At 45.0% G+C, this 71132-nt stretch overlaps 2 protein-coding genes and 1 long non-coding RNA gene across 4 annotated transcripts; 1 reads left to right on the plus strand and 2 right to left on the minus strand.

Annotated features, from left to right (window-relative positions):
* Positions 1 to 15894: 15894 nt before the first annotated feature.
* On the minus strand, positions 15895 to 17456 carry LOC129668734 (uncharacterized). 2 transcript variants are annotated; one of them, XR_008718962.1, is made up of 4 exons: positions 17395 to 17456; positions 16964 to 17162; positions 16560 to 16713; positions 15895 to 16012 (listed from the first exon to the last, which is right to left on the minus strand). It is a non-coding gene; the product is annotated as an uncharacterized LOC129668734 (long non-coding RNA). The 2 variants fall into 2 exon arrangements; XR_008718961.1 differs by lacking the exon at positions 17395 to 17456 and having other exon boundaries at positions 16964 to 17254.
* Mfsd1 (major facilitator superfamily domain containing 1) lies at positions 17337 to 36506 on the plus strand. Its single transcript, XM_055596814.1, has 16 exons — positions 17337 to 17575; positions 19122 to 19174; positions 20068 to 20180; positions 21758 to 21800; positions 22390 to 22457; positions 23656 to 23764; positions 26510 to 26612; positions 28592 to 28690; positions 29035 to 29146; positions 29713 to 29769; positions 30070 to 30226; positions 31476 to 31573; positions 33398 to 33510; positions 34073 to 34120; positions 34825 to 34882; positions 36127 to 36506. The coding sequence occupies exons 1-16, from the start codon at positions 17416 to 17418 to the stop codon at positions 36128 to 36130; spliced, it is 1395 nt and encodes a 464-aa protein (XP_055452789.1). The 5' UTR covers positions 17337 to 17415; the 3' UTR covers positions 36131 to 36506.
* Positions 36507 to 45691: 9185 nt separating this feature from the next.
* LOC129668655 (P2Y purinoceptor 3-like) lies at positions 45692 to 46712 on the minus strand. Its single transcript, XM_055596728.1, is given in 3 exon segments — positions 45692 to 45819; positions 45821 to 46116; positions 46119 to 46712. Coding segments are annotated over 3 exon segments (1017 nt in total). The 3' UTR covers position 45692.
* Positions 46713 to 71132: the final 24420 nt, after the last annotated feature.

Below are 71132 nucleotides of genomic sequence, written 5' to 3' on the forward strand. Positions count from 1 at the left end.
GTCATAGTTGATGTCAGCAAAACTCCAAAGGCCAATTTTAGTTCCCAAGTTCATTGGCTATCTAGAATTTCCATTGGACTTGATGGATCTGAGTAATGCTAAAGAGGGGACCTCCAGCCCCAAGCTTTTATGGCACCCATAAAACACATTTTACAGTTTCTGCTCAATTTTATGCTGTTAGGCTAAACATTTGACATCATATGGCACTTTAAGCACATTGATGTATGGGAAGTCAGCAATTGCATCTGTAATAAAAAGTCCAACGTATGGGTTTAAAAAGTAATCTACTGTATTTATTATTGACATAAACAGTTACCTGTAGTTCATTTGAACACCATCTTAGATTTAACTCATGTATTAAAGATATTATGTTTCCCACTCACCAAGGTCACAGTCAAGGTGAAAACTGTATGTGGTTGAAAATGAAAAAAGATCTAATGTATAATGATAAATATGTAAAAAGTGATATATATGATTTCATCTCTGTATAGCCTCGGTTAATAATATTCTGTTTATCCCCCCCTTTTGGCTCCACCCTTGACCCTTCAAGCCTGGAAAAGCCACTAATCTGTTTTCCCTGCCTAGAATTCTGTTCTTTTCAGAGTGATAAAGGAGATGGAATTATATAGTTTGCAGCCTTTGAGCTTGGCCTTCTTAATGTTTTGAACTCAGTATAATTCCCTGGAGGTCTGTTTATTTTTGTGTGGGTTATCTCATATGTGTTTCGGTGCATTAGTCACAACCAGGGCAGAATAATTCAGCTAACTTAAAATTGCTTCAACACAACGCTAAGTGCCTAAAGCCAAGGTGATTCATAACAAGGAAATACTGTTTGCAACCATTCCGCCGAGTAAGAAGGGTTTGCTCTGAGGCAACATTTCAGTAAGTTTTCACAGGTGCTAGTTCAGCTGAGAGCATTCTTAAGTAACACCTATTTTCCCAATGCTAGTTTAGTCAAATACTGGACAAAGGTTTGAAAAAAGATTGTTCTCATTTTGCCTTTGAAAAATCTATACATCTCACATCATAATCATTTGCTGAGGTAATCCAGTGCATACACAGTAAGTCCAAACTTCACGGAGGACACAAACCCGTGCGGACCTGGTGCATGGGTTTAAAGCCCTGCTGTTGTGTAGGAACGCATTTCTCGATGCAGGTCTTGATATACTGCATGTGGGGTTAATTTTGTTCTTATTAATAAAATGAAGGTTGACAAAGAGAATTTCTGTCCAAAAACTCAGTGGAGGAAGGTTTGAAGTTTGGCATACTTTTCCCGGAGGGCTGGCAGGCGGTGTCACAGGTCCCCAAGGCCACCTCAGGGTGTCTCCAGGGGAACCCCTGGGGCCCAGCGAAAGTCATACTACTTAGGATTGTGGTTGGTTACAGAGATAGGCTGGCTGCTGGAGGGAAGAGGCAGAATCCTGGCGAGTTCTTTTTTTTTTTTTTGGTGAATGACACAGGACAGCCCTAAACCCTACTACAGCAAACTACAACATGCGTAGGAAATGTCACCAGTCAAACAAGCTCATTGGAGACTCCTGCCCAGGGTCCTCACTGGAGGCTGTCACATAGCACACCCTGTCTAGCCCCTGCCTGATTCCCAGAAGGAAAAGAGGCGTTCGCAGTCACAGGCACTCACACTTCACGGAGAGATCCCGCACACCCGCCAGCCTCACTGTCTGTTGCGGTACCTCTCCTGAAATCTGAGTCCGCAGACGCCATCCAAGGCCCAGCACACGTGACAGCACCCTAGGCCTGTGCTGAAAAGCTTCCTCACACAGAAGCCATTCAGCTCACTTCTTTAGCCTGTCAGGTTGCTCTTCTCTCTGCCATCAACCAAGGAGGATATCCTCAGCTGGATTATATGGCAGGGGTAAGTGAACATAAAGAGAAGCCAGGCAAATATGGAGGCATTCATGTGTGTGGAAACACAATCCCAACAACCCCCCCCCCCCCATAAGAACTTTATTATCGGTAAATACCATCTTAAAATGGATTTCTTCCCACTGTACTCATTGACTAGGTCTGTGTTGTGGCTTTGAGACATTGAAAATGACATTTAAAATATTGTTTATTTAGCTTAAAATTTTCCTTTTCAAAATTGTCTTTTCTGTGTGTGCTTCACTGCTACAATATGGATTAGTTACACAAGTACCAGGACACATTTTTAAAATTAAATAAACATATTTTAGGGATGTGTAATCAAAGAAGAGGCATCCACTTCCATTTTCAAATGCAGAATGTATTCATTCTCGAAGACCAGTATTAGCCTAATAGCAAAGACACACAAAGTCACACAGAAAAGAGTGGACCAGTATCTCTCATGAACACAGAGGGGAGAGCTAACAGAGCCCTGGCAAGCCAAACCCAGAAATGCAGAAAAACAATTACACGCCAGGAGCAAGTAGGACATGTCCCAGAAGTGTGGGATTAGCTTAGTTTATGGATTCAAGTAGCACAATACACTGTAACAATAGACTAATGAGGAAGTCGTGTGATCACTTCTGTAGACAACAGAACTTTTTCTTTTCAAAATAAAAATATTACCAAATAACTAGGAAAAGGAAAAAAGTTCCTATAACGGTAAAGGACATGTATCAGAGACACCCCATGACTAAGATCATATGGATGGTAAAACAAAAAAATTCTGGCCCTTCCCTCGATACTGTCCTGAGGGGTCTAGCCAGAGAAGCTAGGCAGGAAAAGGGATACATGTGTTCAGGTTAGAGGAGAAAGCAGAGCTGGAGAGATGGCTCCGTGGCAAGGAGCACCCGCTCTTGCTGAGGAATGGAACTCAGTCCCCAGCATGCACGCGGTGGTCCACACCCATCTGTAACTCCACATACAAGGGACCTGATGCCTCTTCTGGCCCCTAAGGACACTGGCCACACACATGGTGCACCCACACACGTGGGTAAAACACTCAAATGTAGCATACAATAAACACATCTTTAGAAAATAAAGTAAAGAGGAGGAGGTAATCATTATTTTCATGCTGTATCTTGTGTATGGAAAATTCTAAGAGCTTCACTAAAAATTACTAGAACACACAAATGAGTCCTGTAACTTTGAAGGATAGAGTATTAACTTAAAAATTGAGTGTATTTTCACATACTGGTAAGGAGCAATCTGAAAATTGAATAATTTGGTTCACAAATTGAATGGAAGACTATAATATTTGGAAATAAATTAAATAGCAGTCTAAATTTTGTATAATTAACAGCAAAAACATTTTTGTAAAATTAAATAAGATGTAAATAAATGAAAGATATTCTATGCTCCTAGATCAGAAGACCGAATGTTGTTAAGATGGCAATACTCCCGAAGTTGATGCACAGACAATGAGGTCAATATCCAAAATTCCAGCTGAATTTTCTTTAAAAAACAAAACAAACAAACAAACAAAAAAACAGAAACTGACAGGTTGATCATAAAATCTCACATGAAAACGCTGAATACTCTTGGGTAAAAACAAACTATAAAGTAAAACACTTTGGAGGGATCACAATACTTTATTCCAAAATTTATTAGAAAAACATTGCAGTATTGTCAAGATGGTAGAAACACATATTAATGAGATATGAAAGACAGAAAAAAATAAACGGTTACATTTATAGTTTATTGAATTTTGACAAGGACACCATGACAACACCATTTGGAGAAAAATAGCTTTTTCAGCAAAACTTGCTGGGTAAACTGGACAAACAGAACCACAAAATTAGGTTAAAATTCTCTTCTTCCACATAGTAACTGACTTAAGGGGGATCAAGGCTGGGTATGGTGGTCCATTCCTTTAGTAACAGCCCTTGGGAGGCAGAGGCAGGCAGGTCTCTGTGAGTGAGAGGCTGGCTTAGTCTAAAAAGTGAGTGCTGGGACCACTAGGGCTGTGTCGGGGAGGAGGCACAGTTTGTGGGAGATGGTTTTCTTCTTCTGGGTATCAGAGTCGGGCGTAATGGCCAGTGTCCTCTCATCCTGAGTCATCTTGGGATCCCCATTTAAACCTTTTTTTCCCTTTTAGTTCATCAATCAGTGCTTTAGGAATATGGGTAAGGGCCAGTTTTCTTTTTAAAGGTCACCTTAGGACTTTAGGAGACCTAAAGGAGAAGAAGGACTGCCAGCCCCCGGATGTTTGTCTGTTATCACCGACAGGTGTTCTCTGAGATAAAAAAGCCATCGCCCTCGGGTGGACAGCGATCTGTGGAGTGCAGGGAAGACTCCCAGTACCTCTGTGCCTGTATATATTTTTCATCAAAGGAGAGAAAAGCCAAGCAGTTACTATTTCGGACAGTGAGGTCACAAGATTATGGTGTTATTCACAACACCATGGATTTTAGTTTAGATAATCTGGGTTTTGGAGCAATGCCACTGCCACTTAGTGAGGTTGTGTTTCTCTGGGCTTCTCTAGCTTCCTCCTATGGTAGCCCTGGGCTTCTCAAAACAAAGTTGGCCCTTGGGAAGTCCTGTCTTACTCATGACTAAGGGACACGTGCATTTACTTAAAGAATTTTAGATTAAAATATTATCACACAATTTTCCCCTTTCCTTTCCACCATCCAACCATCCCTCATTGAACGAGTGGATTTTTTTTTAAAAAGGGATGATTATTCTAAAATAAACTGAAGGAGAGGACTGTAGCTGTGAAAGTTGTCCTAGAGTGACATCCACTGGCCACAGGACCTTAGTGACTGGGTGTCAGGAACAGGACTCTAATGAGCAGAGCAGGGATGCTGCGAAGATCTGAGCACATCCATCCCAAGTTGAGTGACTTCCACTTTTAAAAACTTACATCTGTTATAGTCCCAGGAAAGACAGAAGCTCATGGCTCCCTGGCTAGCCAGCCTCGCTTGCTCAGCGAATTTCCAGCCAGTAAGACTTCACTTAAGCTGGGCGGTGCATGCCTTTGTTCCCAGCATTCAGGACGAAGTGGCAGGTGGATCTTTGTGAGTTTGAGGCCAGCCTGGTCTACAGAGCTAGTTCCAGGACAGCCAAGGCTACACAGAGAAACCCTGTCTTGGGAAAAAAAAAACAACTTTATTTAAAACAACAACATTCAGATGGTGCCTAAAAACTGTGAAGAATGTGACAGAGTGTTCTCTGGCCTTCATGTTGATGTGCACTAGTGGGGGGGGGGGGAGGTAATACAGTTACCTCAGTATCTGCAGAGGCCAGACCAGGGCATCAGATTCCCCTGAATCTGGAGTTACAGGGGGCTTTGAGTTTGGTCCTCTGCAAGAGCAGCACACGCTCCTAACTTCTGAGCCATTTCTCCAGTCATTGTTTTCTTGATGATAAGCACCATGACTGGATATGATGGAATCTTTAAATCTACTCCATCCCCTCGTGTGTGTGTGTGTGTGTGTGTGTGTGTGTGTGTGTGTGCAAGTCAGAGGACAACCTTGGGTGTCATCTTGCCACTGTAATGCTGGAACTTCAGATGTGCTGAGCACATGGGCTATGTAAATTCAAACTGAGTCCCTCATGTTTGTTCTGCGAGTTAACCACTCAGCCGTCTCCGAGGCCCCGTGGAATCTTGATGTAATTCTGATTTTCATTTCCCCCAACGGTTAAGGGCGTGAAACTTTTACTTTCGGGATTACTTGTTGGGCATTTTGAGAACTGCCTGTTCTCTTACTTGGCTCACTCACTGGTTTGGCTGTCTGTTGTTTGTGTGTGTGTGTTTGAGTTTTTAAAATACACATTCTGGATATTAATCCTGTGTGAGGTAAGTATCTGGCAAATGATTTTCCCCATTCTTGGCCTCTGTATTATGACCATTGTTCCGGAGAAGCTGTTTTATGTCTCGAGCCCTCATTTGTTAATTTTTGAAATTGTTTCTTGAGTGAATCGGAGTCCTATTTAAAAAGCCGCTAAGCGTGGAGTGTTTCCCGTATAAGCCCCTTTAGCGGGTTCGAGGTTTGGGGCCTGAGGTTTCTAACCTACTGAATGGTTTCCAGGGAAAGAGGGATCTAGTTTCAGTATTCTTCATGCTGTTGTCCAGCTTACCCACCACTGTCTGTTAGGGGACTATCCCTTCTCCAACATTTCCCGGGGCCTTATTTCAGACTCAGATGGCTGCAATATGTTAATATTTTGGAACACAAGCTGCTTCTGGGTTGCCCAGCAACCTATCATGTGTCCTCAGCCAGTCAGGTGACCACACCTGGAGGGCGTGGTTACTTTCCAACTTAAAGGGCCCACCCCCACATGTGGTCCCTCTCTTACTCTCTTGCCCTCTCTCTCACTCCCTTACTTTCCCTCTCTCTCTCTCTCTGGGGCGCCCCCCCTTTCCCTTTCCCTCTTCCCCTAATAAACCTCCCACGTGAACCGATCTCGTGGTGTGATTTGTGAACCGGCGTGTAACCTGCACAGGCGCACAGGAGCACGGTTCCCAACATTGGTGCGTTGGTCCTAGCACAATATAAGTTTTCTCTATTACATATAGGTTTTCTATCTTATTGGTCTACCTGGCTGTTTTTGTTCCAGTACCATGCTAAAACGGTGAGTTTTTTTTTTTTTTAAATTACACAAAATTGTACAACACTTCTAACAAGAAAATCTGGCAACACCTAGCAAAGTTCACTTTGACTGTAACCCATGAATTCCACCTTTAGCCTAATGTCACAATTCCTTCAGATAACAGAAAAGTGAATGCACCGAAGATGGTTGCAAGAACATATTTTTGTAACAAGAAAATTCTGTGAATGTACTAAGTGCACTGCAATCCAGGACAGATGTATCTGATGATATATTATGGGGTGGGAGAATAAGGAAGAGGAATGTAAACTGGCAAGAGTGCCAAGTCCTGCAAAACATTTCTCAGTATGTTGGCTAGACAACCAACACCGCTGCTTTTCAGCCAGGGCTTGACATGAGGTCCAGCCTGGCTTTGAGTGCGTGCCTTTAGAGTGAGTGTGTATCTAAAGCAGGGATCAACCCTGTTGTCAGGTTTTGAAGCTTGGGAGTGAGGAATGGTGGAGGGGGTACGGAAGGCCTTTCACCAAAGCAGGTCACGTAGATTCACTGAAATACAGGGCAGAGAGATAATTAGCACGTGTGTGGGCTTAGGCGGAGGAGTTGAGCCAGCATGTCTCTGCTCTGCTGCAGTTCTGGCAGACACGTGCTGGAGAGGCACGTGGCCACGAGCGGCCCTCGCGTGTCTGCTGATGTGGGTGTATTGGGTGCAAAGCCGGGCTTCATTTCTGATTAGACTCTCTGTTCTGGCACCACGTGGGGAACGTTCCAGTTGTAAAATCTGCTTCTCTGGAGGAGTCCTCCTATCTACTCAGTACTGTCATTCCAGTGGCGTTAAGACAAAAACCAAAAAGCAAAACCCCTGCCTATCTCCAGGGGTCCCTTTGTGTTAATTTTCTTATCACTATGTATATAGACTTGTGTGTGTGGGATATGACTCGTTCCTTCTTTTTTCTGTTAAGAAGAGCACAGCGTGGCCTTGGAAGCCTGCGCTGGGAAGCTGCCCCCTAACTTCGCAGCCTTTTGGCTGTGGATGGAGGAGATCCCCTCCCTCTGGATGTCTTTCCTGCGCCATCTACTGGCAGAGGTGAACATCGTACGCGCTGGCGAAGGAAAACAACCCTTCCCAGAGCACAGGGAAAAGGTAAAGTTGGGAGCAAAGACAGCAAATACAAACCCACGTGGAGCGTGATTATCGACCCTCCCCGTAGCCATTCCTGCACCAGGGTTGTCTCTCTTCACTGTGTGAGTCACAAATATACGTGCACCGTTTTTATTGCTTAATTTATAACGATATGGTATAAAAGCTAGAAGTCTACTTTAAAAACTTTCCAGTTAGAGTTTGGAAAAATGGCTTGATGGGCTTGATGGCAAGCCCGACGAACTGGGTTTCACACCCAGAACACACACGGTGGAAAAAAGAGAACCGGCTTCACGGTGGGAAGAAGAGAGCTGACTTCAGCAAGCTGCCACCCCACCACACACCCCTTTATAAATGGATGAATAAGTAAGTGTGAAATATCAGATTGGAACCATTCATGATTCCTTGTTTTTCTGATTCTCTCATCCCTTCTGGGGGGTGGGGAGAAAAATGCAGTGTGTTTGTCTTTTGCAATTGACTCTAGTACAGACTTTCATGCAGCTGGGTAGGGAGAGCAGCAGGTAGGCATAAGATGATACACACACACAAACAGGAGAGAAACCAAACACAAGCAGATGGGAAGGTAGCTGCATACACAGAACAGTCCGACATAGTTTAAAACTGGAGTTGTTAAAACTGAACTCTGTAAGACATGCTCCGTCACTTATGTCAGGAAGTCTAGGGCAATGTTTATCCTCAGCATGGTAACTATTAGGAACGGTGAAATCCGTCTTAACTATTAGGAATGTGGCAGGCTGTCCGCTCCTCTGAGGCTTATTTGCTTGAACACTTGGTCCTCAGATGTCGATATTGTTTGGTTCTATGACATTTCATAGAAAGTTCGTGGTGTGTGACCCAGGAACAGAAGTTAGTGACTGGGGAGGACTTCGAGGGTGGTGTCTGCTTGGGGTTCCTTGTTACCATGAGGAGCTCCTGGTGCTGACATGGCAGACCCCATGCCTTCCTTCCCGTGATGGACTGTTTCCCATCAAACTGTGAGCCAAAATAAATGCCTTCTCCCTTAACATGTTTTTCATCAGGCATCCAGTCACATGAGCGAAGTAACTAATACAGTACCCGGCTGTATTCCCAACACGCCAGCCTTCCAGTTCTTCTGGACGTACCAATTGTGTGTCTCCAAGGGTAGATAATTTCTCTCTCTCCACCTTAAAAGTTTTTTTTTAATTTTATGTACGAGTGTTTTGCCTACATGCATGCATTGCACCGTGTGCGTGCGTGATGCCTGTAGAGGACTGAGGAAGGCACCGAGCCCCTGGAACTGGACTTTCATGTGGTTGTGAGCCATTAGGTGCATGCTGGGAACTGAACCTTGGTCCTCTTCAAGAGCAGCACGTGACCCTAACAGCTGGTCCGCCTCCCAGGCCATCCTCCCCTCCCCAGCTTTTTGAAGTACGTAACAGGAATGTGCTGCCAGTCTGGAGGTCTCTGCATTATACACATCCCTCCACACGTCAATCCCTCGTGTGTTGCACAAATTTCTGTTGCTGCGAGAAAACCAGTTGGACAGAGAGGCAGTTTGGTTTGCGGCATCTTTCGAAGGTTTTCAGTTTGTGGCTGATTTACTGTGTCCTCTTGCACGTTGAAATGAGGCTGAAGCATCACAATAGGAGGGTGGTAAAGAAAAACTGTTTATCATAGTAGGTGGCTAAGAGGCAGCGGAGAGGGAAGGAAGTGGAGAGGAGCTGGGAAGGGAGAAAAGCGAAGAAGATACAGAAAAGTTGGAGAGACGTGGGCGGAGAGCAAAAGGGCCTGACGGATTTCCCAAGGGCACAGCCCCAAGTACACACTGCCTTAATTACATCCATCCGTTCCCATTGAATATGTTTCCCGGCAAGTGTCACGATTCCAGTGATCTCTGAAACGGAATAAATTTCCATTTGGTGTATGCCCCACATCTTACTCATTCATTCACTCTGCTGATAGACATCTAGGCTTGTTCCATGATGCAGCTACTGTGAATAGTGCACCGGTAAACACGGATGTGTAAGCATCTCAGTGCTGAGTGGAGATAGACCCCTTTGGACATGTATGAGACAGAGAGAGAGAGAGAGAGAGAGAGACTCAGTAGTTTCAATTTGCCTTTTCATGATGGCTAAAGAGATTGAAACCCTTTCCACGTATTTATTGGTCACTTTTGTTTCTTCTTTTGCAATCCGTCTATTCATTTCAACAGCCTGTTTATTATCTAGAAAGTTTGAGGGTGTTAAATTCTTGCAGTTCTTTATATATTTATGTCCTGCTTGATGCAGTTGACAGATTTTTTTCCTAACCTGTAGGCTGTCTCTCACTTGTGATCTTGTGATTGTTTACTTTTCCATTTAATGGGGCACCATTGTCAGTTTTTAGGGGTGACTTCATGGACCACTGTAGCCCTTTACACAAAGCACCTGCCTGTCTGGAGACCTTGAACTGTCCATTTTCTTCAGTCACAAAGTTTCAGTTCTTATTTTTAAGGACTTTAATATATTTTGAGCTTTTCTTTTTTTGGGGGTGTGCATGTGTGAAAGATCCGATTTTCCCAGCACCATTTGTTAAAGAGCCCCCCCCCCCTTGTAGTGAGGCTTGAACTCTACCACTATGCCTAGTCCCCGCCCTGCAATGTATATTTTGATACCTTTAGAAGGAAGAGAGCAGGAGCAGGAGGAGCAAGGGGAGGAGGTGGCAGCACAGAGGCGGCTTTAGCGGTGGTGTTCTCCTCTGGGTCCTCTGTTCTACTCCATTGCTCTACATAATGAGTTTGTACCAGCACAGCACTTTATTGCTACAGCGGACTGGCTCAGCGTGGCTGGAGGTCCAGCGAGCTCCACTGATCCGCCTGTCTTTACCTCCCCAGCACTAGCCTTATGGATGTAGGTCACAACCAAGGTTTTGTGTGAATGCTGAGAACTCTGGTCTTCATGCTCTGCTCAGAGGCACCTTGCCAGCTCCCTCTCGTGGCTTTCAAGACACCATCTTTGCTTCATATGTCCAGTGTTTTTACAAACAACAGTCTGGGGACTTTCTTTTTCTAGTCTTGCTTATTTGGTTTCTAAATGTCTCTTTTATCTGGATGGGTATTTCTTCCTCTGGATATGGAGAAATTTCTGCTATGATCCCTTGTACAATTTTATTAATTTATCCCCATGTCCTTGACTGCATGTTCCAATTCCCGTATCTTGTCTTCTAGCACTGATATCTGTTCTCCCTCTGATCCATTATACTGGTGAAGTTTCCCACTGAACTTTTTATTTAACTTATTGAAAACTTCATTTACAGAATTTCAGATTCTTCTTTTTCTTCAGTATTTTTTATCTCTTTATAAAATGCATTTCCATATCCCATATAACCTTATTTCCTTTATTTGTCTTCTCTTAGAATTCATTTAGGAGTTTGAATCCTCTGTGATTTCTTTGAACATACTTAATTATACACACATAATTATTTTGAGTCCTTTGTCTTAACTTTCACTGAATTCACTCTTATTGGGGGCTGCTATTTTGGGATAGGTAATTTTTGGAGGACACATTTTATCTTGGTTTTTCATGCCTCATGTTTTTACGTTGGGGCGGGAAGGGTTTTCTAGAAGGATGGATGCTATCATGTCTGCTAACTCGGTCTTGACCTAGTGCTTTGCTGGGTGCAACATCAGAAGTGAATGTTTGTCCTTTGTGCTGTTCCCAGCGTTGTCGGGGTGAGATCCAGGGTCCTGGCTGAGCTGACCAGCTAGACTCTCTCACCTGTGCTCAGTCACCCAGTTAAAGAGACAAGTAACGGTGAACAGCAGGGGGAGATTGGGAAGAGGAACAAAGAGAGCCAGTGAGCCCCTCCCGTATAGCTCTAGGCTTAAATAGAAGGCGAGTATGCGTGACTAAGTGGCCCTGGGCAGAGGGCGAGTCCACTAGTGCACCCCTCAATGTTTCTGTTTTCGTCTCCTCTGCAAGATGGTCTGACGTGTTGTCAGAACTGTGTAAAATCCCTTTCCTGGAGACAAGCTCTCCCTCTGGCTCCCCACCACAATCCGACCCAGCTTTCCTCTTCTCAGTACGAAATTCAAGGGAAACGCCCACTCCTTAGGGTGTGCTGTCTCTTGTATAGCCATGGGCACATCCTCATTCTTGCCAGGTCACAGTGCCTTCTTGACCACACTGTAAGAGTTCATTCTGTCGCAGTCAGTCAAGCAACAGCAGTGGTCTATCGTGCAGAGAGGCCTGGGCCTCACTGGTGAAGCCTGCCTGAAGCATGGGTGAGAGGGTGGTCAATCTGGACGTAAGAGTCTGACCACAGCTGCTAGCCCAGAATTGTGGCTTTATTGAGATCATGCACCACTTTACTTGATGACAAATAAGAATTTAGATTTTAACTGGACACTACCAGCCACATTCAAAACATACTGGCCAGAAGCAATCAACAACAGTTGTGCTCATGGCCTCCACTTGTAGTGGCAGTGTGAGCAATCTTGCCAGAGAGGCCAGCTCCGAGGAAAGCCTGTCTTCACTTTTTGAGCATCTGTGCAAAAGATGCAATGGGCTCCCACTTCCTTGGGGGACACTTGTCTGAGCAGCATGAAAGAAAGTGCAGCTCTAGTCATGCCACATGGTAGCAGATCTCTGTATGAAGTTCCTGACAGCACAAACGACATGGATGCCACCCACCCTCACCAATGCCTTGTACTGGATATGCTAAGGGCAGCTCATAGCTGCAAGGAACAGTGCAGGCCCAGTATGAGATACTGCGAAGACTTTTGAAAGTGAAAAGTTAAGGTAGAAATCGTTTTGAGATCTTCCTTGATGTTTATGTTGGATCCTGCTCCCAGCAGGGTTTGGTGCACAGTTACTAGTAACACACACATACACACACACACACACACACACACACGCCAGGAGTGGTGGCGTACCCCTTTAATTCCAGCCCCCAGGGAGGCAGAGGCAGGCAGATTGATGTGAGTTTGAGGATAGTGTGGTCTACAAAGTGAGTCCATGACAGCCAAAGCTATACAAACCAACTATAGAAACCCTGTCTCAAAAAACCAAACCAACAATTAAAAAACAATTAAAAAAAACCCAGACAAATTGATAGTAATATCCAATGGGAAAATAAGCAAGAACACCCAGAAAAAACACTGAAAAAAAAAAAAAAAGCTGTGAAGAGGGACCCATAGTAGTTAACAAATCACAGCTAAACACTTCTAAAATGACAACTGTGGTGTGTAGAGTGACAAAGGCCTGCAGACTCAGACTTCCAGAAGTGACCTGAACATACTCGGGAGTTCACTGCAAAGGCATCACAGCCACTCACTCAGGCAAGGATGAGCTTTCACTAAATGGTGTTGGGTAACTGGGTATCCAGCTGCCTCTCATTATACAAATGAACAAACTAAAAACAGACTACCCACAGGGTCTGAATAATAAAAGCACACACATTCTAGGGGGGAAATAGGTGAACTCTTTTATGATTCGGACAGGGAACGTTCTCTATGTTTCAAACCTCAGGTTCAGCAACAGTACAGGGTGATATGTGTGCCAGCTGTGGTAGCACACCCCCTTTATCCCAGCACTGGGGAGGCTGAGGTAGACGAAGCTCCACGAGTTCAAGGCCAGCCTGGTCCACAAGATGAGTTCCAGAACAGCTAAGGCTACACACACACACACACACACACACACACACACACACACACACACAGACCCTGTCTTGAAAAACAAACCAACAAAAACAAAACAAAAAACCCCAACCAAACAAAAACAGTGATATATGTGACACCACAAGACAAGCAGAACAAATAAACCCAAGATATCGCAAAAAGAGACAAAAAGCAACTGAAAAACTAGGAGAAAGTTACAATGAATGCCCTTTAGAAAGTCAGTAAACTACAAGATCCAACTCTGACGAATCCATCAGGCGCAGCTGTGGGTACTGGGTAACCACACCATCTGGGGTCCTGTGGGAGGCAGGGCCCTTTCAAAGAGCCACTCTTACCTCTGAAGCAAAGAAAGCTCCGCTGAGTCCTTGGGGCGCTCAGGTCAGTGGGGACAGAAGTGTAGGTCATGGTATTCTGTGATATTCTCAGTTTGACAGTTTTCCAGAGCTGCTGGGTTTTAATTCCAGGGTCTCTTATACACGATGTATCCCTAAGTGATACCCCAACCCAGAATTTTTATAATAACTAAAAAGGAAACTCTTGAGAATGAAAGCAAGTTTCTGTCTTTTTAGAACAAGTTTTAACGAAACCCATTTGATTAATTAACGACTGCCTTAATGGCTTGGATTCTTCTCTTCCCACCATGCAGCTAATTACGGCCTCACCCAGGACACTCAGTGGTGTGGGGCAGCGGTCTCAGAGGCACACTGCTCCCTCCAGGGGGCGCAGCGCTCCTCTGCCTCTAAAATGGACTTGCCTGTGCCTGGCTCTGACTCTTCCTAAAAGCTGTCCACACGCTCAGCAGCCTGCTCTGCTCACAGACACTGTGCCTCCTCCGCACAGCCCTTCCTAGAGAGTACGTACACGTAGAGAAGATGGGGTCGGGTGGGACACGTGTCCGGATGGAGCTGCACCACTCAGAGCCTCAGAGTTTATTCCACACAGCATGGGAGTCTCTGTAGATGAGCGCTCTCAGGCTGTACACATCTGAAAGGAGGAAGGTGCGCTTGCTGGTTTTTGCACACAAAGACCCATTCATCACTTACAGGCACTTATACTTGGACCAGAGGGAGAAGGCATGGCCAGTTCTGAGCCTGACTCTCATGGGGGAAGGCTTTGCAATTTACTATGGCTCTGAGGCCTTGGACCTTGTCATGGCTGTGGCTATATCAACAATAAACATTCACTCAGGACTTTACTCAAGGCTTCTTCTGCTCCATACAACTCTTGCCTAAGTCTTAATAGCATTAGAAGCTAAACAGCTTGGATTACAGGCATGCGATGCCACAGTCAGCTTTTAGGGTGCTGAAATCTAATTGGAGACCAAAACCCTGACATTAAGGAAAAAAAAAAAACAAAACAAAACCAAAACAAAACAAAAAACCAAAACTGATCTGGAATGAAAAACTACCTGGAAAAATAAGCACAGTCAAAGGAAATTGCAAGTTATATACACAGTGGCAATTCACTTCAATCAATAAGTAAAGGAATAAAGGCCCAGGAACCCTCCTGAAAACATGGAGTCGAGAGCATAAAGAGAATTTGAAGAAAACTGATTTCCCTGTGAGAAAAATACAGATCACTACACTAATGGAAGCAATTAAGACTGAGTTATGGGCTCATGCCTCGGAGTGTCTTAGTGCCAAAGCTCAGGTGCACAGCATTTTTAAAGGCAAAACCCACATAGATCATAATTGACATTCAAGTTAGATGAGGGTGAGAACAGCCTCAAAACATTATTATTATATTACTGCTGCTGCTGTTGTAGTAGTTATCTCAGATATAACATGCCTATTATTTTTCACTTATACCTTCTTCAGTTTTTTTTTTTTTTTTGTACACCAGGTTGGCTTTGAACTCACAGAGATCGTCTGCCTCTGCCTCTATGAGTGCTGCAATTATAGCATGTGCCACCACGCCTGGCTGCCTTCTTGAGTTATTTAATTTTGCATAAACATTAGTTTTGTGAATATGTCTGGACCACGGTCATGGCTGTGGAAATCTCAAATGTGTAGCCAGGGTAAGATACAGCGGTACTTTTGGACCTGCCAGTGGTAGGCATAATGACACAGAGGCTTTTTAATATTTTAAAGCTTAGGCATTTTAACTGGCCAGATCCCCACCCAGCCTTCTGGTTTATCCTGACTGATCCTGGCACTATGTCCTGCCACATGGCCAGCTCCAGCTCCACCTCTCTGCTCTTGTTCACATCTGTCCATCCCCCCCCCGCCTGTGTCTCGATTGTGAATCTCCCACTTATGCTTTCTCCTCCCAGAGACCCTCTCTCTCCGAGAAGTTCCATCTTCCACTTCTTGCCCACAAATGTTTACAAAGTTTGAGACCAGTGATGGGTTACAGAAATAATAATACCAAGATCTGGCTAGTAGGCTAGAACCTAGCTCTCTGCTGGATTAGCAATCAACAATCAAATATACAGAGACACACATTCATACAATGTACCCCAACTGGCAGCCATGGCTGTTGGGAAGATAGAGAGCTGAGAACTGTCTTTAGCTTTTAGTATGAATACTGTTTTAAAAATTTATAACGTTTTAAAATAAAACTGCTGTTTGACTAAGCCACTAGAGTTGTCACAGTTAGGGTTTCTATAGCTACAATGAAATCCATGACCAAAGCAAGGTGGGGAGGAAAGGATTTATTTGGCTTACACTTTCACATTGTAGTCCATCACACTTTCACATTCCTAGTCCATTGTAGGAAGTCGGGACAGAAACTCAACGAGGGCAAGGACCTGGAGGCAGGAGCTGATTCGGAGACCATGGAGGGGTCTTACTGGCTTGCTCCTCATGGCTCGTTCAGCCTACTTTCTTATAGAGCCCAGGACCACCAGCCCAGGGATGGCACCACCCACAGTGGGCTGGGCCCTCCCTCATCAATCACTAATTAAGAAAATCCCACAGAGACATTTTCTCAACTGAGGTTCCCCCCCTCTCAGGTGACTACAGCATGTGTAGAGCTGACATAAAACTATCCAGCACAAGACACTTAGTAATCTATCCTGTGGGCAAGGGCAATGAATGTGAAATGGTGGTCTGGGCCCTTCACTCATGTACAGCGGATGCTCAGTAAGATGGAGTGTGGCCACTGCGCAATGCTGTTAGTCGGGGGAATGGGCGGTAGAAAGCAGGATTTGAATACACAGTCCAAACTGTGTCAAACTCTCCTTTGACATCCCCATCCCCTAATCTGAATCTCTTTGGAGGGCCCAACCTAGACCTCTGTGGGACACTCGGAAGTCCCCCTCCTCTTTCAGACCTCATTTGCTATTGTTTAAATACGTCAGCATTTTACCTTACACGCAGTCACTGGAAACTCTGTGCCACACCTATTAACCCTCCGGGGTCGGGCTTTGAGTCTCTCACTTTCACTTCTGCAGCAAGCTTCACAGCGATTTAGCATCTAGCCTTTGCACATTCAAAATACTGCTGGCACAGACTTGAGACACCTAGAAAAGTGGGGTAGAAGGCTGTGCTGCCAAATCGAATCTCTCACAACAAACCTAGAGAATGGTTTTCATACTCTACTGCACATCTTTGAATGGCTCCTCTTTTAGAAGCTTTCTACTGTCACACATAAGCGTGTAATTATAAGCGTATAAACCCCAGGCCAGACATTAGTGGAATTCAGTGCCTACTCAAGCCGCAGTCATTCAGCCAGCCACCCATCCACATTGTTAGTTTCAGCCCATCTCTCACCCGTTTCTCAAGGTGGGAGAATTTGTCTCCTATCCAGTACACAAGTGCCAGGCACATCAGAAGCTGTTCCGTCAGGCCCGGGAGCAAGAAGAGTTAGCGACGTGAGGGAGGGGAGGACGCAGCTGTGAGGGACGCTGCACTTTGGGGTCCCTAGCTGCTCAGGCCGGGCGATCCTCCGCGACTTCTGCACCGGCGCGACCTACCGAATTCAGGCAGATGACGAGGACCCCACCCGACCCGACCCGACCCGACCCACTCCACCCACTTCAGCAGAACCGAAAAGCAGCGTCCTTGCCCCGCGCCACCACGTGAACAGCCGCTCACGTGAGCACGGCGGTGCGTGACCCGCGGGGTCACGTGAGCGCACGCGGTCACGTGAGCGCCGCCCCCGCCGCCCCTGCCGCCCCTGCCGCCCTGCCTTTGCTTCCTACTCTGAACTGCGCTGCAGGAGGATGGAGGAGGAGGAGGAGGAGGCGCGGTCGCTGCTTGAAAGATCCCCCGAGGCGGATGGCGCGGCCCAGGGCGCCCCGCGCGCTCTGCCCACGCTCTGCGACCCCCGCCGCCTGGCGCACCGGCTCGTGGTGCTCTTGCTGATGTGCTTCCTTGGCTTCGGTGAGCCGGGGAGGGCTGCAGCAGAGGATGGCGGGATTCCGGGGTTCGTGTCCCCGGCTCCGCGCTGCCTCCGGGGCTTGGGGACCCGCTCTTTCCGAGCGTCGCGAGCGAGGCCGGGGGACTGAGCTGGCGATGATTGTCCCCGCTCGGTCCCGGAGTGCAGCTGCTCCTCCCTGGGGACGCGGATGGGAAGGAATCCAGATCCCCCCCCCCCCCAGCACTGTGCTCGGGAAGATTTCAGAGCGTTGACTAAGTCCCTTTTCCTCCCTCCCCAGGTAACACTCCCCACCCTGGGTGCTCTTCTTGGTACTCCTTTAGAGCTCTCCTCCGCTTTGGATAGTGTTCGCCGTCTTGGCAGCTTAGTAAGCGTGATTTCTCAACTTTCCTCTGTGAGGCCGCCCTGCGGGACCTCACTTGTTTGGAGGAGGTTGGTTTCGCTTAAGAAATCTGATCCCCCGGAAAGCACTTTCTTTAGATACTTTTAAAGGCATCTTTCGCTCCTGTGTTACAGTTTAGTTTACTCTGAAACCGTTCCGATTTGTAAGTACTGGCTTGGCTTGAAAGCGTGTTTTCAGAGATCAGATTCAGAAATGCACACTCCGGTATATAAAAGATCCGGTATATAAGTGAGATCCGTCTCTACAAGCAAACAAACCATGGTCTTGGATGTCTCATAAGCAGTTAACAAGGAACTAGAAGTTTCTAGGTTTAGAATCAGTGACCAAGAAATAGACAAAACACTTGAAGAAATTGTCCCAGCTCAGACTGACAGCTTATTTTTGGTAGGTAGATTGGCTAAAAGTTTGGGTTTGAGAAGCCAGAGCCCTGCCTCGCTGGTCACCTTCCCCACCTTTGAACTGGTGGCTCTGTGTATTTACAGAGCCAGTGTGAGAACAGGCAGGCTGTCCTGGGGCCGCCTCATTCCTGTCAGTTAATTACTTGTGAGGTCGTGGGTAACCGCTCTTTCCCCGCGCCTGTTTCTGATTGCTCAGGAGACATTGCTATATTTTTCATTTGATCCTCAGTTGTGTTCTTGTTCCCGGCGCAGTATTTCACTCAGTCATTTACTCCTGGGTATTTTGTTTTCAGGATCAGAATTTATTTCAAATACTGGTTTGAATAGCTGAAGTTCATTTTGCTTTCAAGGGGTGTGACACAACAGCTAACATGCAACTGCAGAGGATGTTTATGTAGACTTTTTTTTTTTTTTTAATAAGGAAAATGCAGCTATTTCATGGAGGTATTCATCCAGTAATGAACATGGGCAGCACGAAGAAAATAAAATGATTAAAAGCAGTGGATGCTGACTTCTCACTTTAAGTCTCTGGCATTTACTGTGTGTGTGCGTGAGCGCTCAGACTGCTGAATTGTGGAAGTTCCTTTGGATGGTAGATGAGGAAGTGGTCAAAAAATTTTTTTTTCACAGTGTCAGCAACAGTGTGAACCTTAAACACTGCGGGCCAGTTACTAATTGAGAGTCATAACTTGAAGCTTTGTTATATAGGTCTGACCATTCAGAGTGAAATATGTGCTCTTTCTTTTCTAGGGAGCTATTTTTGCTATGACAATCCTTCTGCCCTTCAGACTCAGGTTAAACGGGTGAGTGGTTTTCCACATTCGTGGGCTTGCTCTGGAGCACTGACTTACGGCTGCTGAAATGCCGTGAGCTCTCAGGGTGCCCATCTGGAATATCCATTTCCTTCCTCTTCTAATGTCTGTCGTCATCAGACACACAAGCTGCAGAGTTTCTGGGATCAAATTTATTTCCCCAAGGAACTCATGGATAACACATACATGACTTGAGCTAGTTTCATTCTTTACGTAGGTAATTACGAACTCTGTCCACAGTGTTGCTAAAATGCTAGTTTTTGTTGGGATTTTACATTCCCAATACTTACTTGCTGAATGCTAAGTGATTTTTTTTTTTTTTGGGGGGGGGGGGGATGGCTTTGGCCTTCTTTGATAAACTTTCTTGTTATTTACTTTGTAAGTGTGGATACTGGTTGCTGAGTATTGTCCCCATCTGCATTCTTAGTCGTGTTTTGAATTGTAAAATTATACGCGATATCTGTCATTTCTTGGGCATTGAGACAGAGAGTGTACAGGCTGTCCTTTTGCATTCCAGCAGGAGCTAAAGAGGGCTGTGTCCATGAGACTAGATAATGATGATTCTTTTCTGTGTGGGAGGAGTCCACAGTGCAGGCAGAAATGAAGAAGTAAGAACGTAGGAGACAGAAACAGACTGAGGTGGCCCCCATGCTAGTGTCTGGTCCTGGAAACCAAGATGCTGGAGAAGTAATATGTGGAAGAAAGACATTCACAGGTGTGGCTGTTTTTCTAAGGGCAAGGATTGTAGCTTTGAGGAGAGCTTCAAGGCAGCAAATAGTTCACACGTGGTTGAAAACCTTACTCCACATAGAAACACAGCCATAGCCACGATTTGTTAGTTACTAAACCTGTTTGGAAAAAAGTTTTCTTTTCTTCCCATATAGGACATGAAAGTGAATACTACGAAATTCATGCTGCTGTATGCCTGGTATTCTTGGCCCAATGTAGTTTTGTGTTTCTTGGGTGGCTTTTTGATAGACCGAATATTTGGAATACGGTAAGCTTGCAATTTTGTTTTGTTTTGTTTTTGTGGCCAAATTTAACCTGGTTATTAGGAGAATGTAGGAATGGGTTGAAGTTTATCTTCAAAGAACTGAGTAGACGTTAATTGACTGGTACGCGTGAGGATGGATTTGCTTTTTGTTCTTAAAGATTTGTTTTTGTCTCTGGACTTGATCCTTTAAGTGTGGCTGATTTATTAGGGTCAGACCTAGCAGGTGCTCCTGATGGAGTAAGGCCATTGGTTTCTGGAGGTTAATTATGCTCTTAATTTGGATCAGAATGCTGCCACTTGGTCAGGTGCCTACTGTGTTCAAACTTTGAGCACGGGGTAATAATTCCCACTTTACAAGTGCCTACAGGGATTAGATAAGAGCTGGAATTGCAAAGTCTTTGTACATAGGTGGAGATACAACCCTTAGCTCTGGTAAGATTTAAGTTTTTTTTTTTTTTTTTTGTGGCCACATATGTTAAATGTTGAAGAAGGATAGTCCTATAAGCTTTGTCACTTTACATCTTTCTCACTGGCTGTGTTTCAAGTGAACATCACCCAGGAGTTTCTTCAGAAGGAAGTGAAGCGGCTGAAGTGGTTTTAAACCACTTCTGATGGGGAAGGGATGAAACAATCTGTGCGCTTAGGTTTGTGGGTTTGCTTTTAATACCTTAAGTATTTGAGTGTGAAGGAGTGTTAAGTCAGTTTTCATGGGTCTCAAGGGTTAGGATTAGCTGAATTTTCAGGGAAGCTAATTCCACTTATTCAGAGGGGAGCTTCCTTGTCATAGGGGTGATAGAAATCATCTTGGGACACTGAGTTTCCCAGTTTTAGAGAACGTTCAGGTGATGATGTGGCGATTTCCCAAAGATTTTTGAGTGAATTTCAGTTTCAGAAATTCAGTTGGCTCCAGTGACTTTTGAAGACTCTTCTAATCCTGCTGTTTTATTGCTGTGGTGAAATAGTAATTGTATTGGACTTGTAACACCGTTAACTAGGCCTAGACTTGTCTTCAAAAGTGTTTTTCCGTTATCGAGAATTATAGCCGCTTACGCTGTCCACTGCAGAATTTCTTAGAATCGGTTCTGGGCTCTAATACTTGTTGATACTGTGTGTGTACGCGTGTACACATGGCACACGTGTGGAGGTGCCCATGGAGGGCAGTACAGGTCAGATCGCAGCGGCCGGAGTTCCAGGCGGTTGTGAGCTGCTTGGACTTGAGTCCTCTGCAAGAGCAACAGTGTTCTTAACTGCTGAGCCACTTCTCTAGCCTTCAGCTCTAGGCTTGGAATAGGAATTTAATAAAGAATTTCCATTTCTAAATGCTTTGGCCCTGGGAGCTTTGAAGACTAAGTTTTAAGAGGTGGTAATGATGTAATAAACCCGTGCCATCGCTGAACCTCTGGAATCCTGTCAGAACTGTGGACTTCTATATGTTGGTGTTTGGTTTAGGAAAGAGGCAGGTGGACATTCATCTTCTGTAGAATTCAGAGTGGACAAAGGAGACCCAAGTTGGTCCTCAGCGCAGGACTCTGCGACCACTAGCAATGATGTGAAGAAATGACATTTTCTTTCTCTCATAGATGGGGCACAGTTATTTTCAGCTGCATTGTTTGCCTTGGACAGGTAAGAAAGACCAAAATACTTATTCATTTCTTAACAGTGACTTTGCAGTCTTATATAATTAATTCCCCTGACCAAAATATGTTTCATGAGTGACCAACTTAGTTAACCAGGCCTATGAATGGCCACGTGGTATAAATCAATTTAAGCCTTAAATTACATTGTCTTAGTCACTTCCCTCATTGCTGTGATTGACAGAAGCCACTTAGGAGGAGGAGGGTTTATTCTGGGCCACAGTTTGAGGGGAGGGCATGCCAACAGGAGCATGAAGTCGCTGGTCACATAGCCTGCTGTCAGAAAACAGAAAGTGGGGTGTGTGTGTTCCTCTTGCTTCCTCCTTTCTTGCTGCTGGGCAAATAAAATGGTGCCACCCACACCCAGGGAGGATGTCATGGGCTTATCTGACCGAGATATGCCGCAGGCTTGCCTTCTGGTGATTACAGACTCTTCTAGGCACATCAACATTAATATTTTAATTTCTCAGATTTATTAGTGCAGACTAGTAAAATTATTGTGGTAATGAAGGTTTGTCATGTTACTTATTCCTTTTGAATATCCTGAATTTATTTTTTTATTATTGTTTATATTACAGATTATTTTTGCTCTGGGTGGAATATTTAATGCTTTTTGGCTGATGGAGCTTGGGAGGTTTGTGTTTGGGTGAGTTACACCATACTTTCATGTTATCTCAGTACGTTGATTAGGGATCTTGGATGTTGAGGATTAAAGCCAGGGCCTTCCGTATTCCAAACAGTTTACTAGTCCTTTATTAAGGTTTTAAAAGAAATACAGTAATTTTTCTAGTGAGGTATGTATGGCCCTGGAGGTGGTGAGATCTGGGAGAATGGAGCTGAAAACTGAGGTCATAAAGGCCAAAAACTAAAGTCTCATGCCGTAGCCAACTTCATTCAAAGCATCAGACACTTGAAAAGGAGGCGCTTGAGTGAAGTATATAATCACAAGTGTTGCAACCCGCGTAATCGTCTCGCCAGCAAGAACGCACACGGACATGCCTAAGCGGCTCTCCACACACAAGGACAAGCTGCATGTGGCCAAAAGATTATTTTCCATAGACGCATATAAATAATAATAGCCAGTTATGCTGGAGTAAATTCTCACCTATCCGCCACTCGTGGGAAGGACATGAAAACACATTCTGAGAACATTTTTGTGATAAATATGAGGAACTAGGTGAAGGAAAATGAAAACCCCAGCAGCAGCATGTTGACTACACAGCAGTGTGTGTCGGCCTGAAAAGTGAGGTTTCATATACACAAAACAAATGAAAGGCTCTCCTCCATTTCTGATTTGCATAGGACATATGGCGTAGAGGCCAGGTCCCTTCATTGCCTGTCATGGTTACTGCTTCAGCGTGCCAGATTACGCCAGCATGTCACAATAGAAAATAGTAATTACATGTTTACAGCTGGAGACAGGTAGACTGTGTGGGTGGGTTGTCGGTGTCCTGACCGCTGGGATCTCTGCTGCAGAGATCCACAGAAGGCTGGAGGCTGGGATCAGCTGGGTGCTTGTTCTCCATGTTGGATACTTGGGTCCCGTGCCTTGAAGAGCATGTTTATCTTCAAGTGGTGCCGATTGTGTAGTGGGGTGCTTACCCTTTCAACAAAGTAGCTTGGGCCTCCAGCTGTGAGTGTGGACTAAAGTGACAGATGCCACCTTTGGGATGCTTGGGGTCACATAGTATCACTTCGCTGTGTCTTACTGGCTGAAGCACCCTGGCCTTCCTCCATTCAGGAGGACACAGAAGTCTTACTAATAGAATTAAAATTGTAACACAGTTACAATTGCTGATTTAAAAAAAAAAAAAAACTTGTGACTTTTCATCTCCCATATTTAGGATTGGTGGAGAGTCCTTAGCAGTTGCCCAGAATGCATATGCTGTGAGTTGGTTTAAAGGCAAAGAACTAAACCTGGTGTTTGGACTTCAGCTCAGCATGTCCAGAATTGTAAGTATGTAGATGGGCCTAGTGGGATCCAATAGGAAGCAAAAGATTGAGTCTTGTAGTGATCTCTTCATGGTCATAGAAAGAAGTAATGCTAGGGCGCTCTTGGATGGGAAGAAGTAGGCACCGATTTTTATATAGATCGCTTTAAAGAATATCTATTTGTGTGCACACGTGTGCGTGTGCATGCAGCCTCTGCCTGCAGAGGTCAAACAAGGGCCTTAGGTGTTCTCCTTGGTCATTTGAAGGCAGCTCCAGCTGCCTCAGAGATTTGTTATTACGTGTACAGGGGGCACTTGGCTTTTGATGGGTGCTGTCATCGGAACTCCTGTCCCTCCTCCCCCTAATTGCACAGCAGTCAATGCAACCATGCAGCCACTTCTTCAGCCCCTGATTTTATATATTTCTCTAGGACTTAGACTGACATTTTCTTTGTCTTCAGGAAAGTGTTCATAAATAGCGTAAGACAACAAAGTGAGCCTTCATTAGTTCAAAGGATCGAAATATAGCTTACCTAATTTCTCACCTGTTATGGTACTATGCCTCAAAAGTCTGTACAGCCCTAGCCACTCATCCAGGTTCTGCTCGCACATTTGCATCGGTAGGAAGCTCACTCTGGTGGGGCAGTCGGTTTTCCCTCAGCTGACCGACCTCCCTCCCTCCCTCCCTCCCTCCCTCCCTCCCTCCCTCCCTCCCTTCCTCCCTTCCTCCCTTCCTCCCTTCCTTCCCACATTGGAGTCCTGGCTGGCCTGGAACTGCTTGTCTCTGCCTTTGGAGTGCTGGGCTTAAAGACGTGTGACTCCACAGACTTGAGGCTTGTTTTTTTCCACAAAGGCTCGTTTTTTTACCAACTGCCCTTACTGTTTTGCCTTCAGTATTAATTTTTTCTTTGGCATGCAATGAAACATGCACTGGCTCTTTAGTTCTTGATCAGGGGTGTTAATTTCCTCGTATCCTCTAAGCCATCCGACAGCAGTTTTCGCTTCCTCACCATGGTGCTCACATCTCTTTGGACATATTTCTTGTCAGCTAGATTCTGGGGTGTAGAAATGGAAATGATGGTGGTGTTTTATAGTTTGTCTTAGGGAGGGCGCCTGAGGAGACCGCATTAGATTTTGATTACTGCACCCTGTGAGGTTGGTATTCTTAAGTATCCTCGCCCCAGCTATGGCTGGGGTGGGGTGTAGTCTTTCGATTTTCCTTTGTAATTTGTTACTCTTAAGCTTACTGTTTCAAAAAGCCCTAAGCCAGGTGATACTGCAGCAGCAGCTCTGTCTCTGAGGAGTTGTCTTTGCAGTCTGTTAGGAAGTTTGCTCTATCTCGCAGCCGAGCAATGCCACTTCATCCCAACCCCACCCCTGTTATTTCCTGAGATTTAGTCCACATCTCATATTCCACCAGACCCTCCTCTCCTTCTCCTCGTGGCTGTAAGTGTGAGAGTGCTCTAGGACCGACCTGTCTCTTCTCCTCAGCACTCAGCCTTGGAGCTCTTACCCAGGTTTGAATAGCCTTGCTCCTGTGTTAATGTCACTTGTCTAGGCTTTCCCTTGGGTTCTACCCTTACACAAATAATTGCTTGTCCAATGTTTTGCCTTGGCTGGCTCTGTCCATGCCTTTCTCCTCAGTTCCTGACTCACACAGGCTGTTCAGAATTTCCCTGAACTGAGCTATACCCAGTTCTTCATAATCTCCCCACCGTTCCTCAGATCAGCTCTTGTTGGAGATTCTCCTCCTCAACAAGGGCCACTCTCTCCGTGTAGTTTCTTCTACAGAACTTTGGCGTCATCATGAGTTCCACATCCTTCCATCCTCCCACATACTTTTTGTTAGCAAATGCTAATGGTTGAACCAAGAGAACACATACATATTCTGAGCATGTCTTACCGTCCTGCCAGTAGCCTGATCTCAGACCCCTTCTTCTTGTTTTGGCCAATTGCCGGAGTGTGACTGCTGCCTTGTTTCTGCCTCTGGTCCAGTCTGAAGAGAGTAGCCAGGTCAGTCAGCCAGATCTGCTTTTCAGGACTGCAGAGGGAGGCTTACCCAGGATTGCAGGCTCTTTCACCTCCAGCCCCCTCTCTTAGCTTCTTTTCTATTGCTGTGACAACACCATGGCATGACCAAGGCAAAGTATGAAAGGAGTGTTTGATTGGGATTTATGGTTTCAGAGGATTAGAGCCTGCTGTGGCAGAACAAAAGCATGGTGGCAGGAACAGCAGAGAGCTCACGCCTTGATCCGTAAGTCGGAGGCAGAGAGAGCACCCTGGGAATGGCATGAGTCTTTTAAAACCTCATAGCACATCCAAAGTATGTTGGTCAGGGTCCCAAAGAGTAGCAACTTAGAGAATGAATTTCTCTATGTACAGAAAGGGATTTACTAGAATGACTTACAGGCTGCAGTCCAGCTAGTCAACACTGGCTGTCTATGAGCAGAAGGTCCATGACGTTGGATGTCTCAAGTGGTCTTCAGTAGACGTTGGCTCCAATGCCAGTGAAGGAACGGATGTTGCAGCAAGGAGAGAGCAAGCAGGCTAAGAGCAAAAGCTTCCTTCTTTCCTGCAGTGGCTTAGATGAGAGGTGGGTGTTCCTCCTCAAGCTCTGGATTAACGGGGTGTCTTCCCGTCTCAGTCTAAATCCAGTTTGTTTTCCTTGTAATCTGTGTTCCGGATCCACATACTCTGCTAAGCCACTGCCAGCAGAAGTTTCCCCCAGCGTGTTAATAATTGTGAAACCTGTCTCCTTCTTCCTCAGGGAAGCACAGTGAATATGAACCTCATGGGATGGCTGTATGGGAAGATCGAGGCCTCACTGGGGGCAGCTGGCCACACAACCCTGGGAGTGACACTTATGATTGGTGAGTGAAGCCCAGTGGCCCACGTCATGCCCTGTCTGAAGGCCTGGCGTAGGAGATACTGTGCTAAAGAAGAAGGAACTCTAGACTCATGCCAGACTGCTACAGTGATGGGTCTTAGCTTTCCCTCCCCCATTCACTCGCCCTTTTGCCGGTGGAGAGACAGACAGTCATATGCCTTGTCTGCACTGCAGTTGCCGTTTGTGACGGAGGCTCTGGTTCTCCTTGTGTGCTTCAGCGCTGTCATTTTCATGTTGTATGTTCAAAGAGGTTGTGCATGACGCCAGGTCAGCCAGGGGTGTGTCCAGACGACTCAGAGCCACAGGCAGCAGGGGGAAGACTGGGGTCCTTTTGTTCATAGCACTGTGGGGTAGAATGGTGGGAAAGCCACTAAGTGGAAAGCCAGGAACCTGGCTTCATTCTTTGCTGCCCATAACTAATTCCTTTGTCTAGGACAAGAGAATTTATCTCAGTTTTCTGAAAAATGGCAGGTTTTTGCATATTGTGCAGTTTCTTTTTGTCCCTATGTTCTCCGAGCCCAATCCCATGGTGCTCATTGCTGAGTGGTGAGTCACCGAGTGGAATGCGAAGCCCTGTGTGTACCTTTCAGGCTGCTCTCAGCCCAGAGTCTCAGACTGCATGGCAGAGTCCCCGTGTCTCTGGCTTCTCACAGGGCCCCACAGTGGCTTGTGGCACAGTGGGGTGCAGTCTTATTCTTGTGCATATCTTTTATTCCTTTTAGTTTCTTGACGCAAATGGCCTGGTTAAAAAAGTGTAGCAGAGGGGGCTGGAGAGATGGCTCAGTGGTTAAGAGCACTGTCTGCTTCTTCCAAAGGTCATGAGTTCAATTCCTAGCAACCACATGGTGGCTCACAACCATCTATAATGTGAGCTGATTCCCACTTCTGGCAGGTGTAAATGCAGATAGAACACTTATATACATAAAATAAAACTCAATCAATCAATCAATCAATCAATAAAATATTTAAGAAAAAGTGCAGGAATCCTTTCTCAAGACTGTCGTTTCCCAGCCCCTTCTTATCTATGTATGTATGTATCTATCTGTTTATGTATGTATGTATCTAATCTAATCTATCTATCTATCTATGTGTATCTGTCTATCAATTTTTTATACAATATGTACACTTGCATCCCAGAAAAGGACACCAGATCTCATTATAGATAGCTCTGATGGTTGTCAGTTCCCATGTGTTGCTGGGACTTGAACTCAGGACCGTTGGAAGAACAACCAGTGCACTTAACCTCTGAGCCATGTCTCCAGCTCCCAGGCCCTCGTTCTCAAATGCTTTGTCTTAGTTAATTTTTTTAACTCTTCAGCATTCCATTCCGTTTCCTGCACATGCAGAACTCTGAAGAATTTGAAGGTAGAAAAGACACTTGTCATCAAGTCTGTGTCCCTTATGTTCTATACTGAGAACCGAGCTCACAGAGGCTGACCTTGTGTCCAGAACCGTCCCCTTGCCAGTGGCAGCAGTAGAACCCAGTTTGCTGGCTCTTGTTCCAGCAGTTTCTTTAGTGTGCAGGTCAGCCCCCTCCCTCAATGGATGTGACCACATTGTTCTGTGCACATGTGTGTGCCGGAGACCACGTTGCATGCGTGTAGAGGCCAGAGGTCAGTGTCCACCTTAGTTTTTGAGACAGGGCCTCTCACTGAAGCTCGAGCTCACTGATTTGGCGAAGGCTGGCTGCCCAGCAAGCTCCAGGGATCCCTTTTCACCTTCACGCAGCTGCCTTCTAATTTCCAGCCTTCTTTTGAGAATCAGCTGTGATGAAGTGACCCTGCTTGCTGGGTATCTGCCACGCTGTCCCTTCTCTGTCCGTGTTGGGTGTCGGTGGACTTTTCTCAGCGCTGTCTCTAGCCGCCGTTCCTCTCCATGGCTGTGCTGTTGCTTCCCTGCAGTGTGCTGCTTTCCCAAGCCCCTGGGTGTTTTTTTCTAAAAATTCTCTCCCTTTTTTTTTAGGGGGTATAACGTGCATTATTTCACTAATCTGTGCCTTGGCCCTGGCTTACTTGGATCAGAGAGCAGAGAAAATCCTTCATAAAGAACAAGGAAAAACAGGTACATGAACGGGAAAGGAGAGTGGCCCTGAGGGGACCTTGGTTCTGAATGTTCGCTTTCTATTTCCAGAGTCAGTTCTGCTTGTCTAAATTTTTTTATGCGTTCCTCCCTTTTAACGTTTCAGCAGAATGTACATTCTTGATTTTGTTTTGTATGTTAGTAAGATGATTTTAGTTCCGGTAGAACTAGCTTCTGCCTTTTTCTTCCTGTTACTTTGTACATATTTCACGGATGATGCTTGTGGAGTTTTCTAGAAAAATGTTTTATTATGATTATATGAATAAAAATAACTATAGATGAAAGGCTGTTAGGTTTATGAAATAATGTGTCTTCCTTTTCCCAAGGTGAAGTCATTAAATTGAGCGATATAAAGGACTTCTCCTTAGCGCTGTGGCTGGTCTTCATCATCTGTGTCTGCTACTATGTAGCGATATTCCCTTTCATTGGACTGGGCAAGTGAGTGTCCTTTAGGATCCTGCTTATACATTGTAGTGAGAGGCGAATCACATCAATGAGTGGGTATTTTGGTAGTTAATTTTGCTACTCCAGAAACTGTATATTTAGACTAATTACTTTATTTTCTGGGATTTAGTGGGCATTTTTAGCTCCAGGTTTAGCATTGCTTTAATACTTTCATTATCCTCATTCATTGGCCGTGTAAGAGTGCAAATGTGTCTATAGGAATTTGCGTTCATGTCTTTATAACCTTTAAAACTACCCAGTCACTTAGTGATGAGGACTCTATTTATTACATGGTAAAGGACCTCTGCAGTCCTGCTTTTAGATTTGGTGTTCTGAAAATGTATGGGCCAATCACAGTTTAGTCAGTGAAATAGTTCCATGAGTACTGTGTTGAAGCAGATTGCTTTAGGATGGATGTGAGATAACAGTGGAAGAATAGTATCAGGAGAGGAAAGCTTATTAAATGTTAGAGTTATTTTTAACTTTTATTTATTTCTTAAAACAAACTGGTTCTTTCTAATGTGCACAGTTTATTTTATTTTATTATTTTATTTTTTTAGAGTTTTCTTCATAGAGAAATTCGGGTTTTCTTCCCAGTCAGCAAGTGCAATTAACAGGTATTTGGTATAATTCTATAAGTGCTTGATGTATGTGATGTATGGGGTCTTCATAGGCAGAGGCCAAGTATGAGATTGCGTGACCACGGCTCCCAACACTGCAGACCCAAGTCCCAGGGGCCTGGCTTCTAATTAAGGGAAAAACCAAAGAAGTCTATATTTTTGTTTTCTGGTGGTCATTTAGGAAGAGTGCTGAATGGAGAAGTTGGGCTTTGCTTTGCCTAGTGGTTTTAGGGACTATCTTGATATTTAATGTTTAACTGTGTTGCATTCTGTTAAGTTTTTATGCCCTCCGGGCAGTGTTGTGTATATCATATCAGCTCCCATGTCCCCGGTGTTTGGACTCTTGGTGGATAAAACCGGGAAGAACATTATCTGGGTTCTGTGTGCAGTAGCTGCCACCCTCGTGTCCCACATGATGCTGGCCTTCACCTTCTGGAACCCATGGATCGCTATGGTAACGTATAGGGGGATGTGCAGGGCTTCAGAGAGAACCCCAAGTCCATGTTCGATATGCCCAGCAAATTCAGCTGGCAGCTGACTTTAAGTTTGACCAAGTATATATATATATATATATATATATATATATATATATATATATATATATATATATACTTTTAAAAAGAATTATCAATTTATTAATTTATAAGGCTTGTTTTTCAGTATTCAGTAGGGATTCTACAATGCTGAAGTAGAATTTGAAAGCTAATTACTCCGAATTATTTTTTGGGCTTCATTAAAATAAGTCATTTCATTGAAAGTGACCAGTCTTTTGGCCCAGTATCTATTCTTTTGTTTTTGTTGTCCTCGGGATGTCAGTGTTTGGAGTACAGGCTGAAGTGCTGTGTCTCTTACTTGTCCATAAAGGAGCACCTTGAGCCTAACTGCTTGCCGGGCAGTGCCACAGAAGTCTTCCTATGGACGTGCGGGCACTAGGAGCAGGCCCGCTGCCGTAGAGGCTTTGCGCAGTGCACATTTTGACAGTTGTTATGATGCTCAAGAACTTACTACTCATTTGTAATGTTGCCTGCGTTGCACACATCTGTCCATTTTCCTTGCTAGTGTTGGTGTCAGCATTGTTTTCCTAGTTACCAGGCTGATAGATGTATGCAATACTTAATTTAAACTCAAACCATACCTTCTTTCTTTTTAAAAACGTTTGAGACCTATTCTTGCTAAGGAGACCTCCACAATCACCGTGCAGCCTCAGCTGGCCCTGCGTTCAGAGCTCTCTATCCCCAGGCATGCTGCCTCCGTGCTGGGCAGGTTCTTTTTATATTGAAGGAAAGGCATGTCTCATAGATAGTGTCTAACAAGTGGTTGGGTCCCTGCTCTGCTTTTCAGTTCAGAATTGATCGCCCAGAGGCAGCAGCAGAATAATGTCACTTTGCTGCCTTCATCACTTCATTTGTAACTAAGGAAAATCAGTTTGCTTGAGACTTGGGTTAAGAACTTTTTGCCAGTTAGCTGTGCCCTTGACTGGACAGTGGGCCCAGACACTTTATATATGTTTATATCACAAGTGAAAATGGCTAAAACAGCGGAGGGTACTGAGTGAAGCCCATGCCTGTCTTGTATGTTTAAAATTTTAGCCTTAGTTACAGTAAAGTATGTTTACATTCTGTTTTAACTAGTATGTCACTTTCACTGGTCTTCCTCAGTGACAATCACCTGTCACCTGATACATGCCACACTTTTCTGCCTAGTGTCTCCTGGGCCTCTCCTACTCATTGCTTGCCTGTGCCTTGTGGCCAATGGTGGCGTTTCTAGTCCCCGAACACCAGCTGGGAACTGCGTATGGGTTGTAAGTATTGCATTTTCACTGTGGAGCACACATGTTGCCTTCTGCTGTGCCAGTTATCATGCCCCTCCCGTGTGTCCTGATGGTACTGGGACAGTTAGAGCTAGACTAATGAGTTCTGGGACAGCTCTGAACCTGCAGAAGGCTGGACACATCAGTTGCTCCATTTACACATGTGCCATGTGTGTGGTGTTTCTGGTCACTTTCCCTAATTGTGATCCGAGGGAAGCAACCCAATAGAGGAGGGTTCATTTTAGGTCCTGGTTCTCCGCTCTGCTGATTCTGGGCATGTGGTGAGGCAGAGCCACCCATCATGGCGGCCAGGAAGCAGGCAGACAGACAGATGGACATGCATGCCGTGCGCACACTCACATATATATCTGCACTAAGGCCTTTTTTCTTTCTCCTGTATTAGTCAAATTTCTCTAGAATGGCAGAATGTGTAGAATGTATCTCTCTCTATTTACAGAAAGGGACGTATTAGAAAGACTTACAGGCTGTGGTCTAGGTAATCCAGTGTCTTAGTCAGGGTTCTATTTCTGTGACGTGACACCATGACCACAACAACTCTTAAAAAGGAAAACATTTAATTGGCTCACGGGTTAGAGGTTTAGCTCATTGTTGTTATCGAGGGAAGCATGTTGGCCTGAATGCAGACATGGTCTGGAGAAGGTGATTAGACTTCTACATCTGGATCCGCAGGCAGCAGGAAGAGAGCTGAGACACACTTCCTCCAGCAAGGCCACACCTCCTAACAGTGCCACTCCTTGTGAGCCTATGGGGGCTATTTTATTTCAACCACATCCAACTCTCTATCTACCAAGAGAAAGTCCAACAATCCAGTAGTTGTGCAGTCCATCTGGATGTCTTAGAAGTAGGCTCTAATGCCTTGCACTTGCTTTTGGGGCGAGAGCTGGCAGGCAAAAGCTTCCTTCTTCCATGTCCTCACAAAGGCTTCCAGCAGAAGGCATGGCTCAGATTAGAGGTTTTCTCACTTCAAAGCTCCTGATTGCAAGTGGAGCTTCCCACTTCAGTTAAGCAGATCTCCCTCATGGTGTGCCCCTCCATTTTTGGGTTCCAGTTAGTTCCAGATGTAGTCAAGTTGATTACCAAGAACAGCCACCATACTGTCCTTTTATTCTATTCAGGCCTTTAGCCTATGGGATGGCACTGTTCATATGCAGGCCTTTTCCAGTTAAATTATTCCTCATTGGACATGACCAACAGATGCACCTTGAAGAGTGCCTTTCTATCTGTGAGGTGCTTTTTAGTCTAGCCAACTCTAGTTACACTTGGCCGTCAAATGGGGTAAGCCTCTAGCAAGAACGATGGAGTAAGCTAGCTCCTGTAAGATGCAATTGCAGACATGAGCACTCCTGTCCAGCTGAGGACTTCTCGGTGAGAGGTTGATTTCTATCCCAGGCCCTCAGAGGGGCCATCCCCTGAGGCTGCTGTGCAGGTAGCCCTCCTTCATTTACTGGGAAGGATTTTGTACTTCACTTGCCTTGGGGCAGATGGTCTGGTAGCAGACACAGTGTAGGATAAAGCCCCAAACCCGCTGGGTGTGGCGGTGTACACCTTCAATCCCAGCACTGTGGAGTCACAGCCGTGTGGACCTTGGTGAGTTTGAGGCAAGTTGGTCTACAGAGTGAGTTCCAGGCCAGCCAGGGCTATGTAGTCTCCTTGTCTCCAAAACCCAGTCGTGTTCCCTGACTGAAAGTCTGTCATAACACCGGTAGTGTATGGTTTATGGTGCTAATATTAACACTGACTAGTTCGTGTAAGAAGACTGTTGACGATGAAATGTTATCTTATCCTGGAATATAGCATGCAGTCTATTCAGAATTTTGGGCTGGCCGTCATTGCCATCCTTGCTGGCATGATCCTGGACACGCGGGGATACCTGCTTTTGGAGGTGTTCTTCATTGCCTGCGTTTCTTGTGAGTGTGCCGTGTGGCACATTTGGTTTCTTATAACAGTAAATGCTTATATTTTCACAGTTGGGGTTTGCCGTAATGTTTAAAGTAAACTTTAGACAGTTCCTCTGCGAGTAAGGGTGGAGAGCTAAGCTCTCCCTCATGGGTCTCTGAGCTCTGGGCTTCTGGGAATCTAAGGGTGAAGTTTTGATCTTGTTCATTTGTAAAGGCACATGGTTTCCTTAGATGAGAAATCCCTGCAGTGCTGCTGCTTTGAAATGACAAACTGGTCAGGGGCCTCCAGGCGCCGCCAGGGGTTCTGGGGATGAGAAGAGAGGAAGGACGTCCTGGGCGGGTGCTAGCGGTGGGCGCTGTGCTGTCTCTGTCTGCTGTGGGGTCTGGCCTCTGGCTCTGCCATCCCTGGCCTAAGAAGCAATGGTTCCCCAAGGGGAAAAACGCTGTGGCACTTCAGTGCTCAGAAGAAGAGATGGGCAGTGTGGTAAAATGGCAGTTAAGAGGACCTTTGTTTGTGCTTTAATTTTGGCTTCGCACAGGCGCCGGTCACAAGTGTTCTTGTGTTTTTCAGTGTCACTTTTAGCTGTGGTCTTTCTGTATTTGGTGAATCGTGCCCGAGGTAAGCAGCTCGCCTGGTCTCTTCATCTCTGCTGGGTCGTCTGGAGGGCCAGCCTTTCTCTAGCTTGTGCTAGTGACTTCCCAGTCCCAGGGACAGGAACATAGGTTGTAGACACTCATTCTGGACCCTCACATCTGTTAGAATTACTGTTATGCTGTTTCAGCTCCAGTAAGTTCAGTGTTTCATAATAACAAAAGCTCGGTGTATGTTAGCAAAATCCCCCAAGCCCTCATATATTCTCAGTTCTAAAAAAATAAAAGGAAAATGGATTTTTCTTTAAGGTTGAACGTAGTTGGTTTAGAATTAGAAATAACAGATTTTTTTTTTTTTTACTAGTACATAATAATATGCCTTCGTGTATTTTTTAATAAGCATTTGACGTTGTCTTTATTACTCTTTCTAATTGCATGTCCCTAAAGGCCTTGATAAACTTAAGAGATTATAACACAGTATTGCATGTATAAATTTAGATTTCTTTTAATTTTTCTTAATTTTCAGTGATACTAACATTTAACAGTGTTTCTGTTAGGAAAACCCAAAGCAGTGCATACCTTCACTTAAAACTACAAAGCTAAAATTAAAGCATGGTAATATGACATATTCTTTTTTATCTTACATAACTTTTTATGCAAATGCTTGTGTATGTGTGATTGAATTTTAATTATTCATGTTACTTAAAATGACTACATTCATTTATGTTTTAGGTGGGAATCTAAATTACTCTACAAAACAAAGGGAAGAAGAAAAACTTCGTCAAACCAAGTGAGTACTAAAAGGGAGAAAATTATCTCTTGAAGATCTTAACTGTGAGCATTTTATTTCAAGTTCAGTGTGGACTTTAAAGATATTGATTGTTAAGACTTAACAGTTAGGTCTGGAAATAGCACTGCAAAATCCCTGTTTCAGAATAGGTGAGGTGAAGGTCAAGGCTTAAAACAAAGGAATAAAAAAGAATCAGGCTTGAGGTTTTGGAGCAAGGCCTGGCCCTGCGCCCAGTGCTGCCTGCGCCTCCCTCCTTTCAGTTTGCTTTTTCTCAGTAGCTAAGGTAACTTTTCAACTTCCGTTGTGTCCTACTTTCATTCTGTTGCTGGGTTAAGACGCTCTGACCAAGAGCAGCTTGGGGAGGAAACTCTTTATTCTAGGTCACAGTCCCATCCATCATGGAGAGACTTGGGGACAGGAACCTGAGGCCGAAACAGCAGGTGCTCTGCTTGCTGGCTCCCTCTTTCTGGCTCATGCTCATCTGCCTTGCGTGCACAGCCTGTGCCCACCTGTGTAGGGATGACACTGCCCCCACAGTGCACGGGACTGCGTCAGCTAGCGAGTGGGAGGGTGCCCCGCAAATGTGCCTACAGGCCAGGCTGGGTTGTCACCTCTTTAGTTTATTCAAACTGTGTATGCCTTACGTTCTCTCCCTGCTGACTCTAGGCTGTGTCCAGTTGACCTGATCTTAGTATGCTGTTTGCTTTTTTCAGATTCCTTCATAACAGATTAGAGACTAAGTTTTATAAGTATGTGCTAAAACATGATGGTAATTCTGTTTTCTGCTATTTCGAAAAAGTTTTAACCATTAAACTTCTTATGAGTAAAGGTTTATTTATAATAGCATATCACCTGATTGTTGAGCTTTGTGATCTGAATGGGTTGAAGTCTGGTGTAACAACCTGGGGTTTTTAAGTAGGGTGGTAGTCTTGTTTTTCTTGTTAAAAGATTTGAAATGAAAGGTCACAGAGCTGGCTTGGTGGCTGGAAGTGTTTGCTGCCCTTAGAGATGACCAAGGTCCATTTCCAGTGCCTGTTGTATATCTCATGAATGACGTAGCAGCAGCTGCAGGGACCCGTCTCTTCCGGTAGCACCTGCACGCACGCGCACCCCAGCCCCAATGGGGATGATAACCCTTTACACCGTGCATTCCACAGTGTTCTGTTTTTTTGTTTTGAGAACTGCATGGAGCTTTCTGCTTTTTTCTGCTGCTTTTCGGTAACTTCTTGTATTATGTTTTGCAGATAAGACTCTGAGATGACCGTTCTTGAGAATGGGCAGCATGCAGCACCGGTTGGAAATCTTCATGAGGATTTTTCTTTTTGAAAAAGTCATTTAGAAAAATAATAGAGTGGAAAATATATTTATATTTGAATTGTATCGCAGGAAAAAGAAAAACCCCACAAAGTATGAGGGAGTGGAGGAAAAGGCTGCTACACACAGAATAAATGATGACATTTTAACAGGCACTCACTGTGTTATAGAGAATGGTATGTGCTTCCTTTGTGTTTTCCATCAGGAGGTCATGTGTGAATATCACTAATGATGGCTGCTTAGTAGCAAATCTGTGGAAATTTTTTTTTTCTTTTTTCCTTAAAGACAATAAAAGCGTCCTTCAATTTAAGATGGCTTCCTATGTACATGGGTACATGAAACCACTGCACAAGGAATACTATGTCTTCCTTATATTTTCAAAACATCGAAACACTGGTTTCTACTCTTTTTGTAGAAGATAATCTCCAGCAACCAAAGCTGCAATAAAGGAAATGTCCTAGATACAGTCTCATGGAATAGTTACAGGGCTAGGGTTCCCATGGCGCACGGCGTGGTGTGCGTAAAGCTTTGGCAACAAGGGGCTGGAGAGGTCACTTAGTGGTTAAGAGCATTCACTGCTCTTCAAGAGGACCCCAGCTCAGTTCTCAGCATTTACATGGGCAGCGCATAGTCCTGTAACTCCAGCTCCAAGGGATCCAGCACGCTCTTCTGGTCTCAGGCTCTTGCCTGTGTGTGCGCGGTCACAGACACACATACACAGTGATGATGACGATGAATCTTAAAAAGTGCAGAAAGTGTTTGAAAATGCATTCCTTTTTATTTATTATGATGCCGTTACTAGTGTCCAGGCTTTGACCACATGGGGCCGTTGTAGCACGTGTCAGCTGTAGGAAGTTGAGGGCTTGCTGCTTGTGCTGGCTCCTCTACTGGCCCTGTCATCTCCACAGTGTCCACAGCCAAGCTGTAGGGAGCCTTGCCATATTATAAATGGGTTGTGTACCTGCCCTATCACAGGCCTGTTGATTGCTGTTTCCTTCTCTTAGAATGTGTTCTCTGGTGCACACTCTAACCCGTTTTCATCTGATGAAACAAAAACCTTAGTTCCCAGCCCAGAATCATTCTTCTATATAGAGACTCCTTCAGGCCACTCAGGCCATATATAATTTGTGATACCTATGAACATTGAAAACTTCATCCTGTGCCTTTTCAGCTCTTGTAAATTTGTGAGGCATTTGTGGCATGTGGGTTTTGGGTGTATTTTCTCCTTAGATTGTCAGCTCCATGAGAGCAGGGATGTTGTCCGGTTGTTAGTGAATGTATCCGCAGTGCCTAGCACCATGTACGGACCAAGCTTTTTTTTTTTTTTTTTGAATAATGTATAAAATAAAAAGTCATTGGAATAACCTGTTTGGAGGATAAATGACAGTACAAATATAAAGACCCGAAAGGGTTGCTGGGCTGCATGCCTTCTGGCTTAGAAAACCAATATTTAATATTTACCCTAACGAAACCATTGGGCAATCACACAACACACACACACACACACACACACACGCACGCACGCACACACACACACACGCTAAGACAGTATCTTCCTGCTCGGTTTTATAATTGCCTGACAGACAACCCTCCACATCCCGTAGCTGAAGAGTTGTTTTTGTGGCGCTGCAGTGCTGGAGGGCGGGCCCGGCAGGGCCGGGTGCGCTAGGCACGGGCCTCTCCCGAGGAGCAGCCCCAAGGCACGAGCATAGGGAAGTGCATTCTGTGGAGGTTAGGGACCGCTCATGGGTTAAGTTCTTCCCATTATAGTACTGGCAAGGATACTGAGTTCGGGACACGCCAGGAACTGCTCCGACTGACCCATAAGCTGGTTGTGTCTGGTGGAGTGTGTCAACTTCAGCTTAGCATTGTACCCACCTGACAAGAGAACACAAGTGAGTTTTTATGGGGACATGTAACCCCAGAAGGGGGACCCATTACAGGTGAAAGTATCAGTTACACTGAAGTCCAGCTTGGTGAACCAATGAGTTTTGTTTTTCTCCTTCCTTTCCTGTGCCCTTTCCTTTTTCCCTTCCCTTCCCTTCTTTTCCTTTCCCCTTCCCCTTTCCCTTCCCCTTCCTTTTCCTTTCCCTTTTCCCTTCTCTTTTCCCTTTTCTTTCCTCCCTCCCTCCCTCCCTCCCTCCCTCCCTCCCTCCCTTCCTTCCTTCCTTCCTTCCTTCCTTCCTTCCTTCCTTCCTTCCTGTCTCTCTCTCTCTCTGTCTTTGAGACAGTCTTGCTATGTGGCCTGGACTAGCTTGGGACTTGCTATGTAGACCATTTGGGCTCTTAACTCAGATTTCCTCGGATTAAAGGTGTGCACCACTGTACTCCAGGAGCTAATGAGTGCTCATTGGTGTTACAGGAGCGGGGATGACTCAGAAGTGGTCGCATCACACATAAACTCAGAGTCTCTGGCTACACACACAGGGCCTGCCCAGATTCAAGCCAGCTGAGGGAAAGTGGACACCAGCTCCCACCCCTAACCAAGAAGCTATCTGCAGTTGGTACCTGTTTGTGGGGCAAGTGAGCTGAGGGACTTCGGGAACGGGCCTGGAGCAAGAGTGAGGTTGAGATGTGTCCAAACCCCAAAAACCTTATCTTAAGACCTGCAGGAGTAAGGGTCGCTTCCTGTTCTGGGCCTGCAGGTCCTGCTGTGCAGACCTTCACCTCTGCCATCCTCGAGTCACGTGGCCTGGTGGCCAGGGTTCAGGTCATGTCCATTTGGCGCCTGGAATTCCTCTCCAGGGAAATGAGGCATTCCCAGCACCTCAGCCCCAGCTAATGATGTACATTTACCCCCAAACTGCTACCCACTTTCCCAAGGTTTTTACAGCCCTTATTCCCCCAATAAAGACAGTTGTTTCACTGAAAACCATCTGGGAGAAGGCTGTTTCTCCCCAGCTGCCTGGTTAGGCTTCATTTCCTTTAGCACCAGTGCACAGAGGTGTCTGGATACCCTGAGGCCAGAAGCACAACCCGGAATGGCACCTGTTGGCAAAGGAAGAATTAGTTTTCTCTGTCTCACAGGATATATTAACCACACTTCAGGGCTGGCCAAAACAAAGTGAAAATGGTATATTTCTAGAGTTTTGTCTGATTTTGTTTTGTTTTGGCATTCTTTGCCTTAGTGGTCTTTTGCTTGTATATTTTGGTTCCTGGGTTGTTGGATGCTGGAGAGATTAGTATGTGAACATCAGCAGTGGCAGGTGGAATGGAGAGACAGGGTCTGGTGTTGGCTGGGAGGTCCAACTGAAAGTGTGGCCATTAGGGGAGGGGAGGTGGCAAAGAAGGGCTCAAACAAAGGTCACCTTCCAGATTTCTGGCTTGGATGGAAGGTGCTGTCCTTTGACCAATGAGACCACAGGACAGAGCTGCAGTTTGAGAGGCAGTGGCTTTGGGGAGCTTGCAGTCAATAAAGACGCTTAGAGTAAGTTTTCGAGTGGACATGAATGGGAAGGGTTCCTGGTGGGATAAGATTTGTCAGGGAGGCAGTGAACAGATCCAGTAAGAGGTCAAGATGAGTAGAGGGGTGGGGAGGTCACAACCCTAAGGGCACACCCTCCCCCTCTTGTGGGAGGTTGAAAAATAGGAAGCAGAGCAATGTATAGAAGCCAAGAGAGCTAGCTGAATGGGGTAAGGGACAAACGGCTTGGAAATGTCAAACACGGCCTGGTGGGGTTTGTTCATTGTAATTGGCAGGTCCTTAGTGTGGGAAAATGGGCTTGCAGGGTAGCGGCAGCAGCCGTGGTGGCGGGGGTGGGTGGATAGGGGGGCAGTGGCAGCCAGGAAAATGATTTACATTTTGAAGTCAGGGTAGAATTGCAACAGAAAGTGTAGCTTACCCTTGCAAGAAACAAGGCCATAAAAAGGGAGCATAAGGAGCCTTCAGCGTGGCCGCATTGCTTGATGGGCTCACGCTTTATGAAGGTCTCTTTCCTAATGCGTTACTCTACTTGTAGAGCGGAGCGTTCTCAGACTCTGCGATTCCTTCATTTTCTTGAAATGGCACTTTTTTGCTTTGTGTTTGTGATTTAAGCACTATAAAAATGTCCACCCACAGCTTGCTTCGGGAACGTAAGTTCTGCCTCTTCACATGGATTTCTTCACGAAGCCATTACCTTTGAAGTGGTTTGATACATTAACAACAATGAGCCCATAACAAACCCAAAAGCTGGGAAATTGAAATCCTTAAGAGATTTAGCTAGTTTAGAAGAAAGAAAAAGATAATGAGACCACACAAGTTTATAAGCCCAGGTTATGCTTAATTGCAAGAGATTCCCCCCCAAACCCCAGAATTTCTACTTTTTACTGTCTTTGGAATATAGACTACAAAGGGTGAAAACGTGTCATGTGCAGGTAGTTTGTACTCTGGAATTTTTTTTTTTTTTTTCAAATTGAAGTTGGTGGGTGTTATGGTTTGAATCTGCAATGTCCCCCGGAGGCTGATGCTGATGCTGTGAGTTCTTGGCACCCAGCTGGTGGACTTCTTTGGGAGTTCTGGAAGCCTTGAGAGGTGGGGTCTAGCTGAAGGAGGCAGGTCACTGGATGGGGCGGGAGGAGGGGCATGGCCATTGGAGGAGGCTCTGTTATCTCTGATCACTTTGGGTTCCTCTCTCTGCTTCCAGGCCGGCTGTGACGTGAACTACTGTGCTCCAGGATGTCCTCCCATCATGAGGGATGGAACCTTCTGTAACCTGAGGCCAAATTTTTTTTTCTTTATTCCTTTTTATTTCCCCAACATAATATTTTTACTGATTATTTGGGAGTTTCACATCATGTTTCCTGGTCACACTCACTTCCCAATCCTCTCTTGATCCACCCTTGTGACCTCCTCAGTCACCCCCCCCCCCCAAAAAAAAAAAAAAAAAAAAAAAAAAAGAAAGAAACAAGGGGAAAAAACTCCAAATCCATTTTGTGTTGTCCATATACTCACTGGAGCATGGCCAAACTCCCAGTGGCCAGTCTCCTCCCTAAGGGAAACTGAGTCCTCCCTCTCTACCCCTGCCCCTGCCAGAAGCCATCGATTGTGCAGAGCTACACCTCAGCACCCCTATCACAATTTAAATGAGTTCTATTTGATGTCTAGGCTGTCACTTTGCGGGGGCGGGTTGGAGGCCAGGGGTTTCCATAGAAGCCTTTTCTGTTCTCTCTTATCCCCTGTGCATCTGCCTGCATCCAGCCTGCAAGGTAGCTTCCTTGCCCTTCACAGGCAACAGGAGCACGGATCCTGGGCTTCGACATGGTTTCTGCCAACAGCATGGACCACAAACATGTGCATGTTTTCCAGGATCGGCATTGGGCCATGGACCAGCATGGCCTCTGGAAGAAGTATGGAGCATGGAGGTCTTTTGAGGAGGTCCAATATGGTACATGAGTCATTCTATATCTCCAACATCTTGTTGCTAGGATTACAGGGTACAGTGTAATCAGTTTATGTGGTGCTGGGGAGTGATCCAGGTTGTCATACATGCTAGGCAAACAATCTACCAACATCTCCACTTCCCAGTTTATCATTCTTTTGATACTTGAAGCTCAGAGTTAGTTTTGCTATGTTTATCTTCCCACTGGCCTATTTCTTTTCATTCTTTCCAGTGTTACAATTTTTAATTCTATTAATGCCACCTTAGTTTTTCCCATTGTCTGGGTTCTTAGATCCCTGCTGTGGTCTTCTGTTACTCATCATTTTTGTCTTCTTCCTCTTCATTTTCAGCATACCCTTGCTTCTTCTCTGCTAGGTTGCTGTGTTCTATAGATTGAAAACAGAGCTGTGAGGAAATTAAAGAGACCCAAGATAAGAAAGAGACCTGCATCAGTGCCAAGTTTGGAGTCAGCGGTCAAGAGTGCTGCCTGGGGGCTTGGGAATTGGGAAGGGAAAACTTAGACATTTGGAGAAGGTTCTCTCTGGATATGGAGTAGGAGATAGCAGGCTCAGGAAAATGGGAGGATGGAATTCCCACTTTTAGTGGTGTGGTTGAAGAGCTAAGAGTGAAAGAGTATGCGGAGCAGGCCTGTAATGGGGCTGGTAGGCCAGCTTGTGGATGCTGGGCATTATTCTACAGAGCATCGCTGAGATGACTGGAAATGGGCCAAGGTGATGTGTAGAAAAAGGCTTCTGCTGCTGTTGCTGTGTCTTCTTCTTTTTCCTTCTTCCTTCTTCTTCTTCTCCTCCTCCTCCCCCCCCCCCCTTTTCTTTCCTGGCTGGCTTTGAACTCAGTATATCTCTAAAGATGACCTTGAATTCCTAATCCTCTTGGACCCAGTTGCTGGAATTACAGGCTTGCTCCACAGTGCTCAGCGCAGTGCTGAGGATAAAATCCATGGCTTTGTGCTGCTTAGGCAGGTATTATACCAGCTGAGCTATATCTCCACCCCACAACATACTTAAAAATTGTTTGTGTGTGTGCATGTGTGTGTGTGTGTTACGCCACATATGTGCACATGTGGAGATTAGAGGACAATCTCAGCTATTGGGCTTCACTTTCCACCTTTTCACAGGCTGTTTTTTTGCTGTGTATGACAGGCTCTCTGGCCTTTGATTTTGGGGGGATTCTCTGCCCACCATCTCCAGCTGTGTGCTAATGCCTCTGCCTTTTACAGAGCTTCTGGGAATCTGAACTCAGGTCCTCACAACGTATGCAGCAAGCGCTTGATCCACTGAGGTGTATCCAAAACCCCTTGAAAACTGTTTTGACATGAAGCTGGAGGTGCCATGCAGGATGGCTTTGAAGGGAAGGAAAACCAATTTAAGAGACCTGGTAGGACTCTGGCCGTGACGTTTTTATCTTTGTTCTCTAATTCATCTAAGTTCTGAGGACTAGTAGGTTAATTTTCATTAGATTGCTCTGCTCAGGGGCGCTTGGCAGTCCCCCACATCTCGAGAAGCTATGCTTCTGCTGGCTTTGGAAGGCTCCATGGCTGCACTTCAGCCTGCTCTTCCAGCCTTGTCTCTAACTCCTTTCTGTTAGGAGCCAACTGATGATCTCCTGCAAATTGGATTTATTCATGAGGGTTCCATTTCCTGTTTTCTTTGCTGCTTGGAAATGTGGATTTGGATGGAAATCGCATTTGGCTTTCAGCACATGCATGGCACCTTCCAGGCTCCTCCCAGCCTGAGTGCTCCCTCCTGCCCCTGAAAACCTGGGTGACACGGGTCTCCATTTGATAATGAATAGCTGACATGGCTTCCTTGCTGCTGCTTCCGCTGTTAATTAGTGTTCACACGTTACTTGTTTTTACACTTTATTTCTCCTGTGGCCTGTCACCTCCTCAAGGGCTGGGGTCTCAGTGGCCAGAGTCATTTTCATCCATTATAGCTCTAATTATGGTCTTTTGAACATGATACTCGCTGACTTTCAATTTTATTTTTAACCGATCCAAACAATCAGAAAGACTACAGAAGTGGAGGGGCCAAGGGCTAATGGACTTGAGGGTCTGAGATTTTCCTGCAGAGATGGGCACACTTAGGAGGGACTTTTGATCCATTTGGTTCCCTTGTGTGAGGCATTTTCACTAATCATAAAGGATGTGTAGAAAACCCTCCTGTGTTAGAAGATTCACTGTTTCATAATGGGAACTGATTTGACTCTAGTATGTGGAGATATGATTTCTGGAAAAGCAAGGATATGATATCAACTGAGTTAGACATTTTTCACCCCAGCTTTCCACTAGTAAGATTAAGATGGCTACTTACGCTTTTCTGTTCAGTAGGTAAACAAACACGACAGAATCAAAACCAGCTTTACGTGTGTCAGAGATGGCGTCAAGCACCTGGGTTAACCGGGGGTTAGCAGCAGCTAAACCTTGTCTAGGAGTGTGACTTACTCTTGAGCTGAAGGCAGTGTGTGCTGAGGATTCTTCCCGCCTTAAAGGCTGAAAGTATTGTGGGCATTCCATAGTAGCTTAATATGAAGTGGGATGGCTTCATGCTTTCCCTGGGGACCTGGTGCTCTAATTCTGCAGTGATGTGGACACAAATTAAAGTGTAAGCAGTGAAAATCGGAACTGTAAAGTTGGCTGAATCTTCCCTGTGTGCTGTGCAAAGAAATTACTAATGAGAGAGAGACAGAGAGGGAGAGAGAATATGCAAACGAATAAATCGTTTTCAGCCTTCTCTGCTCTTGTAGAAACATTTACATGGAAACAGCTGACCTGCTAATTAGACAGCATCCTTGCTGTTCATTAGACCAATTATCTGGAGGAATTCTTCCAAGCAGCACTTAGTTTTGAGCTAATTATTGTGTGACCTTGAAAGCAATAAACTGTACTTTCAGAATGAAACTTTATAATTTAGACATATGCATAGTTTATACAGGCATGTTCCATAATTAGAGCAGCATAGTGGGAGGGGAAGGTTTCGTTCTTATGAGAAGGATTCATTCATCTCTTTCTGGGGAGATAGTAATGAATCAGCAGATCATTGTTTAGGTCGGAAAGGTGCTTGGGGGTTGGTATTATTTCAAAAAAGAGTTGTTTTGTGTGTGTGTGTGTGTGTCTGAAGGTTATTATTATTTTTGGATTTGTTTTAGCCCTCAAACAATTTTAAAAAATAATTTATAGGAGATGCTAGGGGTGAGAGCAATACAGCATATACATGTATGAAATTATTGAAGAAGAAAATCAATGTTACATAAAATACATAAAAACTAAAAATTAATTTAGAGAATGGAAAGTGTGTGTTGTCATGAATGGAAGCATCATGCTTAAATAAAAATAAGAGAAACGGCCATTCAGGAAGATGCTTGACTCTGTAGATACCATTTTATCTGTTAAAGCTTTTCCTAAGTGGGGCACTGTTAAGAAATGTAGTAAGAGAGCATCGGAGGTAGACTCTGAGATCTGTGAATAACCAACTGTGGAAATGAGCCAGCTGACCAATGGGGACTGTGTTGCTGAGCACTCGGGCAGCCCTAGGCTTGTCACGTAGGGTCACATGCTTCAAGGGCCCTTGCCTTGCTTGGAGCCTTCCTTCAGTGATGATCCAGCTGTGTGTTCCCCAGTTGGCTGAACTTGGCAATAACCTAATGTGCTGTGCTTCAGTTTCCTTGCTGGAAACAAGTGACAATAGCCCCCAATTCTAGGGGCTGCTCTGCAGCTTAGGTGTGATGCTCTGCTACACAGTAAAGGCTTTGTTCACACCACTCTTCGCTCCCTCACTCCCTGAGCCTCCATCCACTGTGCAACACTCTGCAGGGCCCTGCTGTAGAAACTGGTGTTGGGGGTCAGCAGTAGGACGAGGTTTCTGTCCTGTTGGAACCTGTGTACCAATGGGATGAGACGCATCAGAAAGAAATCTTCCACACGGAAGAAAAAAGAGTGAGACCAGGATGACAAGATATTGTCAGCCCACCTTTAGTTTGGTGGCTGTCTCTGTATTCTTATTTTCAAACCTCTCATTACTTCTATGAGAACCCTTTCTCCCAGTACCCCTGTTGGAAGGCTTCAGCTCCTCTCCCACTAACAAGCCCCTGTTCTGTGTCCATTTTTTTCTTTCCAGACTTCATCCTGGTAGTGGCTGGATCTGCCCAGCTCTAGGTGCTGCTCCTTCTATACCAGCAGGGTGCTCACCCACCCAGTTCTGCCTCAGCCTCTGGAGGAGCTGGGCTCTGTTGTTGCCCCATGACAGGAAGTACAGGACAGGGTTGAGGCAACTGCTCACGCTTACCAGAGGTCTACAGATCTTGTAGGCCATGCTGGCTGCTGACAAGAGTTGGCAGTCCTGTGACTTCAAGAAGCGGATCACCAGGTAGAAATATCGGGCAATGTGGAAGGGCACGAAACAGAGGGTGAAGAGGCCACACACCAGCAGGATGGTCCGAATAGACTTGGCACGGGCCGTGTGGCCTGCCTTTGGGAGGGCCCCCACTGGATTTGTCAGGCTCCTGACGATCAGAGAATAGCACACCAGAATGATCAAGGAGGGCAAAACAAAACCAGACATCATCAGGACCATGCTGTAGGCAAAGAAATGATCAAAATCCTCCGGGCTGGCTGTGTCGTAGCAGATCACCTGGCCGTTTACATAGTCGGTGTGGGAGAAGACCAGGGTGGGCAGCAGTTGGAGGATGACCAGGATCCAGGTAGCAGCAGCCGCGCGCCAGGCGTGCCTGTGAGTTCGGTAGGACAGTGAGCTCAGGGGGTGGCACACGCCCAGGAAGCGGTGCAGAGAGATGCAGGTGAGCAGCAGGGTGCTGCTGTAGAGGTTGGTGTAGAACAGGAAGCGCACCAGCCTGCACAGCGTCTCCCCAAAGAACCAGGTGTCGCCCAGAGAGTAGGTGATGATGAGGAAGGGCAAGCTCAACACGTAAAGCAGGTCGGCCACCATCAGGTTCACCAGGTAGATGGTGGCACAGCTCCAGGGCTTGGTTTGGCACCAGGAGAGCCATAAGACAGCCCCATTGAGGGGCAGCCCCAGGAGGAAGATGAGGCTATAGGTGAGCGATAGGTAGACTTGCTTGTACCTCTCTGAGAAGTGGCAGGCACCTTGCTCCCTGGAGGCGTTCATGTCTAGCCTCTCCATCTCGGGGAGAGGGGGTCTTCCCAGATGGCCTCTGCTTCTGCTCCTCCTGGGAGGAAACAAATTGGAGATTGCAGCACCAGGCCCTCAGCTGGGTGCTAGCCTCTGCTGACCACCTGGCATTCAGTTTTGCTCCCAATCCTTATTTGAGCACAAGCAGATTCAGGTGGAAGAAGAGGCAAACCCAGGCTTCAGACTCAGTGCTTAGAGTTCTGGGGTCCAGCGGTCTTACCTCGACTCGCCTGCTCTCTGCTGGGGGGCACAGATTGTAGCAGGAGACTCTGGCATGGTGGCTGGAAGGTGGCACCGTCATTTAAAGGAGCCTAGAAAACTGCCGGTTCCATGACTTCCCTCTTGCTAGAACCCTTTGCATAGGCCCAGGAATTCTCTTAGGGGATGAGAGGGTGGTGTCCCCCGAGGTGATCGGTGCTGCCCACAATCTGGTGCTAGCCGCATAGGCCAGTGTGGAGCAGAAAGTGAGCTGTGGGCTTTCAGGAGGATTAGGGAAAACACGGGTTTTGCCTATAGGCTCCGAGGGAGGATTTTGATTTGTATCTCTCTCAGGATTTACTAACTGGCTATTTGAATACTGAGGATGATTTGCTTATTAGCCACCTCAACCTCCTGCCCATTAAAAAAAAAAAACAAACCACAATTTTGAACTATGAAGCCAGGTGCAGTTTCTTATTGCTATCCAAACTGACAAAGCAGGTCCAAAGGATGGGCCCCACAGCAACAGGCTGTGTGGGGAGCCTGAAGTTTGCTGTCACTTTAGGTAAGTCAGCATGTGGTCAGCCAATTAGTGTGGAGCCCAGGGGGCTAATTCCAGGACCCAACACTAGGCAATTAAAATAAGAATGGGATAAGTGTTGTACAGTTGTATTCACTCTGCCAGGGAGGCCAGGAGTTTGAGGCCAAACTGGCCAATAGCAAGACCTGGTTTCAAAACAAACAAAACCAACCAACAGCGAAAGCTCAGTGGGTAAAGGGCTTGCTGTGTAAACATGAGGACCTGACTTTGCTGCCTGGATCTCACATTTAAACAAGAGCCAGACAAGGTAGCACAGACTTGTAAATCCAGTGTCAGACACAGGAGCCCTGGGGCAGGCAAGCCAGTCTAGCCTACCTGGTGAGTTCCTGCCCAGTTGAAGGTCGCATCTCTATAAAAATAAGGTAGACTGTCACCTAAGAATGACACTCAAGTTAACCTCTGGCCTCTGCACACATCTGCACACTGCACATGCATGCCTGCTCTCTCTCTCACAGGATGAAGAGGATGCATCCCTTGTTCTCCAGGATCTAACACCTTCATGGGAGAAGTTAGAAATGGATACAGCTAATTGTTATTTGTGAGAAATGGTCAGAAAAGCTATGGAAAATGGCAGGAAACAGGCACTGAGGGGACCAAGTGAAGGATTCTTAAAATAGGCAACATTTGAGTCTCCAGGAGAGAAGAAACAGAAGCCTGCAGGGCGGAAGCTGAGCAGTGTGAGGACAGGATGAAGAACACTCGAGGAGGTGGCAAGCACAGAGAGGCCGCGCCCGAAGACCTCGGAGTCAGCAGAAGGGATGGTACCTCTATGAGGAAGGGCACTCCTAAGCAGGTGGTGACAGAACAACTCTGGTGATGGTCCATCTTGGGTGTGCACTTGACTGGGTTAAGGAATGCCCCGAGAGCTGATAGAACATTATTAATCTTGCCTGTGAGAGTGTTTCCAGACAAGTCTGCCATTTGAATTAGGGGACTCATTAAGGAAGATCCTCCTCAGCCAGCACGGCACCATCCAATTGCTTGAGGGCCCAGACAGGGAAACAAAGGTAGAAGAAAAGTACGTCCACCCTCCTCACTGGAGGGGGAAGTCCCTCTAGGCTTCCTGGCCTTTAGACTCTAGAACCTTCTTCAGGGGCCTACGGTTCTCAGGCTGAACCCTGCTACCAGACCCCCCAGTCCCCAGCCTCCTGATGTTAATTACACTGTTGGACGGTTCAGACAGTGTGAGTCAACTGTGATGGTTCCCAGGTGATGCCTGCATTCTGTTGGTCCTGAATCTGGAAATCCCCTCTAGCAGATGCTAACACCATAGACCGGAACCTGGCACGGTAACGACCCAGTTAGACCAGAAGGGGCTGTTGCGGGATGTAGGGGTCAGTCAGCTCTGCCTCAGGAAAGGTTGGCCAGGATGGACACAGAGCAGGGAACTGCCAGGGGAGAACTGTTGAGGCAGGAGTGCCAGGCCTCGGGCATGAGGCACAAGGGTGAGGGGTTGGAGCTCTTAAGTTCTTTTTGTTTGCGTTTTGGAGATGGGGTTTCTCTGTGTAGCCTTGGCTGTCCTGGACTCACTTTGTCCTCCAGCTCACAGCGATCTGTCTGTCTCTGCCTCCCAGAGTGCTGGGATTGCAGGCCTGGGATTACTGTGCCCTGCTAGCTTTCAAGTTGTTGAGTGCTGGGGGCTGGCACGGTGAGGTCTTGAAGGTACAGTAAAGACTGGCTCCCAGGGTTGAGGAGGATGGAGGTTCTCTGCCTCAGGGTGCTGACAGTTCATCACTTCTCTGACTGGTTTAAAAATCTACTGGACAACAAGAAGAAATCTTTTTGGCTGGGAGAGGGAAGTAAATACAGTTTTCATTCCTTTTGTTTCCTGTAATCTTTCATGTTGGTGTGTTGGCAAATGCTTAGTTATTTCTGGAGAAGCTCTCTTTCCAGCTCAGCATGGGCTCAGAGGGAGGCTGAGGCTCAGTGCTGGCTGGGCGGGGCCTTTCACACTTGTGACTGACCTTGTGAATCAAGCACTACCTCTGTTTTACTGAGGCAAGTCAGAGGCATATTGTTGGCCTCAGTTTGATGGGCAGCGTCTGGTTGGGTCACTGACTTTGGCCCCACCCAAGAACTCTTGGGTGCTGTTTATAGTGCTCAGAAGGCAGAGGCAGGGGATTGTGAGTTTGAGGCCAGAATAGGCCACATGCAAAACAAGTAACAGGCCATCCTAAACTCAATGGCAAGATTCTGTTTCATATAATAATAATAACAATGATAACAACAATAATAATAATAAATCACTAGAATCACACTCACTCTTTTATGTAAAGATACAAACTGAAAATGTAAGAATTAATTTTAGGGTTTAGTATTTTACCTGTGTCTGGAGAATATGTTTTTGAGGTGATAAGAATTGAAGTCAGGACTCCATGCCTGTTAAGCACCACTGAGCTACATCTGATCATCCGAGACCTCTCTTTAGCAAAGGAAGCTCATAAATATTCCCAGACAGTAATTGCTTATTTTTACCAAGTTTGGTTTTCCAAAAATTGTTGGCACATACCTACCTGTTTATGTAGCAATGTATTTATCTGTTCACACACAGTACATATCAATATAATATTCATTTACAAATAAGAATCATTCATGTAACAACATACCTTTTTACGGTTTCTTTTAAGTGATGGGGATACAGTTAATTCTATGGGGGTACAGTTAATTCTATGGTAGATTCATGTAACAAATGTTTTACCTGGAATGAATTTTGTTTCAAGTGCAGTAGAAAGTAATTTGAAGTTGTTTTGACAACTGACCACTGGATGGCAATAAAGACCACAGAGAGTTTTCACCACCCGCTTCCCCTCATGCAAGTGAAACCCTGAATTGGGGTTGGGCTCTATCTACTGTGTGGTAGCTGCAAAGGAGACACAATCACTGAGGACGTCCTCTCCCCGAATAATCGCACTAACCGTCCCTTCGCTTATCACTCTGCATCTATGTTGGTTTCACACAAAGAAGTGGAGTTACAGATAGTTGAGAGCAGCCCCTGATGGTGGGTGACTGTTGCACAGAATATTCTGGTAAGCATGGAAGACACTCTTCTCTTCATTTTACAGCAGGGAGCCTAGGGCTCAGAGAGGGTCAGTGGAATTGTCTTCTGTGAGGCGATCGATGCAGGGCAAGCTCGGACTTCTTTTTACAAAGCCAGATTTCAGGGGGGAATGTTCTCTTACCTCCCTCCACCACAATTGCCTCCCAACCCCTACCAAGCAAAAATATAATAATAATAATAATAATAATAAATAAAAAGCAAGGCTTGGAAATAAAACAGCAAGTCACCCCCAACCCACTGTATGCACTGCCTTCATTACAAGCAACAGACCACTACTTCAAATCAGAGAAGCGACTCCACAGAACACAGCAGTTTGCCTTTATCCTGCTTCGCAGTTTCTGAGATTACGGTTGTAGGAAGTCGGCTGCAGTTCAAAAGCATTACATGGAAAATTCCAGCAGCACACAGTTCCCGGTTTTAAACTGTGTGCCGTTCAGAGCAGGGTGATGAGTTCTCTTGAGGTGCTGTTCTGTCCCGTGAATCAGCTCTGTCGGCTGTGTACGCTCTGTATGGGCGAGTTTAGGTTATCAGATGCAGTACTGACGCTCTTGTGTCAGAGTAACCCTCATTGTACTCAGTAGTGTCCCCAAAGCACAAACTTTCATTTTATTGTTACAGTTGCTTTGTTCTGTTAGTAGTTACTGCTGTTAGTCCCTTCATGCGCCTCACTTACAAGTTAAATGTCATCCTGTGTATGACTGTGTAGGAAGAAGCAGAGTGAGTGGAAGGGTAAGTACTGAGCAGAGTCGGTACTGAAACACAGTACCAAACACAGGTTTCCACAGGGTGTGTGCCTTGGAATGGATGCCCCGCAGGGAGAACAAGTAAACTATGTTTCCAGGAAACTGTTGAGTAATAGATCTGCATAGCGATCTACTACCTGTTTTTATAGTTCCTCTGGGGTCTTAAGAGTTAAATATAGGTATGCTAGCTTTGTAATGATTTTGTGTTGTATTTTACAGTACGGTCTCATGACTGCTCTGTACCTGGACTCCGAGTCAACATCTCAGAAATGAGGGACTCCAAGGATACTTATGTTCTCACAATGTAAGCAAATTGCATTCCGAAATCATTCCGAAGACTACCTAATACGGTGAGTACTTCATTTCAGCAGTGAGTTTGCGTGGCGGTCTGAAGATTTTTGGTTTCTGCTGACAAGGATGTGGCATGACTGGCAGCTGCACGTCAGTGTAGTCCTGGCGATGGACGGGAAACACTGTGTGGTCTTGGCAAAGAAGGTTCTGGAGCGGCCGCTGCTCTGAAGAAGCAGACATTATGCTCCTGTTGATGCGCTGCTGAAGGGTGTGGTGCCTTAAAACCTAACTCTCAAGTCAGAAGTACCAGCTTCCGTGTAAGCTGTTTGTTGTTTCAGTGGAAGCAACAAAACCAAAACAACAAAACAAAACAATGAACACCAGTTACAGCATCACTCTATGGTCTTGAACTTAGAGCCCTAAGAGATGATGGTTAAGGAAATTTTCTGCTTTTCTTTCCATTTAACATCAAAGATATTTAACTATATCGTGCCTGGCTCTCTATAGGCTGTGTATGGAGAAATAAAGATTGGTTTCTTGTAGGTCAGGAGAGGATAGCAGCTGCAAAGCCTGAGGTAACATTGCCCAAGACTTCTGAGAGCCAAGAGGATGGATTCCTCCATTCATCCCCACCCCAAGGCAGAGAGTACCTCTTGTAGTATCCTGAAGCTATCGAGTGGGAAGCCTGTCAGTTGGGGTCAAAGGGTATTTTCCTAGCTTAGGTCCTCCAGGAAGCAGAGCCCTGGCTACCTGTGCTTCCATCTTTTTGGGAGGGTGAATAAAGAGATACGAAAAATGACATGTTCACAAAGGGAGCCAGTATGAGGACTAATGGTATGTTACTGAGGTGGTCCTCAAATGGGGCAGCAGAGTGCCCAGCTCTGAGGGACTGTCCTTTGAGGCTCTGAGCCAGCTCCGCCTCAGCAACAGCCTCTCAGGGACAGGGAGAGGGACACAGTGGCCCACCTGCTACGGTCTCCCGCTGCTCAGGGTCAGGAAGAAGGACATGCTACTATCTCCTGCTAGCCATGCTCCACAGGGATATCCGCACTGCTCTTCCTCTGATTTAGAGATGTAAGTTCCTCAAATGGGTCCATACCAGCTGATGCAGGGAGTGTCTTGAATGCAGAGGGCGATGGAGAGAAGACTCAGAGAGATAAAAGCTTTTGCTTTAGGCAGGGGCCTTGTTTCCCAGCCATCCCTTGAGGTGTCACTCCCTTCTCCCCTCTTGTGAGAGGGAGGCTCCTGCATATCCCAACCCAAACCCAGATCTTTTGGTGCGAAGCGATTGTTCCAGGATCTTCTAATTTTTCTTATTCTGTTGCCTGTCACCACTTGATTATTGATAAAATAATTTAAAAATATATTTTAGGTTAAAGTTTTCCCAAATATTCATGTCACAACTTTTTTTCCCTAGTTCATTCTTTGCTTTCCTGACTTAATGGTATATAAATGTTCATATTTTTTATTTTGCATGTGTGTTGAGAAATAAGTTAACTTTGTTTGGTGATAGGTTTTTGCCTTATGGCCCCAGGCTGACCTTGATTTGCAATCTTCCTGCCTGTAGGTGAGGGCATAACCCCAGCCTCATTCTTAGTGTGGATACTGCTCAGCTTATTTTTCTTTTCATGATGTTTGATTTTTTTTTTTTTTGTATCAGCTTGTGGATATTTGTGTGCTTTGAGGCATTTTTATGCTAGCATGTGAAAGCCTGTCCCCTTCAGATGGGTTTGGGCTTGCCCTCCTAATAGGTTTAGCTCTCTGTGTGTCTGCCTGTGTGCAGGAAAAGCATAACAATATGGCGGGACTTTTGTTTTGAACTGTCAGTGCACCTGCTCTTTGAATAGCAGAGTCTTGGTTCACTGGGGTAGGTTAGGGACTATTGTGCTACTCTAGAGAAAGGATGGGCCATGGGTGGATTCCATGATGTGTGGTGAGATTGACTGGGCGCTGAGCTGAAGGTCAGATGAAGGGGGCCTAATAGACATCTGCCTGTACCAACGGGTGTCCCACTCTTCCTTAATTTGTCTGCTGCTTCTCTGCTCAGGTTTTGCTGTCTCCTAGCCTCCCGTGATTCTCCCTAACCCAGCAGGTGTGTCCAACCCCTGACTTCTGGGTCACACACACTGAGGATAGCTATGAATGTGGCTCAACACAAAACTGTACTCTTTCTTTAAAATTATGAATTTTTTGTGACTCTATTGAGTATTTCTTGAGCATGAACTTTTTAGATGTGTTGCAGTGTTCAAATGCTAGACAAGCCTGGTAGGGCATCGTTTGGCTTATGCTTTTGTTGGAAATATTTAGATCTCTGTACACAGCCATAGAAGTCCTTCAGGGGCATGGCGATTGGTTCCAGTAGACAGACCACGCCCAATGAATGTCAAGGCCTCCCTCTGCTGGGAGCGCAGTTCCCTTAAAATCAGATGTAAGCTGCTGGTTCATAGTATGTCCTATGAGGATAGAAAGCATCCAAAGGAAAAGACACATGCGAAAGAGCATGTTTTCTTTCTTAACCTATTTTTCTTTAATGATTTTTAAGTTATGAGCTTGATTTCTAAAATATGTGACTGTAAAATAAAATGTGCATGACAAATAATAATTAAAGTCAGTCTCCAAATGCAGAGTTTCATTTATTAAAAATATACCAGCCAGAGCTTTGCTGAGATATTTTGTTTAAGCATAAACCATAAATTTGAATTGACATTCCTATTAATGACGGAAGGCAGTTATGTATGTTTATGGTAAAAGAACAAAGTGAAAAAAAAATTGAAGCTGATTTTAGACAAGGCTGATTAAAAACAGTAGTTGTGGAGAATGAAAATGAGCCTTCATTTCAGGTTCAGTAAAACACAGAGGTGGGGTCTCTGAGAGCCCTACAGTGAAATACGACGGGAGAGTGTGGAGTTGCAAGGGGTTTCATTTAAACACAAGGCTTATGTATTAATATTTTCATTGATTTATTTTCATGCCAATATGTCTTGACATAAATATGGTGATCTATAATGTATCGACCATAAAAGTCAACATTATTTTTAGAGCTGACTCAGGAAAATAAAAGCCTCATTGTTAGGACTGATATATATGCTATGTTGCCCTATGGAAAAGTTAACCTCTCTTCTCCTGATCCCAACTGAGCTTCCTAAGAGGGATGCATTTCAATAGCTCCTGACCTCCACTGCAAATTTTGTTTCTCAGCCAGTGTCCAAAGGCCCAGGCTAAGAAGAAAAAGAAAAGGAGAGTGTATGCTCCGCACCCCAGAAAGGACTGTAAGCTGAGAATGATGGCAAAAACCTAGTACTCAGGATGCAGAATCAGGAGGACCTCTGGGACTTCAGGGTTAGCCTGGTCTACATACCAAGTTTCAAGCCAGACAGGGCTGTACAGTGAGACCCAGTCTCAAAAAACAAAAGCAAAACAACAATAACAAAAAAAAACCTGTAAGCTTAATGAGAAATAGTGTTTAATGAGGAATCTCAAGAAGGAAGGAAGGCTGTTGACACAAGTGCTTTGAGGATGAAAAGCACTTACTCCTCATCTTTTTCTTCAGCAGTAGGGACACACCACACACATACGTTCAACACACACACAGTTTTGTAGGAAAAAAGAAATTGCAATCTCGATCTTAGCAAAATCTCTGAAGTGTCCAGGCGGTTCTGAGCGTGCAGCTTGTTAGAAGAGTCTGGATGGAAAGGAAAGAGCAGATTGCTACCGAGGGAAGTAGGGGTCCCCAAGACAGGATGGTGTGAAGAATACATATACTGTCTGCAGAGTCTTCTCCACGAGTCACAAGTTCTTTTTCTCAGATAAACTTACAATAAGGAAACTAAGGCAGAGGACCTTGGTGATGTGTCCCTAGACCGGTGGTTCTCAACCTGTGGGCCGCAACACCTTTGGGGATTGCATATCAGATATATTGTGATTCATAACAGGGGCAAAATTACAGTTATGAAGTAGCAATGAAAACAATTTCATGGTTGGGGTCACCACAGCATGTTGAACTGTCTTAAAGGATTGCAGCATTAGTAAGGCTGAGAGCCACTGCTCCAGACAGTGAGTTATGAGTTTATACAGGGAAGGCGTGGTCCCATAAAGAACATCACTGATGCTGATAGATGGACACATAACAGCTAAGGAACATAAATTTAATCTCTGACCCCAAACATCCTAGCACATTCAGCTTCTTACAACATGCAAACTGAAAAGTGCAGTCCTCCCCAAAAAACCAGCAAAGCAACCTTGGCAGTCACCAGAGGCTTGGGGTTAAAAGATATATTCTATAGATGATTGCAATAAAACTCTATGGAGAAGATGGAAACACCTCACTCAAGAGATCTCATGACGTTTTCAGCAAACAAACCAGCCAGAAATTCAATCTCACAATGAGAAGAGCAAGCATAGAATCTCCCAACCTTAGCAGGAATCCACCTGGCTAGCTCGCTTTATTCTTCCCAGCTCTAAGGTAACTACTTGCCAATAGTTGTCAAGCTTGTGCCCTACTGCTGGAGAAAAGAATGAGGGGTAGCAAGCCTTTTCACTCTCCAAACACTTGTGTCAACAGTGTTTTGTGTGTATGTGTGTTGTGTTTGTATGTGTGTATTTTGTGTGTGTGAGTGTGATCATACGTGTATGCATACACCTGAATTCTAGAGGACACACTCAGCCTGTTGTCCCTCAAGCATTGTCTATTTTGGTTTTTACTTAAAAAAAAAAAATCAAGCCGGCCCCGCCCCCAATTCTGCAGACTCCAGCTGCTCAGGAACAGCCCACCCCAGTCAGAAGAACAGAGACCCCTGTTGCTCCAAAGGCCAACCTAGTTGCCCAGAGTCCAGCCCCAACCTGCTCAGAGACTCCCTATTGCATTAGAGGTCATGCCGGTCACCAGAAATCCAGCCCACAAAGACCAGAAGACCAAGAAGAAACAGAAACCAAGGAACTAAACCCCCCTACAAGAAAGACAAACTCAGAAATCTGCACCTGTACCTGTAACCATCCCAAAGCCAGATGCCTAAAGGCCAGCATAAGAACACCATCAACAACAGCCAGGGCAATATGGCACCACCAGAGCCCAGCTGTCCTACTACGGCAAGCCCTCACTCTTCTGATGCAGCTGAAGCCCCCAACACCAGGTAGGAGAGAAAGAGGGTTAGGGGCGAGAAGGGGTGGCGTGAGTCTCTTTATTACGTCCTGCTGTTTAGGGTTTCTTGGGACAAGTCCAATCTTCATTTCAGAATATCTTTAACTTCTCGTCAAAGTGTAACAATAGCAACCAGGAGCAGCAGGGCTGGGGGATGGGGAGGGAAGACTCAGCAGCCTTCTTTCTCAGAGCTCCCCTTCTCTCTCCTGGCTCTGGCGTTTATTCCCTCTCCAGAGTCCTCAGCGTTACACTATCTGCAGCTGGCAAAGACCACAGCCTTCTCAGAGCTGGCACAAAGTAGAGTCTGCTGCTGTGGACGATCAGGAGCAGCCCTATATGCCACCTGGGATTAAAACAAGACCATGTTATGTAACATAACTGAGTTTTTAAAGACACCAAAACTTCCAGTACAGTGCAGGATGACACACGCAGGCCTGTCTACATCTTCACATGTCCCTCTTGATGGTATAGCCAAGGTCCAGAAATGTTCGGGAGAAGTGGGTGGCACAGGAAGCAGGAGCAGATGCAGTGAATGTTAATAGAGCTTTTCTCATCATTAGAGTCCTCCTTCGGATGTCTGTTCTGAGCAGGATAGGACTCAGGTGGTTTCCAGCAAAGAGGCAGGCTTTTCACTCACACGTCTTGGATACACAGGCCTCACATCAAGATGTAACTTGTTTAGTACAGCGTGCATGAGCCTTGTTTGAATTTAGCCCAGCATCAGCCTAGCCGTACCATCATTGGAGGGAACCAGTGTGCAGAGGAAATATGCCTGTCTCTCACTCTCCAGAATTTTAGAAATCCTGTTTCTCAGCAGTCCTGCAACTCTGGCTCCAATTCAGTCTGAAATATTCCAGTACTGAGTTGGTCCTAGACTGAAGCCACCAGGCCGTTTCTTTGAAAGCCAATCTGCTCCTGGAATATGTCACGCTCTTTCGTGCCTCAGCATCTTTGCGACCCCTTCCCCTCTTCACATACACGTTCTCAGCTCTTCCTTTTCAGTACTGAATTCTTACCCTTAGGCTTTCAACTAAAATGTCATGAACCACGAGGGCTTTTTACTATCTGAGACATAATCTGTACTGTGATTATAACTATCAGCGTATTTACTTTCCACATTTCCCACAAAGTCTGCTTATTTATATTTCCATTGATTTTTGTCTCTTTTCCCAACCGAATTACACATTAATTAGTAATTATACATTATTAGTCTGTACGCTCACAGTAGCGTGTTCATTGTAGACAGTTGTCAGCTGGCTTCTAATCATTGTCTAATGATAGACGTCTGACTTGTAAGCCTTGGCTGCACATGCCCCAGAAGAGCTAAGTCGGTGGAACAACACAAAGCTCTAAGCTAACTTAAAACACCGTGTGAAGTTTTTTTGCAATATGTTTTTGAGCGTGATTGTGTGGTTCTTGGCATGAACCTTGTAGATGGCAATGTCATGTCGTAGTGTCCAAAGTTTAGGTGTGCCTGCAGGCGTAGGGGCTTGTGGCTTGCTCTGCTTAGGGTCACGCTGTTTGTCCTACGCAGTGGAATGGGTTACTGCTGCATTCATGCGGCTGGTGACAGGTTTGTCTCTGAGGCAGTGGGCGTGGGTGACTGCCACTAGACACAGGCAGGAAGAGAAGTAGTTTGAGTTGAAGATGTTCCTAGTAGTAGGAACATCTGGAGTGTGCACCAGGCCCTGGCTTTGATCCCTACCATCTATTAATAAATAAGCGGGTAAATACATAGCAAAATAAATAGCATTTGGAAAAGAAAAACAGCTTGAGATTTGCCCCAGGGTCTTGGCTTTTTGGGTACTTGAATTCTTTGTTGCGTCTGTTCTTCCATTTCCTTTGCAGGCACCAGCTGGAGCAGAGGCATCGGTGCTGACAGAGGATGCTTTCTTTCAGACTTATTTTGGTATAGGGTATGCATTCCTGGGAACAGCAAGCACGGTAAAGCAGCTGATGCTGATTCCACAATGAACTTTTCAAACTCTTCTCGGAAAAGAGCTTCTGTGCAATGTGGAAGCAAAGGCATCAAAGAAACTTGTCCTCATCTTTTTTATTTATTCAATATTTTTATTTTAGTTTATATACTTTACACCCCAAGGGTGCTCCTTCCTCCTCTCCTCCCAGTCCCCCCTTTTCCCTTCCCATCCCCCTTTCTTTCTAGAAAAGGGGAAGCACATCAAGTCACATCAGGACTGAGCATATCCTCATCCCCTGAGGCCAGGCAAGGCAGGCCTGCCAGGGGGAAGTGATCTAAAAGCAGGAAATAGAGTCCATTTAGAAACAGCCCCCCCCACCTCCTGCCTCCACTCACCAGACAACCCACATGAAGACCAAGATGCCCATTGGCCACATATATGCAGGGGTCCTAGGTCCAGACCATCCATGCTCCTTAGTTGATGTCTCAGTCTCTGAAAGCCCCCATGAGACTGGGTTAGTTGTATCTGTTGGTCTCCTTGTGAGGTTCCTGCCTCCTCCAGGTCCTTCCATCTTTCCCCAACACTTCTACAGGACCCTCAGAGCTCTGCCCCATGCTTGGATGCAAGTTCTAGCATCTATCTTGACCCCTATAGTACAAGATAACCATACTACACTCCACAGACCCAAAGAAGCTAAGAAACAAGGAGGGCACAGGGAGGATGCTGGAATGTTACTCAGAAAAGGAATAGAATGGATAGCAAAGGTGGATGAAGAGAGGAAACTGGGCAGGACATGGAATGGGGACAGAAACAAGAGTAAGGACAGATGTAGAAGGAATGGGGGTGGAAGGTGAGAGAGCTATGAACAAGAAGGGAAAGGAGGGAGCGTCTCTTGGTCAAGCTGGAGGCCTGCCATAGGATAGGCTCCCGGGAGGATATGGGTGTGACTCTAGCTGAGACTCCTAATGGGGAGAGGGGACACAGAGACTGAGGTGACCACCTCCTAGCCAGGCAGGACTAGTGGAAGGAGGGGCACTACAACCCAACAACAAAACCTTTGATCCAAAAATTACCCTACCTACAAGAAGTACAGGGATAAGGAGGGAACAAAGATTGAGGGAATGTCCAAACAATGATTGGCCCAACCCACAGTAGAAAGCCAGCCCCCCACACTAATAATGATACTCTGCTGTGCTTGCAGACAGGAGCCCAACTTGACTGCTGTCTGGGAGGCTCTGGTCAGCAGCAGATCAAGACAGATGCTGGGTCTTGCAGCCAAGCATGGGGCATAGCTCTGGGGGTCCTGTGGATGTGTTGGGGAAAAGATGGAAGGACTTGTCCTCATATTAAAAAAATAATATGTGAGGTTGGTCTCTTTGTTCATAATTTTATATGAGCTGCTTAATGATGATTGGTTAAGCATCTTTGTTGTTATTGCCATTTGCTGTTAACTGTGTAAGTCAGCTTTTACTGGGTTACACTGCAATAACAAACAGCTCTAAAATCCTAATGGTGTACAACAAAGTATTTTTTCTCACTCACCATGCATCAACTCATCAACTGTGGGGCACTCAGTCTCAGCTCTGCTGTAGTAAAAAAAAAAAAGCTGTTGGGCTATATAATGTTTATTATTAGTCCCAAAATTATCACCGCATTATTTAACCCGCCATCACAAATAATAAGACACAGACACCTGTTAGATGTTATGATATGGTTGCTTTATTTACCTTGGGCAGGACAGACACTCCTACCTACACTGTCTGAATCACCTCACCATCCATCTCCAAGCCCCCATCCAATGTCATCTTCCTTAACTACCCTATTTTCCATCCATAATCTTATAAATACTTGGTTTTATTCTTCATCTAAGCCTTTTTACGCCATTATTGGAGTCCTTCTTCCCAGCCCCACATAGTTTCTTCTCCAGGCTAACCCATCGCAGAATCCTCCTTCTTCCTCTCTCTCACCCTTCTATTTCCTGTGATTCTCCTCACAAGCCCAGGAACCCTAGCCTATACCATTCTGCTCTGCCCGGGTATAGGCTGTTTAGTCAACCAGTCAGTTATGTCTTAGGCAGGTTTACACCAACAAGGATGGGTGTATTGGGCGGGCAGTAACCAGATCTTCAGGGCCAGTAATTAGCGTTAGACCAACCTCCAACACAATTCTTTTTTGTTTCTTCTTTATCTTGACATCCAGGCAAAAGAAATAGATAGAAGATGGATGATAAACGTATATCGTAGTCAAGCCTGACCTCAATGGGGCAGTGTAATCCTCTCAAAAGGAGGCAGAATGTACACTGAGAATGTTAACACAACCTACTGAATCTTCTACTGAAGACATAACGTATTGCTGCCTTAAAGTTGTGTGTAGGGGTGTGCGCTCCTGTGTGTGTGTGTGTGTGTGTGTGTGTGTGTGTGTGCGCGTTTCTATGTGCCCATGTGTGTGGACAGCAAAAGTCTATGTCAGGTGTCTTCCTCTATTGCTTTCCACATTATTTTCTGAGACAGGGTTTGTCCCTGGATCTGGAGCTCACCAACTCAGTTAGGCAGTTAGCCCCAGAGAGCTCCCCATCTCTGCCCCTCCCAAACTGAAATTATAAAACTGTATGTGTGCTGTGTACAGCTTTTTGTGTGGCCGTTGGGGATATGAGCACAGATCTTCATGCTTGCAACCAAGCATTTCAATGCTTGATGCTGAGCCATCTCCATGCAGTGAATATAGCCTCACTGTGTAGCGCAGAGTGATTATGAATTTGTTATGTACGCCATGCTAGCCTTGAAGTGGAGATGATCTTTTCTCAGTTTCTGAAATGCTAGGGTTACAGGACTGAACTGCTATGCCTGATGGCAACTCTTAAAATGAATAACAAGTAAAGGACAAAGGTGGTTTTTATATGGTAGGGATGGAACTCTGATGATAGGCAAATGCTCTTTCACTGAGCTATAGACCTAGTCATTGGGAATATACATATTAAATTGCCACCATATATTATGTTATGTGCAGTACATGTAATCCATGGCAAAGAATACAAAATAAAGACTTTGTCCACAGTCTACTGTCTGAGACTGAACACAATGCTTTATTGTTTTACAGCCTTGCTCTCCCCACCCCCTTAAAACAAGCTTAAGTGGCTTAATGAGATACCTCCAATTCCTTGTAAATCAAAGACACCCATTTTGCTGACCCCACATACATGCTGGCTGTGTTTCTGAGTTGCAGGAGTGACAGCATGGAGAGCTCAAGTCACAGGACCTCTTGCAGATGTTAGAACTATTCTTGGATTCCATGGCAGCTGGTGAGATGTCTGGCCTTCGTCCTCCCCTGGCTCGGAATGGTTGATCGTGTACATCACTTCCTCCTATGGAGCCTTGCCTGTCTTCCCCAGGGGACTGCTGTTCAGGTTAGGTATTTTCACTCTCACTTCATTTAGTCAAAGAGCAAGTTCTGACACAGTGGCTCTTTGGGTATCAACCCAGAGGAACAGTAAAGAAAGTAGTGCTGGGTAAACAGAAACCAGACTCTAGCCTGGCCTGACCTTGTTAGTTTGGGGACAGAAAACAAAAACTCAGGCTCTGAAGAGCTCCTGTCTCTGCAGCTTGTTTTGTATAACTGGATGCAACCCTACAGTTTTGAGACTTATTCCATGGAATGTTAGTTGTTTTTTTCTTTTTTTCCTCAGCTCATCTATTCTCATTTCCTTTGCTTTTAAGGTCTCCTTGGCATATATCTTAAATTAGACACACTCAACTCTGTCAACCAGATTTAAAGCTTAGATCAGACCCTGCAGAGTTCCAGCCACTGAATCAGAGCTTCAAGTTCTGGTGATCTTTGCGTACCCACTCCTTATCTCCATTTAGGTGATTTTATGTAGTCCCAATCATGCCATGAAAGAGGAAATGGCAGTTTCAAACTGTTGTCTGAAACCTGAGCGTGTCATTGTGCTGTTTTTGCAGTGAGCAGTTAGAATGTTGATTTAATTTAACAGGCTGTGTTTCTCCAATGTGTTAAAAGTTTACATGCATGTGTCTTGCACATGCACGTTAGGAGATAAACTTCAGGATACTCATGGCATTGCTTCTAACCAAGAAAAAGCTGGGGAGAAGATGCCTAGTATCTACCAGTGCTGTTAGCACACTGTAATCCCTCAGTGGCTAAAATGAACGACTCAGTGTGCAGAGGACAAGACACAGCAGACCATTCATCCTTAAATGGACACTTGTATCATACTCCCTCCACCAAAGACCCTAGGACCAACACTGAGAAGAGAGCAGAAAGATTGTAAGAGTCAGATGTACTGGATGACTGCTTTAAAACAGCATTTTCTGGACATTGCAGGGCCGTTGCATGCATATAATATGAAACATTAAGAAGTTTAAGAGCATGTAAGACCACACATAATATGCAAATACGTAATAAATATCCATGAAAGAGAAATAGGAATTTGGAGAAAGAGAAGAAAAACGGAACAGGGTCAATGTACGTCTATAATGTCTTATTTCTCAAAAGAATTGAGCAAGCAAAAGAAAGGTATAAATATTGTAAAATATAATGTTGGCTAAACTTTGGTGGTGGGCTTGAGGGTGTTTACAATGGTTTCTTCATATTTTTGGCATTTGGAGAATATTCAATCCGTTTACTAATAACTAGTTTCTTTCTCTCTTGCTCGCTCCCTTTTCCTTTTATGACCTCAGGGAGACATAGTAACATTGCAGTAGGCTATTGAGCACATTTCAGATACTTTTGAGAAGGTAACCCTTCTTTTTAATTTGAAAACATCCCCTTAAATTCTGATTCAAGATAGATTTTGAGAAAAAGCCAGACTTGAGAGATTTTTGTTTATACATACACACACACACACACACATATATATATATATGACAAATAGCATATATACATCTATACCATATATACTATTCTTGAGGCCCCTCGCTTGCCCTGGCCTCTCCTTATAGTCAAAAGCCTCCCCTGGCTCCTTGCTGTCTTCTGAAGCCCAGGCCCCACTGTGGCCAGCAGCCCTGCTCAATCCAGGTCCAGGCTTCTCCCCCAGCCTGCTGGATTCTTCTGAGGCCACTCCCTGCTATCTCCCATAGGGTCCTTCTCAGGTCAGTGGCCTCTGCCTGCTGCCTACCTGGATCTCCACACACACAGGAAGTGCCCTGCCATTTCACACAGGAATCACGATAACATACGATGGCTGTGGCAACATGTACAAGACCTGCACAAGATCAAGCTAGCCAAACCCCCTTCAGCTCCAGGCTCTGGATAGTCCTCCAAGGCAGCCTTCCTTCACCCCCTTGTTAGGATCTGCACTGGCCTCACTGCCTGCTGGATCCCCAGTTTTAGGCAGGTTCTAAGGACATGTGAACAATGCAAGTTTAGTAACTCTCCAGTTCAGGAGGCTGTGTTGGTGATGATAAATTCCCAAGCATTCCTATTGAGTGATCAGTACTGACAGGCATTGTATAGGAAGGAAGACACACATTCTAAGAGAGCACCATCTAAAGCACAGTTGTTTTAACCTAATGAGTTTAAAGTCAAAGATAATTTTTTGATCGTTTTATTGTGGCAGGCTATTCTGTGGGATGAATTCATGGGGTGGTGTTAAAATCAGAATCCTCTTAAGTCTAATCATGCAAGTGAAAATTTATGTAGTGTCTCTCTTGCTTTTGTGTAAGGGGCTGGGTGTCTACAGATCTTAATAGGGTATATCTAATAACATGCTAATAACTCACAAATTGCTGGTTCTGGACTGCAGACCTTGAGTGAAAGGGCCTTCATGAATTATACATGCCTGACAAATAGGTGATACATTCTTCAAATCACACAGGCTCTTCAGAGGCAAGAATGCTCTGTGGAGAGAATTAAAGAAAATCGATACGTGTTGATTGATAGATATTCGACTTGAAAATACATTCTCAATGCTGCCTCAGACGTTGGGGCGCCTGAGCTCCAAGACCACTGTCCTCCAAAGACAGAGTGAGGCTGGGGCCAGAGGCTCTGTGTGGTTTGGACGTGGCTCACAGCTCTCTCCAGAGGGCCAGTCCTGCCCTGATTCATGTTTCCCAAATTCTGAGGGTCCACTGACTGGGCCTTCTGTCTCAGTCTTTCCCTAGGTCACAGATTGTGACTCCATCCCAGTCTCACTGAGACCCTGGGAGGCTTAATTTGCCCGTGTTTGTAGCGTGCTGGGAAGATGAGAAGTGCTGTGTCCATTGTAAGCAACATTATCGATTCAGCTTTTTCCTTGTGGTGAATATAAAATTCTCCACATATCAGGTAATGGCCCGCCATTGCATAAACAGCCAAGAGTCTCTGGCAAGAGAAAAGCAGACCATGTTTTCTCCCAGGAAAATTGATGTCTATAAAATGCCTCCAGTTTCTCTGGGAAATGACATTATTACATGATTTAAATTGATCATCTTGTTATTGTACTTTTATTTGCTTGTTGGAGTATTTTCTTCTAATTGTTTTTTTTTTTTTTTTACTTTTTGTAATTAGTAGAAATAAATTTGAGCCAGGAAATCCTTCATATAACAAAGGCCTGGACTGGAAATAATTTTCCTTATCTATTTTTGGTTATGTTAGCAATAAAATAAGAGGATGATACATATGCAAACACATATTCATATGTGTACTTGTACATGTTAAATGTGTATGTGCTCTATAAATATGTAAGCATTATAAAAATATAATGCTAATGTACATATCCACAATGCACAATTCTGTTAAATAGCAAAATATATGTATTTAAGGATGTAAATGTGTCATGTTAATATACTTATATGTTATTGTTATACTAAATAACTGCTAATATGATATTCAACTAATTTAGCTTTCTTTATTTTTATTTTAAATTTTGGGGTACAGGGTCTCACACTGTCCAGTTGGCCTAAAACTTTCGATAGAGTTGAGCATAACCTTGAATTCCTGGTCTTCCTATGTCATGAGTGCTATTTCTAGGTTTGCCCACCATGTGTGGCTTCAGTTCTGGATTGTTGAAGCTGTTTTAGTAACTTCATTTCTAAAGTTGCCTTCAACAGGAATTATATAAGTATAGAAAAAAAATCTAGGCCAGTCATTTTATCAGTATCCTAATGAAAATTATTTTTATGTATATGGATATAATGCCCACATGTATGTTTATCGCTCTTGTTCATGATGCTCTTGGAGGCCAAAAGAGGGATTCAGATACCCTGAAACTGTGGTTACAGATGGCTGTGAGTTAACATGTGGGTGCTGGAAATTGAACCTGGGTCCTTTGGAAGAGCAACCATTATTCTTAACTGCTGAGTCATCTCTCCAATCCCCCTCATCATACTTCTTAAAAAGCTCAAATTAACATAATAAACTTGATTATCTACCTTATTATCCATTAGACTTGGATCTAGAACAATTTTTTGTCTCCGAATTCTTGGCTAGCAGTACTTACCTAGCAAGTGTAAGGCCCTAGGTCTAACCCCTGTCATCACAACTTAACTAAGATAAGCACTATGAACAACAACCAAATGCCTCAAAGCCTCCATTCCGTGTTTCTGAATACTAAGCGCATCTAGGATTAAACACTGTTGATTATCATAAAAAAGACTGTGCTTTGGGGTATTGCACTGAAAGTGAAAATTCTCTTGTTAATTTAAAGCATATTTTGTTAAAACAGACAAACAAACAAAGCTGTCTAATAGTATCTGTGCTAAGATTAAAAATCTTCATTTTTCATTATACATACTATGTCTAATCAATTTCACAGTTTTATAACCACAGTAATTTTTGTAGAGCTCAGCCATGAAAATAGTCTACATATACACTAGCATGGTTTTCGCAACAAAACCAAAGTATGTATGAAGGCACAGTAATTACTTCTGGGGGATATAGCTGTGTGGCAGAGCATTTGACTAATACACACAAGGTCCTAGGTCCAGTCCCTGGCAACAAGAAAACAAAACAGAACTCTGGCAGGCATCAAGATGAAAATGCCAGGGTGAAACACATCTCTGTGGATACTTATTTAAAAAAATATAATGGAAAAGAAGCCAGAAACACAAAAGAATGTGCTTGTTTCATTTGGTGCTCATCAATTATTTTCTACATCGTTTGTTGGATGCTGGCAAATGCTGGATGCCATGACGTATTGCACACAGCAGAACCCAACTCTTGCTCTTGAAAATGTTGTAGTCTAGTTAAGTCCAAGCCAGTTGGTACTAGAAGCAAGAGTTTAATGAGATTATTATGGAAAGAACCTGACAGTTACACATAAGAATTATCCTCCATTTCTCAGTAACTGAATTCCCAGTTTCCAACTTGATAAATGGCTGCCCTTGCAGCTAGGTAGACCTTTGCTCATGTCTGGACAATGCTGTAGGTGAATGTTCTGGAGTAACCTTTTATAGTCAATCTCAAATGTCAGTCAGGCCTCCCATGGCTTTTCATTTTCAAGTCTTTCTTTGCTTCCTGTATATCAACCATGGTGTTCTTCTGTGTCTCTTCTGGTTCTTACTTGGGAATGATGGAATTGTATGCAGTAGGAGCTGAGTTCCTGTCTTTGTAGGAGTATCATACTTTCCTGAGGAAGTTGACTTTCAGATTTTTTCCTCATGAATTAGCAATAAACTGCAACCTGTCTCCTTCTGCCAGCCTGAAATTGGTACTGCTGAAACACATCCAAAAGTATGTACTTCTGATGTGGAGAGAGGGACACACACACACACATGCAGAGCAAGGATCAGAATGGGAGGCAGAAGGAGATAAAGCTTTCCAGACGAACATGACATTCCATCCCTGGCCCTTTCTTCTGCTTTCATGTGTTTCACCATTACCTGTACGTGACACTTCGTCTCTTCCTCACCTTTGGTCATATTGCTCCTCATCACTCTCTCGTTATTTTCTTGCATAAATAGTTAATGTCATAATTATTCTAAATTGTGCAAGCCACAGAAGTACTTAAGACAGTGGATTAAATTGTGTAAATCCCAAGTGCATTAGCTGTTATCCTCTGCAGGATTACTGGCTAGCTTAGACTTTGCCTCCTTTCTGAAACAGCTTGTAGAACTCTGGGCCTATGGTTACTTCTGAGAAGTCAGGTCATGCCACGAAACATGAAGCCCTCCTCTTGAATACTTTGTTGAAATTTGCGAACACACACATCAGAGAGCTGAGCTACCGACAGTCACAGCCAACTTTGTAAGGTCCTAGCTCCTCTCCTTGAGAGCTAACATTTGGGGGCCATTGTTTTGGGGAGCACGTGGCCATGCTGTGTTTTCCACTTTTTCCTTTTACGAGACAAGGTCTCACCATGTAGCCTACACTGACCTCTCACACTTCCTTCCTGTCTTAGCCTCCTCAGTGCTAAGATGACAGCCGTGAGCCACCCATGCCTGCATCCCTCAGCTTGCTGCATAAGGCTGCTGCACGGGCACGAATGCGTGGGGCTATGTGCAACTCAGGCATTCACTGCCAGCTCTGCTCACACATCCTCCTTGGACTTTAATGCCTGTGGTCCATTCTATGTTGCCCCTAGGCTGGTCGCACTGTCTTCCAGGCAGCTGACCTCGGGTGGTACAAGCAGCCAATATTCTGCTGTGTTGGCTGGGCCTGTCAAACATGTCTTGCTTGGCATTTGAGAGTCCAGACACTGCATAAGAATCTCCTGTGAGGAACAGTGAGCAGGATGAGGCAGGTGGTGGTGTCTGGAAAGGGAAGCTGGTACTGTCAGATTAGGGAGTTTTGGTGACTGAGGAAAAAAGGACTTATAGGTGTGTTCTGCCTAGGGCTATGGACTTCATGACCCCTGGATCACTAGGGATGAAGCTCAACACTTGGTTGACTACAGTGAAATGTCACAGTGTTAACTGGTTGGACACCCCTGGAGGATCCTGGTGCCTCTTGCTCCCCATGTGTGGTCTCACTGTTAGGAGAGTGGAGAATGTCCATCCAGCTTTCCCTTCTGATGCTAACATGCTGTACTGCCTAGCTTTTTGTAGCATGTTCCTGCAATGGCTTATCAGAGGTCTCAATCCAGCATGTAGAAACTAGAATTTATTGTAATTGCCTCCTTTTCCGGGGTTCTTAGGCTTCATATGTCCTTGGTCAGGCAAATTCTTGTTTCCTTCCTCACAAGCTTTGTCCCCCGGTAGATGATTATAATACAGATACTCATCTGATTCCAAAGAGCAAAGTTCCCCAGCTGAATACTGACAGTTGTCTTTAAAATGCTTCATAAAATGGCTCAAAGACTGTTATCACTTCCTCTTCAGATTTTCTCTTGTTCCACCTACCTCCTAAGGTAGGATAGTTTGCTGAAGAGTGGACCTTGAATGGCATGTGGCCCATGCACTGGACATTTGGGAAATGCATTCCTCGTTAATAACTGAAGAGTTTTCCTATAAATAGCCAGACCCCAAAATTCTGAAGAGTCAGTTTCCACTTGGTAGCATAAGCTAGCCCTTGGCAAGGCTTTTCTGCAGCCACAGAATTTGCTTGCCAGGCCGCCCTGCCCCACATTAGTTCCATTTACTCAGTGTCTCCTTAGTCTCAGAAAGCATTTGAGTCTGAGACCTTTGAAGCAGCCTCCTTCTCCAATGCCACCCCTCCCTTGTTTTTCAGTGTCTGATAGCAATCTCCAAGGTCCCAAGCTCCCTCCTGGGACAAATGGGAGCCCTTTTTCCCTGGTGTTCCTGCTATAGAGTCCTACATACCAGCTCTCTGCTGCCTCCCAGGGAAGAGCTTGAGTGTTGCTTCCCTGAAGACAACCGGAGTGGGGTGTCTTTGTGCTGACCTCCAGGAGAGTGGTGGAGACTTCCTGGCAGAACCCAGGCTGTTGGCTGGCAGTGTTGCCTCCGAGTTCCTGCTTCATGCCTGGCCCTGGAGTCTTCTGCCTGCTCCTAAGCCACCATAGATGAGCTTGATTGCAGTCTAAAATTAGGAGAAACGCAGTAATGGGGGACTGTTTTTACTTTCACGGCGTCGTCGGCCTTCTGCATACTAATAGGTGCAATTATAGGACAGTTGCTTTGTAGTTATTTTTAAGTGCCATCATATAAATCATTCCTTTACCCTCTACTGTGGCTGAAGGCAGCTTGTGTTATATGCTCCTGTTTTGCAGATACTCCCAACAAGAGGGGCAGAGGACCCAGCTAACTCTTCATTGTCTCTTAGCTCATCAGCATCTGAAGTGCAGACAGTGTTCATTAAAAAAAAATAAATAAATAAATTCATCTTACTGCATGCCATGAGGCCACAATTTGAAGCCTGGCTGTTTCTCTCTATCTGGAAATTTATACAAATGTAGCTTAGCACCTGAGAGCCTTCTGGCTGGCAGTATGTTCACCTTGTCACTGACTAACCGACACCAAAGAGGGATAAAATGCTCAGCCGATTCAGGCTAAAAAAAATTCCCAATTAAAAATTTCTGTAGCCTGAACTAAATAGTGAAAGAAATGCACATTTTTTAGTGACAAAGGGCATTAGCATTTCTAAATAATCAGAAACATGCAAGGCATTATTTTTATTATTTCTATATGCTGTTCTATTCCCAACTTAAAAAAAAAACTTTATTATATTTGTATTTATGTCTCTGTGTGTATGTGCACGTGTGTGCTGGTGCCTGTGGGAACTAGAAGGTATTGGATTCCCCAGAGCTGCAGTCGCAGGGGTTGTGAGCTGTCTAATGTGGGTGCTGGGAACCAAAACTTGGTTCCTTGATAAGACCAGCAAATGCTCTTAACTACTGAGCCATCTCTCGAGGCCCTAGTTAACATTTTGAACTTAAATTTAAATGAACACATGTTGAAAAAATTGGTCACATTTGAAATAATAACATTGATTTGGTATGCTAGCTGTAATTTTGAATACCCATGGAAATAAACATGTAGCTACTATTTTCTTTCACCAGTTGTTATTGCCTGCATATATGTATTTGTGTGTATGGGTATTTGCAAATATAACCTGTTGAGTCCCTATCTGTGTGTATGTTTTGGGGGCTGAACATTTGGCACTGGATAGCCAATTGATGTGCTCTTTCCTGGGGCGGACCTCCCCTCCTGCTCCCAGCTTTGCCCAGTTGCCTGAAGTTCTTTGCAGAAGGCTGAGGCCTCATGGGCTTTTCCCTCTGTAGTTTGGCATGTCCATTGGTGTTCTCCTTGTTTAGCTCAGGCTTGGATGGTTATGCTGGTGGACTTGTGATGTTACTGGGAGACACAACCTCAGAGCAAATTTCCTGACCTTCTGGTGTAGCCACTAGTTTTGTTTGAGTTATTGTGGAATGTAATGGGACACACTCACTCTTTGGGTATCTCTGATCTGATAGACTAATCATGCAACATGCACGTCTTGTTTATTTTTTAAATTAAAATTATTGTTTTAATCATATCCTTACAAGATAGTGAACGATAGTTTGTGTTTGTGTGTGTGTGTATGCATAAAACATGTAGTGATCAAATCAAGATAGATAATATTTCCTTTGCCTTAAA

The sequence above is a fragment of the Psammomys obesus genome, unplaced genomic scaffold, assembly GCF_907164565.1.
Source record: "Psammomys obesus unplaced genomic scaffold, mPsaObe1.curated_primary_1811, whole genome shotgun sequence".
Taxonomy (NCBI): Eukaryota; Metazoa; Chordata; class Mammalia; order Rodentia; family Muridae; genus Psammomys; species Psammomys obesus.

Bases quoted from the DNA above. Each gene is read 5' to 3' on its own strand.
- Mfsd1 (XM_055596814.1), top strand. From the start codon at position 17,416: ATGGAGGAGGAGGAGGAGGAGGCGCGGTCGCTGCTTGAAAGATCCCCC. The intron at 22,458-23,655 runs GTGAGTTACACC...TCCCATATTTAG, and splicing joins CTTGGGAGGTTTGTGTTTGG to GATTGGTGGAGAGTCCTTAG. The intron at 26,613-28,591 runs GTGAGTGAAGCC...CTTTTTTTTTAG, and splicing joins GGGAGTGACACTTATGATTG to GGGGTATAACGTGCATTATT.